The 72,089-nt window shown below is 39.1% G+C and overlaps 3 protein-coding genes across 3 annotated transcripts; 2 read left to right on the top strand and 1 right to left on the bottom strand.

Moving 5' to 3' along the window:
* The first annotated feature begins 14,837 nt into the window (after window positions 1-14,837).
* Window positions 14,838-15,818, top strand: LOC124139050 (beta-1,3-galactosyltransferase 1-like). The gene has a single exon (XM_046506026.2). It carries the CDS (start codon window positions 14,838-14,840, stop codon window positions 15,816-15,818), a length of 981 nt encoding a protein of 326 aa, XP_046361982.2.
* A 23,170-nt stretch (window positions 15,819-38,988) lies between these two features.
* On the top strand, window positions 38,989-41,450 carry LOC124139018 (beta-1,3-galactosyltransferase 5-like). Its single transcript, XM_046505981.2, has one exon. The coding sequence runs from the start codon at window positions 39,670-39,672 to the stop codon at window positions 40,705-40,707; it is 1,038 nt and encodes a 345-aa protein (XP_046361937.1). The 5' UTR covers window positions 38,989-39,669; the 3' UTR covers window positions 40,708-41,450.
* A 3,828-nt stretch (window positions 41,451-45,278) lies between these two features.
* Window positions 45,279-47,420, bottom strand: LOC125372839 (beta-1,3-galactosyltransferase 5-like). Its single transcript, XM_048383508.1, has 2 exons — window positions 47,202-47,420; window positions 45,279-46,505 (listed from the first exon to the last, which is right to left on the bottom strand). The coding sequence occupies exon 2, from the start codon at window positions 46,375-46,377 to the stop codon at window positions 45,355-45,357; it is 1,023 nt and encodes a 340-aa protein (XP_048239465.1). The 5' UTR covers window positions 46,378-46,505; window positions 47,202-47,420; the 3' UTR covers window positions 45,279-45,354.
* Window positions 47,421-72,089: the final 24,669 nt, after the last annotated feature.

Below are 72,089 nucleotides of genomic sequence, written 5' to 3'. Positions count from 1 at the left end.
CATTAAAGTGTTTTATAATACTTGGGAACATGAGCAATAGGATGTAGCTACATTAACTGGCATGGAATGGAATAGGGAAAATGGTGGAAGCAAATTGAAAGAGATTTTAATAAAACATTATTGTACTAAACAACTTGCAAAAGCGGTGCCCCAAATTGTTTGACCGTGTTATGTGTGTTGTCGACTGAGGACTAGCAAATAATTTTCATGCTGTACGCATGGTTCCATATACGAATTCAGAAAGACATCCGGTATGAAACTTGGAACTGAGATGCCAAGTATAACCTGAATTCACACACGGAAGCAATATACATGTGTGTATGCCCTCTCCTCTGAAAAATGTATCACTAAAGTATTTGCATTGTAATAAATATAGTATTAATAAAACTAAGTAATTTGGTAGGTCTCCGACAGATATGATTTTCATTTTTTTACACCTTTGATTGATACGGATTACGTAAATGTAGTCACTGTCGCTAATGTATCTGCTTGTTAGAAATTTCAAATGTACTTTTATGGCACTGTTCCTAAAATAAGGTAGTTTCTTTTATCGGGTATAAATAGTTGATTCGTCTTGTCACGCAGTCATTTTTAATTGATCGAATGATTTCCACGAAACATTCCGGCAGAGAGTTCTGTATTTTATTATATACATGTATTGTTAATTGTAGAAGATGCTTACATCACTGTATCTCAGAACGCAAAACTGATAACATTCAAACATGTAATTAGTACACAGTTAATTGTTACATATAATTTCCTGCATATTCCTTTTTGAACAAAAAGCCTACATGTATATTGTAACCGGTGTCCACTGTTAAAAGGGTATTAGTGCAGTCAGCCATGGTAAAGGGAGAGACAAAAATAAGTTGATTAATTAAACTCTGTTGCAGGAGTATGCGGTAAAAGTGTAGTCATTTGTACATATACACCTCACACATATACAGATGAAATACACGATATGCTACAGTGCAAGAACAAATTCCCTGAATTTTGAGAAAGGTGTCAGCTTGGGACTGTTAATTTCTTCTTAATGATGTCTACAAGCTTACAAACGTGGAGATGTTGGGGCAGTTAGGACCAAACTTTTCAGCTTAGAGTGCCACTCTTCCCAGTGTTAGTGGTCCTGGAACCCATAGTGTCAAACAGGTTCTGCACAATACGTCCATCAGATTCTATTGTTCAGCAACATTGTCACTGAATTTCAGAACTCTGGAATGATCAAGGATTCCGAAGGTGAACGGGGGGCAAGGCAGACGCACGTGGATTTACTTTTAGGTTATTATTGTCTGGAGTTCACATTTTTGGGCATTTCAGACACTAATTGAACAGAGTTCACCTGCACATGTCCACTTTAGTCAGACAGACTGTAACCAAAAAATGCAATGAGATATAACAAAAACAACCAGGGTGAGGGCACAGTAAGGTTAAACCGTGTCCACCAGACAATCTCAGGTGGCTAACGCATCAAGTCAGCTCTATTTATCAAGTTCAAGTTCAAGTTCATTTATTCTCAAAAACCACGTTCGGTGGTACAAGAGCATATACAGTATACAAAGACAAATGAAAAATTAATTAATACACAATGATGAAATACAGAATTAATAAATACAAGATATTATACAAGATGGCTGGAGTTAAGATTCTACTGTTCTTGTAAGAGATAATACCTTCGAGAGGTATTTTGATAGATTAATAATTTCTTTGGCGCCTTTGGTTGTAAATAATTTAACAAAGTTTGGTATACTTGGATATTTTGTTATGAGAGATGGTAAGTACATTTTTCTTTCTCCACAGAGAGTTTTACAGTAAAATATGTAATGAAATTCACCAGCAATAGAAGAAGATTTACAAAGATTGCAAGTTCTCTCACATCGCGGTAGGTTCTCCCAGCGGCCAGTTTCTATCGGTAGATTATGATTAGATGTAAAAAATCTTAGTAAAGGAATATAGAATCGCTTTGGAAAAGATAGATATGCGTAAAATAATGGATACGTTTTGAGATATTTATAATAAAGTCCTTTTGGGCTCGAGGCAACATCATTTCTCCACTTTTGGATAAACTGATCTTTAAGTATTTGTTCCACCTGTGAAGCTAGCCATTGGGTAGTACATGACCTAGGGCTATTGAATACATACGTTAAACCAGTTCCATCTAAAATGTCTTTAACCTTTAACAACCAGGGGTTTTCTAGTTTTTCATTGTTCAAGGTCAAGTAAATATAGACAAGGTTTGAAAGTTTATTTACACCGTTATGGTAGGTCAATTTATGCCAAAAGGAAATGAGACGTTTGTATATCTTTATCGTGATAGGGAATCTGCCGAGTTCACCAAAGAGGATAAAACGAAAGGTCGAGTTCCTTAATCCTGTAACAAGTCGAAGAAATTTTAGATGGATTTTTTCCAGATATTCAACATTTTCAAAACACCAAATTTCGGACCCATATATTAGAATAGGTAATATCATTGTATCAAAGGCATACAGTAAACAATCCAATGGCAAATCGATATTTCGTGATTTTTTCAACAGACTGAAAATAGCTTTTGTAGCACTATCAGCGAGATCTTTAATACTTGTAACCAGTTTCTATTCCTATGAAATGTTATGCCGAGGTAGTTAAATGTGTCAACTATATCAAGTCTTTTGTTGTTATAATAAAAATTTAATTTTGATGTGTTTGCTGGTCCACTCCCAAAGATAGGAATTTTAGTTTTGCTGATATTGACTGACAATTTCCATCTATCACAATATATTTCGAAGGAGTCTAATGCTTTCTGTAATCCTTGCGGTGATTCATCAAATAGAACGGCATCATCTGCATACAGTAAGATCAAAAGTTGTATGAATAGTTCAATATAGTTGTCTTCAGAGCAATCTAGTTTAACACCATTACAATTAGAGTCAAGAAGGTGATTTTCAATGTCATTAATAAAGATTGAAAACAGTAAAGGAGATAAGTTTTCTCCCTGTCTAACACCAATATTGCAGTTGAAGTAGGCTGATTCATTGTTATTATATTGTACAAGAGATTTTATACCAGCTGCTGCTGTACTGTCCAGCTTATTCATGTATGTCTCATCTGCGAGCCTCTTCGCCATCTGCAGTTCCGTCGACTCGCAGTTCTTTGGTCGTACTGTAAAAAATCTTTATGCCGTCTTCGTCATAGTTACTTCCTCAGAGGGCATCAACTGAGCTATCTTTAATGCGTCCTCGTACCTCTGTTTCTTCTGGACGGGAAGGTTGCGATGGCGTATCCCGAGGACTCGGTTACGACTCTTCTGAAGAAAAACAACAACTTTATTTACATTTGCATTTCAAATTTATAATGCATATGCATGTATATCCATGTATATGCTCAAGAGCAAAGGAGGAAAATATGTGAAAATCAAATTCAAATTTATTCCGATAACCCTTAAGCAACGTGTCAGTATTATAGCTTGATGTATTAGAACAACACTATTTGTGAATGCCAGGTGCTACCGGTAGTGTTGGGTATGCTTACCCTTTTTGAAGATTCACTCTTTGTAATTCGACATCAAACGGTTTACATCACACTCTAAGTAAACAATCTCATTTAACCCTTAATTAGTTAATTAATCTAGTTAACCGGCGTATACTGTATCACTTAGTATTGCCTTAACGAGGAGTAATCCCTAGTCAGTTGTTGGTGAGTGATCAATTAATGTCTGGAGAAAGGGATTAGCCTTACTCACAATAAATTAACATTTCACACTGCAACAGAAGAGATTATCGATCATTATGCCTTTATAAGAATGTGAGAAAGATAAAGATTGAATGATACATAACGTGCCTGCATTATATAGCCTGCAAGAATCGTCACTGTAAACTAATAGAGGATTAATTTCAATTTTACAGAATATTCAACTGCTAATTATATGATAAAGTGTTGAAGTAGCATTGGATATGTTTGAGATTACAGTTTTCAATTAACTGTATAATGTACCTTGCTGTCTTTGAGAGAGTCAGTGTCTGTAGAGCTGGCTTGGTCTAATTGGTATTCAGTCCCTGGGACAAATATTGTTTACTGGCATTGTATTGTGAGCAGCCGGATGCGTAAATAATATGTAATATATTTCCGTATTATATTTTATAGTACTTGTTGTTTTAATATTGTTAACAAAAGAAAGAACGAAGATTTTTTTGAAAAACCACATCAGCATGCATATGTTCTAGCAAAAGGAAACTTGATAGATATTCATTTTGTTTAATTTCTACTTTGGAAAACTTATTTGTCGCTCTGAAAGCTTGACGCTGTATAATTTGGCACCAGCTGCGGTATAAGAGCATATATCTAATGTCATTCAATACAGAATAATACATCAAGATGACAGTTTCAATGTTAAGATTAAGTATTTCTAAAGATATGGAAATTGAATCTTGATAACTGTTTTTAATCTTTGATCTTTTGGGAAAATAATAGTGGAACTGGTTGAGTGACTGACGTATTCTACATTAAAAGTGACAGATACGTGATTTACATCATTAAAATTTAATGTGATACAAGTGAGGGTTGTGATTTATTTAGGAACGAAGTCAGTTTGGGGATTTAACTTGCACTTTCCGACATTATGCGTATTTCGCACACGATTAAGAACATAATGTAATTAATTTATTTATACGAGACAAATGCATCAATCCTAAATCACCCAACTAAGTACATAGTTTGTTGAATGTTATTTCGTGAATACACAAATTGCATAACACATTCCCTGAGGACAAACCCAAATGGCCCGTCCCTTTGTGACAGGTGTTAATTAGAGAATGTATTGCCACCACATTATGTCCCGGCACTTTTATGACATGTAATGAACCTAGTCGGTCCCTTGGTCTGTAACAACAACATTGGTCTTATAAATTCAAAGTAGCATCAATGTTACGTAATTCGTATTCAAAAATTGACTGGAAAAATATAACATGAATGTAATTGCCCTTTTGGGGATAATATAATATTGGGAAAATATACTTAAAAGTACATGATTAAAGAATTTCAGAATCAACTGTTTCTTGTATGTATGACCGACTTCACACAAACTGAATAATAAAACATATGCTTATATAGCTATAATTACATGCATGACACCTACATTATCCTGAAATAATAATGTTGGTCATGTTTGTTAATTTGTACATTTCGTTGTTATTGGTATCCTGAGGATGTATACACGTGTTCTGATCTTATTTGACGTAGAATACATGAACTTGTTGAGTGACTTCCGTCCATCAGTGTGAAAGGATTTCCCACAATAAACCCTTATATATCCTTTGTAAAACAGAAAGAAGTCATATAGATATCATATCTAACTGGTACTAAAAGTTCACTATCAATCTACTCTGATAACAAACTGTTACATTTAATATCCCCAAGCACCAATACCCAGTATGCTCATGGAGTAATTATCAGAAACCCGGATAATATCCTGTCTACATGGTCACACCCGGAGATTGTTAAGACATTCAGACAATATGGCAGTCTGTATTCATTTCTTATATCCCAAAAGTCCCCACCAAGCTCCCTATATACAAATTGTATTAAATAATACATATATACATTAAAACAGAACAAAAACGATTGGTCAACAGTTTGGTGCGGTCGATGGAAAGGTGTTCAATTACTAAGAAAAGCTATTTAACTGTTTAATACTTAATACGTGTCTTAAAATATGAATTAATTGTTAATTTATAACATTAGTGCAAATTCACCCGAACATAGGATGTACATGGACTGATTTCAAAATAGCTAAATTGACAAATTGTTTCCCATAAACCACTGAATATAAACTCACTTAGCCTTTAGAATAGAAAGGCGAATCGTTTCTTAATATATTGTCTTTTAAGCCAATGGAAGTTTAAATCACTACAACCGAGTCAGAGGCGATAAAGGATTATGTGACAAAATCTGGTATCATGGCTTAACTGTTTATAATATAAGTAACACTGTCCAAGTTTAATAATCCTCTATATCAGATGACTATTCCAATTATAAATGGTATCAGGTACGAATAACTTGGCATAGCATTCTGTTCTACAACATATAGCCTGTATATTGGTTCGATTTCTATAAATATAATTACTAACAGCAAAGATGTTTTCCATCCTGTAAAAAGGTGTAATGGCTGTGTTAGTTTCTGTATAAATTTTCTCGTGGCCTGTACCCCTTATCGCCCCACAAATAGTCAGTATAGTCCGTATTGAGTGAGTGAGTTAAAATTTAACGTCTCATCGGCATTATTTCAGCGTCCGAAATGAATCTTAGTGTAAACATTCTAGGATTAATTCTTGTTCTTGGTACAATTATCCCACATATGGGCATTATATGCTTGTTCATAACTTCTAACGATTTATGTGAAATGAGTTATTTAACTGAGTGAGTGAGTATGGTTCACGGTGGTGGACACCAGAAAGGTATCTAAGACTTCTAAGGCAATTTATCATAGGGATTTCCTTTTTTACTCTATCGTCAATATCAGAATCTGACTGAAATGTTATTCCCAAAGTCATAAATATTAATTCCTTTCATTTTAAGATTAGGTTTTGCACTTGGGAAGACTTTAATTTAACGTGAAATAGAAAACTTTCTGTTTTCTCTGGATTCAATTTTATTTCATCCATTTGGTAATTTTCTCCAAATCAGCATTAATATTTTACGCAGTAGTATCTGGAATTGTCCATTTGGGGAATTGTCTGGACCCCACCACAAACACAGTAAACAGAAATTCCAATGTGAATAATATGTACAATAGTTTGTTGGCTCGACATGCAAGACTCCATAATTTTAGTTATAATGTAAAAGTCATAGTAATATTAAATTATTTTTAAAACAAATCATTAATGTATTTGACATGGAAGACGAAGCGACACACATTGTATTTTATAATAATGCACAATTTTGAATGCTTTAAACCTGTTTGATTAAACAAATACTGGATTTGATGTTGTCATATAGTGAATCAATATGTGTCTAGTCTTCCAAATGTTCTATTGCGAACATATATAGTGTCAGCGCTCATGATCGCCATATCTATGAATGAATGAAAATATCATCATTAATAAACTCACCTGAGCTCACTGTGTTTTCTGAAGACAAATCGCTGTTAGGCATCCTGCACGGCTTCGTTCACGATCACCCTCAAAGGTACGATAGAAATCTGCGATTGTGCGTGTTCAATGTTCGTATGCATTTTTGCGACAGGCGTTCGTTTATTTATTAAAATTCCACTAATTCATAAATCACATTGAGTTGCTCGCCTCTTCTCCAGTTGCTCACACTCTCAACTGATGTAGCTGCCTTGATTAACTGGAGTCCGGATGTAACTAATTACAAACTCTGTTCTAATTATGCTAATCGTGGAAGTGCATTATACTGGATGACAAACTTAGTCATCCTTTCACACTAATGATCTTTGTTTACAATGAACGCATGTCAATTGACTAAACAAACATCCTTAAGTAGAAGTATCACAATGGACGGTGTGTACAACTGTTTGTCAAACAATATCAACCAATATTTTATATTTAGAATCACCATTACATGAAATCACAGAAACATATATATTAAATTTTACTTTGAAAATTCCAGAACTAATGTCGTGAACGTAATATAATAGGAATTTATTCCAACAAAGTGTTTCCTATATATATGTTTCCTTGTACAATTTTAAATTCATGGATTTTTTATCTATTGTTTTGCAATGATCGTGACAATCGCTAAAAGGCTACTCTCTTGCTATTCCGTTTATTGGTTATTCTAGTTTAGACAGACAGATTGAGACTGGCCGCTGGGAGAGCATCTCACGCGAATATCGCACACGTAAGCTTTGTACCTCCCCTGCCATAGCCGACGAGTTCCACTACCTCTTTAGATGTGAATATTTTGACCAGCAAAGAAAAACATTAATTGATAGTAGATATCTAAACTGGTCAAACATTATTTCCTTTAAGCATTTGATGTCAAATATGAGAACTTATAATCTTAAAAAACTGTCTAAATTTGTAAAAATATTACTTTCTGCACTAAAGTAAAGCACTGTTGCCACTTGATCACATTGTATTTTTGTATATATGTACGCTATTATGTTGCTCATAAACCACCGGTCGGCGGTTTGAGTTAATAAAGAACTTGAACTTGAACTTGAACTTGACAGCCTCTCGTTATACAAACAGTGCTTTTCTAACCCCGATTTATTTAAGACAGCGGCAGCCTTTCGTTATACAAACAGTGTTTTTTCTAACCCCGATTTAGTTAAGACAGCGGCAGCCTTTCCCCATACAAACAGTGCTCTTTCTAACCCCGACCTAGTTAAGACAGCGGCAGCCTTTCGTTATACAAACAGTGCTCTTTCTAACCCCGATTTAGCTACAACAACAACAACAACAACAACAAGAAACGTTTATTTCGCTTCAAGGTCATAGCTATGGCATATTGAAGGTACAAATGGAGATTTATGGTGACACGAGGCAGGAGACGGACGTGCGTCAACTATACGTTTAACTGCAACAGACTCTTAAATTTAATTAAACATCTTGAGGATTTCTTTTACAAACCGTGCTAGTTTTCTTTGTTCTAATACACTTTCAGTATTTAGTAGCATATCAAGTGTAATCGTACTAGGTCTTGTAAAGTACTTCTTTTGAATATAATGCTTACGCAAGTTATGCAGAAAAGGACAAATTGGTAGATAGTGATATTCGTCAGCTAAGTCATGTTTATTACAGTGTCTACAGATTCTGTCTTCTCGTGGTATATTTGCCACTTGATCACATTGTATTTTTGTATATATGTACGCTATTATGTTGCTCATAAACCACCGGTCGGCGGTTTGAGTTAATAAAGAACTTGAACTTGAACTTGACAGCCTCTCGTTATACAAACAGTGCTTTTCTAACCCCGATTTATTTAAGACAGCGTCAGCCATTCGCTATACAAACAGTGTTTTTTCTAACCCCGATTTAGTTAAGACAGCGGCAGCCTTTCCCCATACAAACAGTGCTTTTCTAACCCCGACCTAGTTAAGACAGCGGCAGCCTTTCGTTATACAAACAGTGCTTTTCTAACCCCGACCTAGTTAAGACAGCGGCAGCCTTTCGTTATACAAACAGTGCTCTTTCTAACCCCGATTTAGTTAAGACAACGGCAGCCTTTCCCCATACAAACAGTGCTTTTCTAACCCCGACCTAGTTAAGACAGCGGCAGCCTTTCGTTATACAAACAGTGCTTTTCTAACCACAATTAAGTTTATACAGCGGTAGCCTTTCGTTATACAAACAGTGCTTTTCTAACCCCGACCTAGTTAAAACAGAGGCAGCCTTTCGTTATACAAACAGTGCTTTTCTAACCCCGACCTAGTTAAAACAGCGGCAGCCTTCGTTATACAAACAGTGCTTTTTCAAACCGCGATCTAATTAAGACAGCAGTATTGTTTACATTATCTGTTACTAAAATCTGCACAAATGTTCTATTTCTTATGTAAAATGCTGTCAACATAAAGAAATACAAATTATTTCATAACACTCCAAATATAGTTGCCATAATGAAAATAGTATTAACGTTTTATTGCCACGTGCAATAATACTGTTCGGTAACATTAGTAATATTTTCAAACCCCAAGAATACCTCTTACGGGATCAAAAAATTCAATGAAGCAGAGGTAAAATCTATCCATATATACAAAATTGTATAGTTTTGGATATACCAACTATACAAAATTGTATATTTTGGATATATTGGAATTTTCCCTTGTGATTGTCACACCTAATAGCCTACAAGTAATATACCCATTGTCACACCTAATAACCTACAAGTAATATCACCATTGTCACACCTTATAGCCTACATGTCAAATCACCATTGCCACACCTAATATCCTACATGTCAAACCTCAATTGTCACATCTAATAGCCTACAAGTAATATTACCATTGTCACACCTAATAGCCTATAAGTAACATCATCATTGTCACACCTAATAGCCTACATGCCAGATCACCATTGTCACACCTAATAGCCTACACGCCACATCACCATTGTCACACCTAATAGCCTACAAGTAATATCATCATTGTCACACCTAATATCCTACATGTCAAATCACCATTGGCACACCTCATATCCTACATGTCAAATCACCATTGGCACACCTAATAGCCTACATGTCAAATCACCATTGGCACACCTAATATCCTACATGTTAAATCACCATTGGCACACCTCATATCCTACATGTCAAATCACCATTGGCACACCTAATATCCTACATGTCAAATCACCATTGGCACACCTAATATCCTACATGTCAAATCACCATTGGCACACCTAATATCCTACATGTCAAATCACCATTGGCACACCTAATAGCCTACATGTCAAATCACCATTGGCACACCTAATATCCTACATGTCAAATCACCATTGGCACACCTAATATCCTACATGTCAAATCACCATTGGCACACCTAATATCCTACATGTCAAATCACCATTGGCACACCTAATATCCTACATGTCAAACCTCCATTGTCACATCTAATAGCCTACAAGTAATATTACCATTGTCACACCTAATAGCCTACAAGTAATATACCCATTGTCACACCTAATATCCTACAAGTAATATACCCATTGTCACACCTAATAACCTACAAGTAATATCACCATTGTCACACCTTATAGCCTACATGCCAGATCACCATTGTCACACCTAATAGCCTACAAGTAATATCATCATTGTCACACCTAATAGCCTTCAAGTAATATCACCATTGTCACACCTTATAGCCTACATGCCAGATCACCATTGTCACACCTAATAGCCTACAAGTAATATCATCATTGTCACACCTAATAGCCTACAATTAATATCATCATTGCCACACCCTATAGCCTACAAGTAATATCATCATTGTCACACCTAATAGCCTACAAGTAATATCATCATTGTCACACCTAATAGCCTACAATTAATATCATCATTGCCACACCCTATAGCCTACAAGTAATATCATCACTGTCACTACTAATAACCTACAAGTAATATTATCATTGTCATATTTAATAGCCTACAATTGATATCATCATTGTCACACCTAATAGCCTACAAGTAATATCATCATTGCCACACCTTATAGCCTACAAGTAATATCATCACTGTCACTACTAATAACCTACAAGTAATATTATCATTGTCATATTTAATAGCCTACAATTGATATCATCATTGTCACACCTAATAGCCTACAAGTAATATCATCATTGTCACACCTTATACCCTACAAGTTATATCCTCACTGTCACACCTTATAGCCTACAAGTAAAATTATCATTGTCATATTCAATAGCCTACAATTGATATCATCATTGTCACACCTAATAGCCTACAAGTAATATCATCATTGTCACACCTAATAGCCTTCAAGTAATATCATCACTGTCACACCTAATAGGGGCGGTCGGGTAGCCTGGTGGTTAAAGCGTTCGCTCGTCACACCGAAGACCCGGGTTCGATTCCCGACATGGGTACAATGTGTGAAGCCCATTTCTGTTGTCCCCCACCGTGATATTGCTGGAATATTGCTAAAAGCGGCGTAAAACCATACTCACTCATTCACTCACTAACATTTAATATCCTTCAATTGATATCATCATTGTCAAACCTTACAGCCTACAAGTAATATCATCACTGTCACACCTAATAACCTACAAGTAATATGATCATTGTCACATTTAATTGCCTACAATTGATATCTTCATTGCCACACCTAATAGCCAACACGTAATATCATCATTGTCACACCTAATAGCCTAGAAGTAATATCATCATTGTCACACCTAATAGCTTACAAGTTATATTATCATAATCACACCTTATAGCCTAAGGTAATATCATCATTGCCACACCTAATAACCTACAAGTAATATCATCATTGTCACACCTAATAGCCTACAAGTAATATCATCATTGTCACACCTTATAGCCTACAGGTAATATCATCATTGCCACACCTAATAACATACAAGTAATATCATCATTATCACACCTTATTGTTTAGCAGTAATATCACCATTGTCACATCTAAGAGCCTACAATTAATATCACCATTGTCACACCCAATAGCCTACACGTCACATCACCATTGTCACATCTAAGAGCCTACAAGTAATATCATCATTGTCACACCTAATAGCCTACAAGTAATATCACCATTGTCACACCTAATAGCCTACAAATAATATCACCATTGTCACACCTAATAACCTACACGCCAAATCATCATTGTCACACCTTATTGTTTACAAGTAATATCATCATTGTCACATCTAAGAGCCTACAATTAATATCATCATTGTCACACCCCTTAAAACCTACAAGTAATATCACTATTGTCCCACCTAATAGCCTACAGGTAATATCACCATTGTCACTCCCAATAGCCTACACGTCACATCACAATTGTCACACCTTATAGCCTACATACCAAATCATCATTGTCAAACCTAATAGCCTACAAATAATATCACCATTGTCACACCTAATAACCTACACGCCAAATCATCATTGTCACACCTAATAGCCTTCAAAGAAATATTACCATTGTCACACCCAATAGCCTACACGCCAAATCATCATTGTCACAAGCAATATCCTTCAAGTAATATCACCATTGTCACACCCAATATCCTACATGTAAAATCACCATTGTCACACCCAATAGCCTACACGCCAAATCATCATTGTCACACCCAATAGCCTACACGTCAAATCACCATTGTCACACCCAATAGCCTACACGCCAAATCACCATTGTCACACCCAATAGCCTACACGCCAAATCACCATTGTCACATCCAATAGCCTACACGCCAAATCACCATTGTCACACCCAATAGCCTACACGCCACATCACCATTGTCACACCCAATAGCCTACACGCCAAATCACCATTGTCACACCCAATAGCCTACACGCCAAATCATCATTGTCACACGCAATACCCTTCAAGTAATATCACCATTGTCACACCCAATATCCTACACGCCAAATCATCATTGTCACACATAATAGCCTACAAGTAATATCACCATTGTCACACCCAATAGCCTACACGCCACATCACCATTGCCACACCCAATAGCCTACACGCCACATCACCATTGTCACACCCAATAGCCTACACGCCACATTACCACTGTCACACCCAATAGCCTACACGCCACATTACCATTGTCACACCCAATAGCCTAAACGCCACATTACCACTGTCACACCCAATAGCCTACACGCCACATCACCATTGTCACACCCAATAGCCTACACGCCACATTACCACTGTCACACCCAATAGCCTACACGCCACATTACCACTGTCACACCCAATAGCCTACACGCCACATTAACACTGTCACACCCTTCCTACTGAAACCCAGGAGCCATTTCACTCTCCCTGTTCTCAAGAAGCTATTGTTTTGCATCCTCTATAATCCAGCGTGTTACAATGTAATGGTAAACACCCTGCACCCTTTCGCCACCATAGATTCGTTTTGAGCCCGATTGGAATGGATCGACACTAAAACATAGTCGTCCAAACCATGGAATCCCACGAGCGAGAGGAATCTATACTACATAAGATATATGAGCGTGCGAGCTGGTGACGTCACATCCGGGACGAAGCTGTGGTGGCGAATGGGTCCAGAGTGATTCTCAGCATGGAATGGGATACGTACACTGAGTGATTGAGGATGATTGTTTTGAGCCGTTGTTTCGCGAACACCTGGTGTCATCACTGATTTTCAGTGGCCCGTTCATATAATTTCCAAAACCTATTTGCCCTTTCCGCCAAGTGGAATCTGGAAAATCTAGGCTGGTTTTTCTCTTGCATTGACAATTTATATTTATCTTGTAGAAGGGGCGTTGGGGCAGCCAAGTGCTTAAAGCGTTCGCTTGTCACGCCGAAGATACGAGTTCGATTCCCCACGTCCTCCGCTGTGATATTCCTTAAATATTGCTAAAAACAGCGTAAAACAACATTTACTCACTTTGAAGAACTGTTTCCCTTTTTTATGCTCGTGATCATTGATTAATTGATGATGTTTCTTTGTATTTCAGTTGACAACCTGAGCCAGCGTAACTTCAGCACGTCTGCCATCGTCATTTGTGGTCAAGAAAAAAAGACTGTTTGCTGCAGTGTAAGCCATAGACAGCGTAACTGTCTGCCTGGAACCGTCCACCCTGCGACCACCAACCAACAGCATCATAATACTCTGTCATTGGGACTAGCCAATATGAGCTCTGGGTTGCTGGTTGATACAAAGTCTTAAAAGTTCCTAACGTATCCTGTCAAGCGAACAGAGTACACGACAAATGAAATATCAACAACGAAAGTTGGACTTCAAACATATTACTTAACTTTCACACCGAAATCAGGATACCATTTCACAACTAAAACCTCAATGATAGCTTTAGACATTGAAGACATCAAAATGCTTGAAGTGCATACGATACACGGCAGGATCTTTTTACAAAGAGATTTACATGTTTCATTTATGTACATTTCTGCTTTTGAAGACAAATTAGACATTTAACATTACAGATGTAATAACTTGTTGTTGCCATAAGGCGAATAAGTTGTTATACCACATAAATTTATCAGCTATAAACCAAAATACATTTTTACGACCACGATGGATACACCTGTTCGGACAAGGGCTCTGAAAGGCTTTTTGCTGTTGCTGTTTATTCAAATAGTGGCAACTGTATTGTTCACATATCACACGACTGTTGGCTGGTCTTTCAGAAGGTCCAGGTTTTCAGCGCTACCGTGGAACATGCACCAAGATTCGGTAGCTACGTTCGGAAACGTGCCACAAAGACGTAGTCACACTAAGACTCGCTACGTCACAGATCTGAACACACAGATCCTCCTAGAAAACAGGACATTGTGTCCGTCTGACAGCCAGCTGTCTGTTTTGTTCATGGTCCACTCTGCCTTGACTAACTGGAAACGACGCGATACAATGAGAACAATACTGGCCCTCGGAAACAGTTCTCTGTACACAAACTACTCGATACGTGTGCTGTTCCTGCTGGGAAGAACCAAATATGCTCATGTGATGGAAATGACGGTGATTCGACAAGAATTTGACAAGTATGGCGACATATTACAGGGGAACTTCCTAGACAGCTATAGAAACTTGACTTACAAAGGATCAATGGGTATGAAATGGGTGAGTCTGCATTGTGCCAATGTGAAATACGTCATCAAACTTGACGATGACGTGTATGTAGATTTATACAACGTCTTTCATCGTATATACCACGACTACTCCAGCTACACGCGATTAGTAATGTGTAACAAGATGCCCGCGAACAGCGTGTCCATAGATCGGCGAGGACATTGGACAATAGACCAGAATGTATTTCGCCATTACGGGTCGTACCCATGGTCATTCTGCAGTGGTTTTGCTGTGGTTTTGTCAGGGGCCATGATGCCTATACTGCACAAGGCTGCTCAGATGGTGCCTTTCTTCTGGGTGGATGATGCATTTCTTTATGGGATACTCCGCAGTGGTGTTGACCATCATTCTGAAGAGTTCGCCAAGTTCAACTACTCCCAGCTTCACAAGACAAAGTTTGTGCAATGTTTTAACCAATCATCCTGTGATTATGTGTTTGGTCTGGCCGCTCGTTCTGTATCAGAAACATTGCACTACCTGCGGTTTATGAACCTGAACTTTGGGACAAGCCTCAAACTCACACCGGATCTAGTACGGCATGTTGAATTATTAAATTTATTCAAACGATTTTGATTAAAATATGCCATTGTGTGTGTATGCGTGCATTATTCTAAACGTTCTCAACTTTCAGTTCTACTGAAACACCATTGACACATTGTGTGTCCAAGTGAACATGTTTTTTATTGCGTTGTCAGTAGTTTTACAGTTTGGTTATGGAGGTAAACCAATTGTCAATAGCTTGTGAAGGTCGATCAACGTCTTAGATGACACACAATTCATAGTCACAACAAATATCAGGTTTATCTAGTCATTAGGTATTACTACCCAACAGGCATTGTGTAAACCAATTGTCAATAACTCGTGAAGGTCGATCAACGTCTTAGATGATACACAATTCATAGTCACAACAACTATTAGGTTTAACCAGTCATTAAGTATTACTACCAACAGTCATTGTGATTATTCGAAATTGTCTAGTAGTGACTCGAATAACAAAGATTGTCTCACTAAGGATAAGATATACATGGACGTATACATGGACTATACATTGTCGTATGCATGGGCGTATACATGGACTATACATTGTCGTATACATGGGCGTATACATGGACTATTCATTGTCGTATACATGGGCGTATACATGGACTATACATTGTCGTATGCATGGGCGTATACATGGACTATACATTGTCGTATGCATGGGCGTATACATGGACTATACATTGTCGTATACATGGGCGTATACATGGACTATACATTGTCGTATACATGGGCGTATACATGGACTATACATTGTCGTATACATGGGCGTATACATGGACTCTACATTGTCGTATACATGGGCGTATACATGGACTATACATTGTCGTATACATGGGCGTATACATGGACTATACATTGTCGTATACATGGGCGTATACATGGACTATACATTGTCGTATGCATGGGCGTATACATGGACTATACATTGTCGTATGCATGGGCGTATACATGGACTATACATTGTCGTATACATGGGCGTATACATGGACTATACATTGTCGTATACATGGGCGTATACATGGACTAAACATTGTCGTATACATGGGCGTATACATGGACCTATACATTGTCGTAAGCATTGGTGTGCATTCATTATTTCCTTATTATTATTATTATTATTATTGCAAAATACATATACAGATACACAGTCAAATTCTTCACATTCACTTTTTAAGAATGTAGGAAGCACTGTTGGCATAGAACATAATATCGATTTCAAAGGCTTCTTATCTAACCCCCAAGGCATCAAGTGTCCGCGGAATATCTTGATATTTCTTCTTTATCGGCGGTATGCGCTGACCGGCAGAGTACTGTACTTGCTTCAACTCGGTTGTTTTCTACTTTGCCATGAGGAATTGTGGGAACTCGAAGATATTGGGAGGGGCCTTGCCAACCATCTTTAGAGGTTGTTATTAGTCCTGGGTCCGCCAGTATCGTAGTGGTTCCACTGGTGTTTCTGGAAGCCGCCCTCGAGGGAGGTCGATCATAACTCGAAGATATTGGGAGGGACCTTGCCAACCATCTTTAGAGGTTGTTATTAGTCCTGGGTCCGCCAGTATCGTAGTGCTTCCACTGGTGTTTCTGGAAGCCGCCCTCGAGGGAGGTCGATCATAACTGGAAGATATTGGGAGGGGCCTTGCCAACCATCTTTAGAGGTTCTTGTTAGTCCTGGGTCCGCCAGTATCGTAGTGGTTCCACTGGTGTTTCTGGAAGCCGCCCTCGAGGCAGGTCGATCTTAACGGTCCTCCCGAGGCATGTCCTCTAAAGTCCAGACATCATTCACCTGAACATAATACAAATTGTATTGTTTTATAGTTATAGTTATGTCAATATATAGTAAATCTGTGGCAATTTACTATGGTAATGGTCCCTGGGGCACGCCAGAAACCTATGATTGTGGGTTCGAATCCCGGTTCGCCCCGATTATGTTTCTAGGTTTGTCAGCACCATACCCGTGCTCGTGGGTTTCACCGAAGTGGTAAACGTCTAAGACATGCATCACTTCGGGCGTTCCTCACACATTAAGCTGACTCGCCGTGATATTGCTGGAATACTGTTAAAAGCGGCGTTAAACATAACTCACTCACTACTATGATAATGATAACGACTGTTTATAATTTTACCATTTCAGATAGTAGATCATAATTACTTGTCTCAAAGGAATGTGTGGCAACACGGCAGTGTCGAACGAATCTCCGGATCTCATGATTGGTCCTGTTGTCGACCAGGACTGACTTGCACAAAGAACATAACAAAAATGTAATTACCGTATTCGACGTAATAAGCGCCCCGCTCTAATAAGCGCCCACGGCGATATTTGCTTATACATGTATATTGTACACAAGACTTATTCATTCGCGGATAATACGCACTCGATCATGTGTTATATGAACCCTTAATTATGGGCAATTATATTCTGGAAAAATATATCTGTCGTATATAAACATTTCAGGCTGTCAGCATAAACCACCAAATTAACGATCTTTCAACTCTGTTTTTTCTCTCACCAAAACAATATTCCAATAAGAGCCCCTATTTCTAATTTTGAGAGCGCCCTGGGCGCTTAATATGTAGAGTACGGTACTTACAGAGTGACTGTGTATTTCTCCATGTATCAGGTACCAATAAAAAAAGATGTGCAAACGCCTAGATGATTCTTACAAAAGAATTTCCATTGACAATTTAATTATATACAATTGTTAGAACCCACGGATCGACCAATTCCTTTAACAAATCCAGAATGTGTTCCCACAATGCTCTTTCTAGGAACTATACCTTAAATTCTTTTCGGTATACCTCAAATCACGTTGAGCCAAAGATCGATGCCGGGTCCATTACACACATAGCGATGGACACAATGAAATACGTAACATATTGAGAGTCAATCAACACGGATACGTAGCATTTAACACGCTGGGTTATGGTAGCATGAATGTGTTCATTGCAGCTACATCCTGCACTATTGACAGTCTTCATGACGTTTATTAATAAACTATTTGCCATCAGCAGAAACACCAATCTCCATGGAAGGTAAGCGTTCGGTTTCATACTTATAATGTGTTAATTGAAATGTAATTGAACAGAATCAGGAACTTAGCTTACCCTTGTTTTGACCCCTTGGTCCTTTTAGCAATATACTATATTGCTGAGGATGGTACCTTTGAAGTATGTACTGATTTGTGAAATGCTATCTGGAAATCTTTATGCGTCTGCATGACACACACTTCAGATACCACCCACTGATACGTATTTGCAGTATTCTGTGAGTTTTCTCCTGTTTGAAATAGGTACACTATGTTGTGAGTTTACCCATTGAATCAAATAGGTACACTATGTTGTGAGTTCACTCCAGACTGAAATAAGTACACTATTCTGTGAAGTTTCCTCTGATTGAAATAGGTACACTATTCTGTGAGTTTTCTCCTGATTGAAATAGGTACACTATTCTGTGAGTTTTCTCCTGTTTGAAATAGGTACACAATGTTTTGAGTTTTCCCATTGAATCAAATAGGTACACTATGTTGTGAGTTTTCTCCCGATTGAAATAAGTACACTATTCTGTGAAGTTTCCTCTGATTGAAATAGGCACACTATTCTGTGAGTTTTCTCCTGATTGAAATAGGTACACTATTCTGTGAGTTTTCTCCAGATTGAAATAAGTACACTATTCTGTGAAGTTTCCTCTGATTGAAATAGGTACACTATTCTGTGAGTTTTCCCATTGAATCAAATAGGTGCACTATGCTGTGAGTTTTCTCCTGATTGAAATAGGTACACTATGTTGTGAGTTTTTTCCTGTTTGAAAAAGGTACACTGTGTTGTGAGTTTTCCAAATGAATCAAATATGTACACAATGTTGTCAGTTTTCCGATTTATTTAAAGAGATACTCTAGGTTTTGAGCTTTCCCATTAAATCAAATAGGTACACTATGCTCTGAGTTTTCTCCTGATTGAAACAGGTACACTATGTTGTGAGTTTTCAAAATTGAATAAAAAAGGTACACTATGTTGTGAGTTTTCTGCAGATTGAAAGTACACTATTCTGTGAAGTTTCCTCTGATTAAAAAAGGGTACATTATTCTGTGAGTTTTTCCTGATTCAAATAGGTACACTTTGTTGTGAGTTTTCTCACTGAATGAAATTGTACGCTATGTTGTGAGTTTTCCGAATTTTTGAAATCGGTACACTATCTTGTGACTTTTCTCCTGATTGAAATCGGTACACTATTCTGTGAGTGTTCTCGTGATTGAAATCGGTACACTATGCTGTAAGGTTTCTTCCGATTTAAAAAGGTACTCTATCTTGTGAATTTTCTCCTGATTGAAATAGGTACACAATTCAGTAAGTTTTCCGATTTATTTAAAGAGATACTCTATGTTTTGAGCTTTCCCATTAAATCAAATAGGTACACTATGCTCTGAGTTTTCTCCTGATTGAAACAGGTACACTATGTTGTGAGTTTTCAAAATTGAATAAAAAAGGTACACTATGCTGTGAGTTTTCCCACTAAATTAAATTGTACACTGATTGAAATCGGTACACTATGCGGTTAGTTTTCTCCTGATTGAGATAGGTACACTATTCTGTTAGTTTTCTCCTGATTGATATAGGTACACTATTCTGTGAGTTTCTTCCTGATTAAAATAGGTACATTGTTCTGTGAGTTTTCTCGTGAATGAAGTCTGTACACTATGCTGTGAGTTTTCCTCTGATTAACATAGGTACACTATGCTGTGAGTATCTTCCTGATTAAAATAGTTCACTTTGCCGTGAGTTTTTACCTCTGATTGAGATAGGTATACTATGCTGTGAGTTTTCTCCTGATTGAAATCGGTACACTGTGCTGTGAGTTTTCTCCTGATTGAAATCGGTACACTATGCTGTGAGTTTTCTCCTTAATTTGAAATCGGTACACTATGCTGTGAGGTTTCCTCTGATTGAAATAGGTACACTGTGCTGTGAGGTTTCCTCTGATTACAATAGGTACACTGTGCTGTGAGTTTTCTCCTTTTTGAAAAACGTACACTCAAGGGCGTATCCTTTACGTAATCCCGTTTACTAACGTCAGTAAACTTACATCAGGAGTAGATTTATATCAGGTTTTTAGGTTGTGCAAATATAATCTTGCCTATCAACACATTGGCCCCCTCTTTACATCTGGTCATCCCTAATTCAAAGTATATTCAGAGGTAGTGTTGCCTAGTGGTTAATCATTCGCTCGTCACGCCATAAGCCCAGGTTCGTTTCCAACATGGAATAACTGGTGACCAATTCGGATAACCAAAATGCAGAAATTACAAAGAACAGAAATAAAAATGTAATTACTTAAAGAGTGACTGTATATTTCCCCACGTTCATTCACGTATCAATACAAAAAGATGTGCAAACGCCTAGATGATTCTCACAAAAGAATTTCCATTGAAAATTTAATCATATGCAATTGTTAGAACCCTAGGATCAACCAATTCCTTTAGCAAATCCAGAATGTGTTCCCACAATGCTTTTTCTAGGAACTATACCTTAAATTCTTTTCGGTATACCTCAAATCACGTTGAGCCAAAGATCGATGTCGAGTCAATCAACACGGATACGTGCCATATAACACGCTAGGTTGTGGTAGCATGAATGTGTTCATTGCAGCTACATCCTGCACTATTGACAGTCATCATGACGTTTATTAATTAACTATTGATGTTCTTAAGAAGTATTTGTCATCAGCAGAAACACCAATCTCCATGGAAGGTAAGCGTTCGGTTTCATACGTATAATGTGTTAATTGAAATGTAATTGAACAGAATCAGGAACTTAGTTTAATTACCCTTGTTTTGACTCCTTGGTCCTTTTAGCAATAAACTATATTGCTGAGGATGGTACCTTTGAAGTATGTACTGATTTGTGAAATGCTATCTGGAAATTTTTTATGCGTCTGCATGACACAAACTTCAGATACCACCCACTGTTACGTATTTGCATTATGCTGTGAGTTTTCTCCTGGTTGAAATAGATACACTATGTTGTGTTTTCCGATTTATTTAAAGAGGTACACTATGTTGTGAGTGTTTCCATTGAATCAAATAGGTAACTATGTTGTGACTTCTCCCATTTTTTAAAAATAGGTACACTATTCTGTGAGTTTTCTCTTGATTGAAATAGGTACACTATGCTGTGAGTTTTCTCCTAATTGAAATAGGTATTCCACTGGGCGTAAAAGGAACAAAAGAGATGTAAGCCGGAGATTTTCAAGTTATGCAGTAACCTTGAACTTACCCTTGGAGTAAAACATATGAATAATGCCAATCTAATACGTCGATATTTAATTCGAAGTTATCCACTCAACTGTGTTATCCCAGCAACAGATTGCCTATTGAAGAATCTGAAAACATTTGTTCTTCGTGAGCTGGTCTTTGGTATCATGACAGTTCGGAGGCGCTTGTTGTGTGACACGCACTGCAGACTCATGTCAAGCAACGGCGGCCTGTAAACACATCAAGCAACCCGTTGATACGATGTTGCATTAACTGATTTTGTGGAAACTACAAACGATATGTTATTTTTTAATTAAGAAAAACAGGAAATTTGAAACGTGAAATCTCAACGGACGACAAAACGGTATGTTTATTCCGTACTCTAAATGTCATTGCTACGTTTGAAGAAGGTCCGACTCCGTGGTGTAATGGATAGAGCATCTGCCCCAAGAATGGAAGGTAGGTGGTTCGATCCCCTGGCCGCGTCATACCAAAAGACGTTAAAAGATTGTACTTTTTGTTACCCTGACTCGGGTTTCCAAGTAGAACTGCAGTTTCCGGAACAATGTTATTTGCTACTACATTTTACACCAATGTCGTCTACAGATAACACAAATCAAACTACTGATAAAAATGATGATGAGATTGCAAACTGGGTAAAATTTGAGTGGAACAAGGAAAAACGAAAAATCCTTTCTAATTAAATTTCTACCAATGTATGATCACACAATTAAAGATAATGTCAGTTAATATTTTTCATATTCAGCTGGAAGACTCAAGAAAATTATATATGGGCAACAAGAAACGCCACATATCAAATAGACAACCACCCTGTTGGGAAAATGACCTTGAACATGCCAAATATGAAAATATTCACCTCTTAGAGCCCACAGACACTTTGCTTTAGATATATGTAACTACACAACTAACTGCAATAAACTTTTAAGACTATTCGACCAACCAGGTTTTGGGAAACACTTTAAAAACATCACCAGACATTAAGCCCTCAGAGTGGTATGATTATTTTGGAAACCTTTGAAATGTGATAATCAGTTCGTTTATAATTCTTTTATCCCAGAGGAAAACTCAATAGTAAAAAGCAATGGTCTAGATAATGAAATCTCAAATGAAGAAATTTACTTTGACTTTGAGTCAAAGAAAAAAGGCAAATCGCTAGGCCCCAATGGACTTCCAAACGAATTTATTGAAGTAACACAGCATTATACAACACCTATCATTGTGTGTAAATATGTGTATGTGTATGTATATATATGTATGCATGCGTATATAAGGGTATATGTGGATGTATGTACATGTAGTGTGTGTATGTATGCAAATATGTACATGTATATACATGTACGTGTATGTATGATTGTGTAATTATATATGTAGTCTTGCATGTATTTTTGGATTAATGTGTATATACAAGTAAATTGTGTCTATAGGCAATTCTTATGTATGTCTATGTTATTCTTGCAAACATTATGTTTATGTTCTTGTGTAAATATATTTCTCATTGTTACTATAAATGTAATATGTGCATATGTATATGAGTATGTGTATGTATGTATGAGTATGCAGATTGTGTGTATATATGATTATGTGTATCTGTTGTGTGTGTACGTACATATGTATATATATGTTTAATCAATGTCTGTACATATAGATTAGGGAAAAGGCCACCTACGTTGGATAACTTTTGCTCAATCCCGTTGACCATATATGTCAGTAAAACAAACCTATCATTACCAAATTGTTTGATGATATACCGAGGAAGGGTGAATTCCCAGATGGCTGGGGTCAAAGCATCATGTGTCCAATCCACTAATCAGGTGTGACCGATAACCCCAACAATTACAGGGGAATATCTTTAACCAACTCAATATGCAAACTGTATACATCAATTGTAAACAATAGAATTAATACACGGTGTGAGCCTAACAATGTATTGTACGAATCACAAGCTGGCTTTAGGCAAAATTATTTAACAATTGATCTGTGTATTACGGCCTATGACTCAGAAATATTTATCCCAAAATATGGAAGATTTTACTGCCTCTTCATATATTTCTCCAAGGCCTTTGACAGCATTAACCATGAAACACTCTTTGCCAGCCTGCTACAGATAGGAGTCAGCTATAAATTTCTAAAAGCTATTGCATCAATGTATTCAAAGTTATCTGTATGTGTACGGACTAGTGTTGGATTAACGGATTATCTAATTCTCAGTAAATACACAAACAACAAGATGGCTTTAGGAGAATGTGGCAGAATACTTTTGCAGTACACTTACTTGTTTAGAGCAATTAAATATTGTTGTTCATTTAGATACAGCGCGACTTTCACATCAGTCATATTTAATGTTAAAATCTGTGAATGATAGTGGACGAATAGCATGGGCATCAAATATTAAAAATATTTTATTTGAGTATAGTTTTGGTATTGTTTGGATAACACACAATATTATTGATTCAAATCTTTTCCTTTCCAAATTCAAACAAAGATAAAGAAACTGTCTCACTCAAAACTGGCACTCCACCATAAATGAATCACCAAAATGTAAACATTACAAAGAGTATTGTGTTCTCAATATATGTCCAAGATATCAGACTGCCAGCACAATACCTAGCACAATATTTAACACATTGCTCAAATTATTTAACATTCTTATCATTATTGTCATCAACAGATATAATTATATTATAATATCTATTGGAAGGTTTTTGCTTAAAGTTAGTAGGTATAAGAGCCTTTGGTTGTTTAAACATAAGTATTTGACTGTATTTATTCATAAACATGACTTATGCATGTTCTATAACAATATGCATATATTATTGTATTATGGGCTGGAGGCCAAATTACTGAATAAATCTTGTCTTGTCTTGTCTATATGATATGTAGTCCGGACCACCATTATTGGGAGCACCCACACGCACGCACCCACGCACGCACACACGTAGAGTCGGAATCGTGCAATCGACGCTGCTTTGGGCGGAGATTTCTTATGAATATGGAAAGGGTTTTGTCGCTTTGATTTACAAAAGGCATGATTTCGATTTGTGATTTATACTTAGGATGATTATAAAATGAATAATCATAATTTTATATGCACCCTTCCAATAGTCAATTTTTCTTTTCGTGAACAATACTCCAGAAGCTCTAGCCTTTCATGTCTACATTTGAGGTAAAATCGATCATGTTCTTTCTACTTGTTTTTAACGACAGACATGTGTGTTCCCTTGTTTGCTGAGGTGAAGTAAACACACACCTCTCTAATATATGTTCATAGTGCCTTGAATGTTTGTTTTATTTCAAGACCTGTGCTCATATCTGCACATTTGGCCGCCAAATGATACGTACATTTAAAACAAGTTTAACATGGACCTCGGAGAAGGCGTTCTTTTCCAAGCATGGATAAATTTGAGAAATACTGTTCCTTTGCAAGGTGAATTCTCCACAACCCATTGCACGTTTCATTCGAGACATAGCTAAGCACATCAAATTTATCCTCATCAGCCTCAATATTATTAGCACGACGTTATGGACTCCATGTATTGTATGGGTGCACTTTCGTTTGTTATAAACAGTATTAATGAGTGTTGCCACATAAATAATGGGTGACCGCCTCCGTGGTCTAATGGTAGAGCGCGTCCGCCCGGAGAGCGGAAGGTCCATGGTTCGATCCCTGACCGCGTCATACCAAAAGATGGTACTTGTTACCCTGTTATTAAGGGGCTATAAAAGGAGTCGGTATACTGTATCAGAGTGGGGCATTCATGTTAAACAACGGCATGGTATCTCAGTGGCCCCAGCACCATAAAATCGGCATTAGTCCGGACTAGTACAAGCAGCCACACACACACACGTACATGCACGTCGCTACATAAATGCAATAATCTTGGACGCGATGTTAAAACCCATTTCACCTCACCTACTAACTGGTGTTTCCACAGAAATAAATATAACAATCAATACCGATAATGCTTACAATGTATTAATATTGTCAGTTGAAATGTCTACGGTAGGTAGATAGCATGATATTCGGTCAGAAATCTGTGTGTAAGGTTGACATTGGTCCTTTGTCTCTCTTTCTCATGTTGTTGACGAATCTTATTATAATTTATCAATTATCTGTTCACCTTGGTTATGGAGGGCGGTATTCCTCACATAACCGTCGACTGTAAGTCTACCTCTGACAACACACTAGGTAGAATTCTTATTGTAGAGATATCTTTCAAACAATAGAGATATCTTAGTAAGGATAGGATTTATGGATGAACAGCTTCTTTACTACTATTAAGAACGACGTATCGGTGTAGGTTCTAATACCGTTATCAAGCTATCTACTCTGCTGCATAAACATTGTCTCCTACCTGTATATATACATGCCAACCATACTCTGTATATCACTTGCTTGATAACGGAGTTAGAACCTAAAATCAAATGTTTTGACAAAATTGAACCCGGTTCTTTTCTGAGATTGTCAAAAGTCTAGCAAACCCTTTGAGGTTTTGAGAAACCACATGTTATTAATTCCACTTGTCTCAAATACTTTTCGTGAATAAATAGAAAGCCCCCCTTGATTTTATTAAGGAGTATGGTTAATCTATGAGACAGGGATTTGGTGATCCATTTGCTGGACCCAGCAATCAAACGACTCCAGCGACGTTTGCTGATGGATAGTTACAGTATCGACTCGAGAGAAGGGACTCATATATCTCTGACAAAGACCACTTGTTCTTGAATTTAATAAATGCAAAACAAGTGAATCGATGCCTTAAGTTTAAGTAAAATTCACAGAAAAAAATCGATTTCCCCTAATGTCCCACAATATATCAAATTTCATAAACAGCTTCATTTTCCTACACGAACACCATTTTATCCAGGACCGTGTTACTGAACGTGTATATGGCAATTCATGATGCAAATTCCACAAATGACATTCGCAATACTGCTACCAATCTATTGGGCATGTAGTCACAGATGACTTCTCTATTGTTGACAACAGCAATTTTTGCCAGTAATTCAAATATGGACCAAAACATCACACGCTGACTCCTACCTTTAGGGATCACAACTTATAAATCTTGGTGGATACTGTTTTTAGCATTATGCAAAAAATGACCAAAGAGAAGAGGAACCTGTTGAGTGTCTTTCAGAGCGGGTTGAATCAATGCGCAATATGGTCATTGGTAGAATACACAAACTGAAAAAGAGGAAACAGAATTGGAATGAACCAAGCGTGGCTACCTGACCTGAAACGTTCGCAGCTGTTCCCACTGGCAAGGCCTCAAATAACATAACCATTACATGCAAGCATCACCACATTAATTGTTTGATCAAATAACTGGGTATAAGTGACATTTCAAATGATGACACAGAAAAAGTCAGTTAACTGATGGAGAAATATGCCCAAACTGTTCAGAACCATCAACATTTGTTTGACTGAAATACCCATAGACCTTTCCGTTCCTCTTTTGCTCTGGATTCCAAAGCTCAATACAAATCTGTACAAAGAAACAGAGGTATCTAAAAAATGAAAGCAAATATCATCTGAAGTTGAATGAGAAAATAACATGTGGTCATGAAATGCTGGACTACCTCATTGATCTGTATGAAATTTGGGGATTGGACATTTGGGCAAAAAGTAGGCATTCATGGGAAGAAATGGTGCTTACAACCTGATCTGTGTCTTTATTAATATTAATATGATTTTTTTGCCATGATTGGCAAAATCCAAACAAGAGAATTTGGCAAAGAAACAAATCTTCACATTGACAGGAGGGATGACTTACCTACCCTTTTCGCGAAGTCCTCTCTGATATTCAGTGAAGCATTCATACAATTTCCATCGCCATTTTGCCTCTCATGTCCAATAAAATATGTTTCGTCGGATCATCGAGATTGGTTATTTTCTGGCGTTGATGTTTGATGTTCAACCTAACATATAGTCAACCTTATGTTAATGTAGAGCAATATTCAAGCGGCCCTAAGCTTCACTCATTTGCTAGAAATAGAAGCTACAAATTAGATCCCCTCCTCTGATTTATACATGCAAGGTTCAAACCCAGCTGTTGTCAGCGACAAAATTGATGTCTGATGCAATTCCCCTTTTTAGGTGAACTATTGACTTTTCTTTGCATGTGTTTATGATGGTTGACACCAGTGGGGCAGCACACACCCTAGCTTTCGCATTATTTGACAGTAATTCTTAAACACATGCTAATGATATAGTCGTACAGTGGACTCTGCTCTGGGTAGAGATTTCTTATGGAAATGTTTGATTTTTAAAACAAAATAACTGAGCTCCAATTTAGGAGATTTATGGAGGTAAACCTATATAATGACTGAATACCACCACCTTTGTATGCAAGTCCATATTAATTTCATTTCCTACAGTACTTTTGAAGTATTCGTGTGAACAATACAAATTTAACCCTTGTATAACAAACTGATGTTCTACATCATTCGGTTACCCGTGAAGATCCGGGTCTTCAGCAACCCAAGCTTGTCGTAAGAGGCGAGTACAAACAAACAAACAAAAACATTAACAATTAACCTTTCTTGTTTCAGGGGAACTGACTTGTTCGTCCGTTGGTGCTTCGATGCGGTCAAGATGGTGAACGACTCGTGAACGACTGCGTTTTCCTTCCTATGCATGATAGAACTAAATTTGGACGTTTTCTGTCAGTGTGAGGACGTTATGTAACCTAACTGATATATGAATTTCAATGGCCCCTGAAAGAAATGAATGTGGACAGAAGCTGGTAGCTCACGATTTAAAGATTGAATCCCCCACATCTAAACACTTGGAATGTTTAACAGCACTCCACAGAGCTCATTAAAGACTTACCTTCAAAGAAATTGCCCAATAATACACAAGCTGTGGTGAACACTGAAAATGTTTTACAAGTACTCGAAGCGCCTCTTTAACTCGAGACTACGCTTCCTCATGGCCTTGAGGCGGTTCAGTCTGGAGCTAGACGTTGAAATTAGTCGCTTGTGTTACACTGGGACATCGTTGTTGTGTAATAAAGACATCAGTAACTCTCATAGTGATATGCATAATAATATTTGAGTTCACTGACTGACGCAGCTTTTGAATGACCTGAACCAAACGTGCTTCAATAGAATTGATCTAAGCATACCCCTTCCATTTAAGACAATCATGGCTAGCAAATACCACTGTTACATCTTCTGTTTTGTAATACTAGACATTATCATGACATTCGTTTTAATTTGGTTCGCTATGAAAGGATCTGATCACACTTTCAATGGGATGATTGGACAACATATCTTGTGGGACAAAGCTCCGTCTCATAGTAAGAAATACAAAACCTCCATACAATCAGCCGACCCAAATTTCAAAATTGTTTGCCAAAATCGTGATCTCTGTACATCAACTGCAAGGGTTCACGCACTGTTTGTTGTCCACACGGCGCCTTCAAACCGGAAGAGGCGAGATGTGATCAGAGATATGTTGACAAGTGACGTCATCAACAGGAAGTACACAATACGGATCCTGTTTCTGATTGGATGGCCGACGACATTTGTGAGACGCACTCAAGGCGACATCAGAGAAGAGACAAAGCAACACAGGGATATTCTCCAGGGCAGGTTCCTCGACACTTACAGAAACCTTACCTACAAAGCTGTGTTCGGCTTCAAGTGGATTAGCCAACATTGCAAAAATGTGCACTACGTCATCAAAATGGACGATGACGTATATGTCGACATGTACAATTTCTTTTCCACATTATATCCTAGGTTCGACACACGCCATGCTGTCATATGCAGCAATATGCGCTATTCAACGGTTTTTAGGGACGGCAGGTGGAGGGTTGATGATCATGCATACAGACACTACGCTTACTTCCCCGTTGAGTATTGTAGTGGATATGCAGTGGTATTTAAGGGCGACATGGTACCGCTCTTGTACAAGGCTTCTTTGATGGCGCCGTTCTTCTGGATTGACGATGTTTTTATATACGGTACTTCTCGCACCTTCCTACGCTATGTTATCATACCACAAGCTCTGACAGGGATGTATTTCCAATTTAACTGGTCAAAAGCTATAGAATGTTTCAAAAATGCCAAACCATGCCCTGTCATATTTAGTTCGTTTAACCAGGATACACATAGGCTTGTACAGTTTCGACGGAATTTTCTAAAACTTCTAACACAGGATTTGTTGTTGTGATGCTGTACAGTTAGACCCGTGAAGATCCGGGAAGAGAATAGGCCTTCAGCAAACCATGCTTGCCATAAGAGACGACAATGCTTGTCGTAAGAGGCGTGTTACGACGTAAATTGTAATAAAAGGGTAAATTGTAATACTTGCAGCAAATTGTAATAATTTTGACGTAAATTGTAATAACAACGTAAATTGTAATAAAATTTGACGTAAATTGTAATACGCAAATTGTAATAAAAATTGACGTAAATTGTAATAATCTCAACTTGCGGTAAAATGTAATAACTTCTTACGTAAATTGTAATAACCTTATAAGTTTAGTGTCAAAGGCGTTAAATGACTAGAACCTATCCTTGTCAGGGTTGGTACAGGGTTTATCGTACAATCGTCATTAAGTATGACTTAGTGCGGGGTGTGGTACTTTTTGAAACTTGATATATCGAACATTGTTGTATATACATGTATATAAACTCACTGGAGTGTTATTTCTGTAGGTGAAGTACGTGGTTTCCTTGCATTTAAAGTGTGTTAGCAGTAGTTGAAAAGAGCGATTCAGCATGAAACCAAATTTGAAATGGGGTAAAACAGTTGTTACATAGTGTATGAAATACCCTCTGAAGACATATATTGCAGTCTCAAATTTAGAAGTCTTAACTCAGTTTCAGAAAAAAAGGTGATAAGGGTAGGCAATTAGAACTAGGTAAAAAAAAATCGGAGCAAAATATAATTTGACTTTTTGGTAAGTCACCAGTCATTACATTGGAATTTTAAGAGAGTATGTTATTACAGTGCTTGATGTAAGCCCAAATTACTTTAATCCTCTTAATATTTCAGAGGAGGTTATGTTTTCAGGAGATTATTGTACGTATATATTTCGTATCAAGGTTTCTTGGCGCAATCCACCAACGATTGTCGAGTTTAATGATCTTCAAGTACGTTTCAAGGTCAAAGAGAAAATTTACTTTAGTGACAAACATATTTTCATTATAAATTTTCAATTCCTTTCTATTTGGATACAAGCAGATATATTTCAGCAATTGATTGCAAGAAATTTATGATAATCCGTATACTCTTTGAAACTGTACAAGAGTTATCCGAAGATACCGGATGTTATTTGTGTATGCACGGGATCTGTCAACTCTTTTGTTGTATTTGAATTCTTCGTGAAAATAAAATGAATTGTATAAATATGATTCCCTCGTTTGTTTCAAGAAAAGGATCATGTACTCCTTATCAACTCGTACAGCATTTCCACTGCAAATCGACACACTGGTTGACCAGCCTGTGTTTGTACTCTTCGTCATCACTCGTTCAGTCGTGTCGAACTGGTCAACGTACTGTTGAAGCAAGTCATGCAAAATACATCTTGAAAAGCCTCATAAGAGTATTGAACAATAGGTCACAATTAAGTTATTTGTCGAAAATACGGTTGTGTAACCCATCATTTTGACCCCGAGGATGGATCTTTCAGTCATTTAAATTTATCGATGTTGACACCACCCCTTAATGACGATTGTACGATAAAGCCTATACCAACCATCCCTAACTTAACAGTTTTGTACGTTTGTCATCATACACAGTATTTCTCGAATTGTACATGTGAAACGCAAGCTCAACTGACAAAGATCATTTCTAGTCAATTGGCGTCTTGGACGGTAGTAAGGTTATTACAATTTACGTAAGAATTTATTACATTTTACCGCAAGTAGAGATTATTACAATTTACGTCAATTTTTATTACAATTTGCGTATTACAATTTACGTCAAATATTATTACAATTTACGTTGTTATTACAATTTACGTCAAAATTATTACAATTTGCTGCAAGTATTACAATTTACCTTTTTATTACAATTTACGTCGTAACAAGGCGACTAACGGGATCGGGTGGTCATCCTCGCAGACTTGGTTGATGCATATCATCGTATCCCAATGATAGGATCGATGCTCATGATGTCAATCACTTGATTGTCTGGTCAAGACTCGATTATTTACAGACCGTCGTCATATAGCTGGAATAATGCTGAGTGCAGCGTTAAACAACAAACAAACAAACAAAAAGCTGTTCAGTTATGTATTGTCAATGTGAAACTCTGCTTTACATAGTGTTTTTAGGGAAACTGTACATCACCGATGGGACAATAAAAGAACTCCTAATTCAGGCTTTACGAATGGAACAATTGGCAGAAACCCAACAGGAAACACTGAATTCTGGTTGTTTGGACCAACTAGTTTCTAACCAGCGCAAGAAAGCGAAATATGCGCTAAGACGATCAATACTGAACTAAACTTAATTTTACACTCAGGCCGCCATCAGCTATATAAGAGGTACACAATCAATGCACCAACATATACATGCACATTTGAATGTGGGTTAAATACAAAACATTTTTGCTGACAGTCGAATTACTGTAAACGCTGTTCCTCGTCATTGTTGTGTACACAGTTAGACAATTGATCAATCTGTGAAGCCATATACAGATAAATCATGATAAATAGTATTCAGCGTCAGTTATCAATATATTATATGGTGACGGTGCCTTTTAGATTGACAATGTGTAACTTCCAATGGGCTCTATAATAACTGTGAAAAGGATCTGACCAGAAGCTCATAAATATATCGTTAGGGATACAGAGACAAAGATCAGGGAATATAGTATAATTAATGTTTACATCACATCAATCAAACACGTAGGCCGTATGTCATCAAGTTGTTCTGATGTTGTCGTCATGTTGGCGGCTTGCATGTTTGACATATTAATAAACAAAATACATGTCTTTGTTTGACTTGAGCACACACTTTCTACGAAGATTTCAAGGGGCATCTTAAATATGAAAAACATGTAGTTGTTTCCACTGACATTATATATAGGCATCACTTTATCAATTGTTTGATCAAAGAACTTGATATAAATGACATATCAAATAATACCACATTTAAGGCCAGTATGTTATGTGAGGATGAATCTGCCCTAACCATGCAGCAATACTATCTACTTTTGACTTGACTCTAAAGCCTGAAGACATGCCCATTCCTCTTTTCTACTGGCTTCCAAAGCTCCATAGAAATGCGTACAAACAGAGAAATATTGCTGGCTCCAGCAAATGTACCACCAAATCCCTGTCTGAAAGACTAACCATAATCCTTAATACAATCAAGGAAGGACTTTCTTTATATTCACAGAAAGTATTTTAGACAAGAGGAGTTGCATTAGATTTAGTTTGTGACAGAGAACTTTTAGTTCGAAAGGAATTAATAGATAAAGACATTTCACATATATCACAAGAGTATTCTGGACATTTCATATTTATCATTGGATTGGTTACAGGTTTTAGTCCATTAGTTAATGAAACAAGCAGAGATATTTTTCATTTGTAGCAATCGGAGTGAGTCACAATCTGGAACGTAGGCTTCGTCATTTTTCCGATTACGACACACATGAGCTCATGGTCAGATGTAACTTTTAACGAATGAAAATGAGGTATTGTGACATGTGACAAAGACAGGCCAGGCCCGAATACTATAAAATAATAGATTCAACATTAGGAGAGGAGAGCGCGGTTTGCAATCGATCGAGTCGAATCCCGATCCCGGCGTTTCGTTTAAAACGATCCCCACCTTCCACGACAGGTGTCTTTTATGGTACTTCAACATTGTGGAGTCGCTTTTCCGTTACCTCTGACATAATTCATTTATAATTGCCATCTGCCATGAGACGATAATGATGATAATTCCCTTATCTAGATAGGTTGTTCTTGCCCGTAATATTTCATATTGTAATGGCTTTGTTTCAACCATTCTACGGACCAGTTATTTGTGGGTGTTATATATTATTTGTCAGTAGGGTACAGTGAGAAGTTAAGACTATAAAATGGTTGCGAATTTGAAATATTTTATCATACTAGTTACCCCCTTTACAGATACCGAATTACAGTTTATTTCTACTTATTACATCTCATTATTGTGACAATATTGAATTAATTACTTTTCTGTAGAGACAAGACCTGTATTTGGAATTGGGTTCTCTCATATGATGGTCTCTTGGTTACATTACGTTACATTATTCTACTATTGTGTATCTTCTATATTACTTGCTACGTTCAATTACCATCGGTGTTTCAATGTGTGCTCTCAGTCCATCCCACAATAATTATATACGTTGTTCGTTTTGGTGTTATTAACTACCAAGCATTTGCTGAATGTTGTTAGTTAGAATTTTATAATAGTTGAATAATGACTGTACTGTTGAAGCAGTTCATGGGTTTTTGCGATTTGTTCGTGCTTATAAATGTCTTTTTATTATCATATTGGTCTATATTGGTGAACCTCTAATGAGTAGTCCAGAAATTCGATTCCTGCCGTTATGATCCTTATATGCAGATATGCATATGCCAGAAGCCTATTATTGTTTATATAGTCTTATTTTTACAGACAAAAGTCTGAGGTGCAGATGTCACATCTTTATATGTATTAATATTTCTATAGTTGGTATGGTACTATTCACTTGTTGATCGTGAATTACCAGTATTTTAAAGTGTTGTAGATGATGGCCGTACCCCATTCTATAGGGCGGAGAGTCAAGCACTTCCCCCGCTGTCGTCTGGTCCACGCCAAACAAATAATCTGGCTTCTGGCTACACGCTTGCTGTCGAGGGTGTACGTTGTCCTATCACCTCTGCCGCTGAACACAGACCGCAAGCCAAAGAAGGTTATCCATGTCTGTCAGCACCCCCGACGTCTACATCTACAGGTGCTCACGACCCCCGCATACACGCTGTGACTCTGTCGGCATACAACATCTTTAGACAGCGACCAGTCAACACCCAAGCAGTGTCAAGAAACGTCTACCTCTCGCTTTGCCACCCCAGCCGTGGCCCAGACTGTGTGCATAGGCCGTGTGTTCAGACATTAACTTTTTCGGTTAAGGGTTCAAGAACGTTGGACAGCGTTCCGCCAATTGACTTTTCGAAACAAGAAAGGAGCCAGTGAATTCGATTGGGACCAGCGACAAAGGAACTTTGGTGAATGGTGGTGCCATATTGTGGTCATGTGCAGTGACATTTGACATTTATGCATCGCTAGTAATTCGTTCTACATTGTATTTGAATAATATTTCGTGATGATTATGCTTTGTGGTTATACGAAGTAACATAGGATCATTTCTCGTATTCTTTAGCATGTAAATACATTTTTAATGTTAAGTATTCGCTGTTTTCCGGATATTTATAAAATTTTGAAATGGGTTACAATTTAATATATGGAATGATCGATCCTGTTTTACTTCTATTGTGTTGATTGTGATTGTATTTTACATCTCAGACCTGAACTCATGCTTATGTCTTCCGAGCTGTGAGCAGCTCTTGTCCACAGGCGGAGGATGTTATAAGGTTAAAATGCGTCTAAAAAAACATTAGAAAATGGTAACAAATTTAACCGTTTATAGCTGCAATGATGAGTTGCATTAGATATAGTTTGTGACAGAGAACTTTTAGTTCGAAAGGAATTAATAGATAAAGACATTTCACATTTATCACAAGAGTATTCTGGACATTTCATATTTATCATTGGATTGGTTCCATGTTATAGTCCATTAGTTAATGAAACAAGCAGAGATATTTTTCATTTGTAGCAATCGGAGTGAGTCACAAAATCAATAGAGAGATGATCAATCTGGCTCGTAGGCTTCGGTATTTTTCCGATTACGACACACATGAGTTCATGGTCAGATCTAACTTTTAACGAATGAAAATGAGGTAGTGTGACATGTGACAAAGACAGGCCAGGCCCGAATTCTATAAAATGATAGATTCAACATTAGGAGAGGAGAGCGCGGTTTGCAATCGATCGAGTCGAATCCCGATCGATCTAAGTTTTCGCCATTTAGTGACGAGTCTGGCCGGTCTGATCCTGTCCTGTATTGATAGATGGGCTGAGAGTAAGTAAAACCATGTGAGTAAAAAGCTAGTGTTACGTTTCTTAATATGCGAGTATGAGTGCTGATGGAGACAACTTGGAGTAAGCGTCTTTAGACAATCACTCCTGGACGGAGCTGAACCGATGCTGACAAGGCGAGTTGCAAAGTCATGGCTTAATTGACCATGATGACCAGGAACGGCAATACTTTCAGTAACTGTAGAAGGGTCGCACTTGACGCCCGAAAGCAGTTACGACAATAACATCCGTGTAAAAGTTGGGGATAACACATTGAGGCAAGAAGAAGGCATCCCCAAGGTCACCAATGACGCTCCCCTTCTTGTGGATCTGTTTTTTTATGCTTGGATAGGCAAAGTCAAAACAAGGTAATTTGGTCAAGAAGTTTAACTTAAGCTTCAGGTATATTGATAATCTGATATCGTTCAATAACCATCAAATAGCCATTCCCTTCCGCTGATTTACCTACCCGAACTCATCTTCCCGAAGCAAGTGAGTTAACTGACTATAAAAGTCCAGTTTCCACCCTTGCCGAACTAGGCTGGTATTATTATGGAGTTACATTTTGGCTGGACTAACCAGTCTATGCATAGTCAAATCAAAATCGCGCACTGAAATCGAAATCCAGTTCGTAAAGTGTCATGCAGATTTCGGTCGACAGCAGGGTTTGCAAAGCATGTGCACCGTTGTCAACAGATATTTTCTATATCTTTTCATGTTTTTAATCAAGGTGCTCACGTGATTTGATGCACTTCGCGATGTAAGACTCGTTTGATCACAATATAGATCTTGATTATCGATCAGATCGTCTTGACTGGGCGCCACCGTTTTGTTTGAAGCGAATGCAAGTGATACGAGAGGTTGAATCTGATTGGTCAATAGGAGAGGCATAGAAAGGACATTACTAGTAATAGCCACTGGTGGCGCTACGATCGAGCCCAGGAATTCCAGCCTAGTTCGGCAAGGGTGGAAACTGGATTTTTAAAGTCAGTTAACTCTCTTGCCTCGGGAAGATGACCCGAACTAGAAACAGTTTGAACGCCTCATCCGTTTCATAATGATTCAGAGTGACAATACATTCTTCATAAGACTGTATGACAACAGGGATGACTTCAACTTTCCCTTCATGTCGAGCAATTTTCCAGCAGCTCTAGCCTTTGGTGTTTACATTTCACAACTTTTGAGATACTGTCAAACAGCTACTTTTACGTGTTTAGGTTTACAAAATGTACATCCATATAAACGTAATTTATAAGCATAAAGAAATATAAAGTTAGAAATGAAATAATTAAAGTAAAACCTTATCGTCTTATCCTTTGTGACGGTTTCCGTCATTTGCAATTAAGGATTGCTGATTGACGCCCCAAGCGATATGCCACCTGTCATGCATGTTAAATCTCAGCTTCATTATAGATTGAGAAGCATAAATGTCAATTTATTCAATTAATTAATCAATTTATTCATTCATTGCTTATATTGTCAAATCAGAATGATTTACGTATTTATGTAAATGCATTCACAATCATGAACATAACTGTATACTTGTACTTATGTAAAAGGGAGAGAGACAAGGGAGGGGTGGCAATCGACTCGGCTCGGGACAACGGTCCACACTCTTTGTAATAAGGACAGGAGGTACAGAAAGACATAATACTTATGTCTCATGTGCGATCTCCTATGGTAGTGACAATACAACCAAGCATGCCCTTTCTACCAAGATTTCAAAGAGCGTCATAAGGCTCCTGCTCAGCAGCAGTTTGATCAAGGTTACAACATTCAATGCCTCAGTGAAGCTTTTAAAAAGTTTTATGGTTGACATGGGGAGGACTTTTCCAAATTTGACTCATCATTGACAATAATGATATCTGATACAATTCCCTATTTGACTTGTACTATGCTCCCGTGTTTTAGTCGGATATCATACAATCGACTCTGCTTTTAGCAGAGATTTCTCTTGAATATGGAAAGGGTTTTGTCGCTTTTATTTACAACAAAAGTTGTTGAATCAAGTTTTCAACATTCAAGGCCAAGGCAAATTAGACGCGTCAGTGGCAAAACTGATGTCCGATGCATTTCCCTATTTTGACTTTGCATATTATGTTCCCGTGTTATTCAGGTGAACAATTGACTTGCCCTTGCATGTGTTTGTGACGGGTGCCACCTCACTATTTGATAGTGATTCATAAATACATGCTTATTGCCATAATCGTACAATGGCTGCTTTTTGCTGAGATTTCTTATGGTTATGGTGTGTGTGTGTGTATGTGTGTGTGTGTGTGTGTGTGTGTGTGTGTGTGTGTGTGTGTGTGTGTGTGTGCGCGCGCGCGCGCGCGCGTACCTGTGTGTTTGTGTGTGTATGTGCAATATTCCAGCTGACAGCCTGTATAAAATCGACAATGTAGCCATTGATATTTATGACCTAGGGTACGATGACACTCTGTCAACCAACCTTAATTTGAATGTATGGCCTCTTAATGTCACACCCTGCATCTTCGATGAAGCCGATTATGAAAAGAATTATGGCTAGGAAATGTGTACGCATAAACATCGATCATCATATATGTAAATCGCATAGGAATCCTACTGCAAATATCACTGCAGATGACCCATGGTGACTTTCTTCCATGCCCAATGAAAGTACCCAACACAACAACATGACTCGCAAGCTGTTGCATCCTCCAAGTATGTTGTAAGGACCTATTTATACCTTCACTTAAGGTCAATATTAAAAGTAATTATAGCATGTTCGATCTTATTGTGATATGGCAGCAACACGCACGACACAAAGAGTAATATATATTCATGGATAGTTAGGGTCTAATATTCTGACGATTCCATTTCTCTCGTTGTTGAATGTATGCCACGAAGTTCCTCCATAACATAAAACAGTTGCACACTTGAAGAGCCGATAATTTGATATTCTTGTGGAGACGGGGAATGTTTGTTTTCTTGTTTTAATGTATGTGTTAAAGCGGTTGAACAAAGATCGGAGGCTTGCATCAAACCCAATCTATCAAGCTGTTATCATCGCTTCAGCGCATGTGTCAGATGCAATTGATGTTATTACACAACACAATATCATTCAAACATACAATGATTCCTGGTGGTGTATTAATTTTCATTCGGACGGACGTACTACACCATATTGAACACTGTAGGCTTGAGAACATGCTGGGGAGGGTATGTGGCGAAGACGATGTGTTGGCCAGATTTCCGAACTAATTTTAAGCAGGTGTGCTGAACGAGCTTACACCAAAGGAGTGTGACATTGTATGGAGATGAGATCATTTGGTGACAAGGTATTTTGTTTTTTCAATATCGACACATACACATATGAGAACGGAGATTCAGATGGTTTATTTATCTAGTGCGGAATGAAGGTTCACTACCCAGGGTTATGGAAAATCGAACGTAGAGGAGCGGCGAGGAACAGACTCTAACGTTTCAAGTTGCTCTTTGAAACAGTTATTTGGCTGATTATCGAAAACCCATCGTCAACAAATAACGTGATGTCTTTCACTTTCTTCATGGAAAGGTGCTTTGTGTGTATATTGTCGATACATATTTGCTTTTTAATTGTGATGTTTACAGCATTAGGGAATCACAAAGCAGGACACGAGGTCTGTGTAAGTGCGAACATTTGTGGCCCGTTAAAAGGTATTATAAACACTAACGTTGTGAAAGAGCATCGTCATAAACGACTACAACGTATTGATGACCCATTGTTAGAGGTGGTTCTTGAGAACACACAGCTGTGCCGAGGAGTTTCAGAGGTGGACGTTGTATTTATTGTCCACAGCTCTGCTGACCATTATCACCGTCGGCAAATACTTCGGACAATTTTCCAGAAGGAGAAAACATACCAAAATTACACATTACGACATGTATTTCTCCTTGGACAAAGGAACGATGTGAAAATCCAGGGTCATATCAACCAAGAATTCAGACAAAATGGAGACATTGTCCAAGGTGGGTTTCTGGACACATATGGTAACCTGACGTATAAAGCTGTTTTTGGAATAAAATGGATCAGTCACAACTGCAGAAATGTGAAATACGTCATCAAGATCGACGACGACGTTTATACTGATATCTATAATTTTTTTACACACGTGTACCATTCACATAAAGATGATACCAGAATACTATGTTGGGCATCGAACATGCCGTACGTCGTTATAAGGAGAACGGGGAAATGGAAAGTTCCGAAATTCGTTTTTAGACATTACCAATCCTTTCCTGTTGATTACTGTAGTGGTTTTGGTGTCATTATCCCCGGGAAGATAATTCCAGCGCTTTACAAGGTGGTGTTCATGGTGCCATTTCTTTGGATAGATGACGTATTCTTATATGGAATGGCCCGTGGTTTCATAACAGGATTGCAAGACCTTGGTGATGCTCATTATAAGGTTGGGGAGGAAGAAGTATCGACGTGCTTTAAAAAGCAATCGACGTGTGAACTTATCTTTTCCCTTATTTACCCAAACCGGATTTTGCCAACATGGAGACACCGACAAAGATATCTTCAAAACATTAAGAAACTTTGAAATGCTTACAACCCATCTTCTAAGGTTGAATAAGAAGGAAGTTCGTTGAGAACGTCGTTATAACTGTGCTTGTTGAAATTATCAATGATTATCGATGATTAAAATGAACGTATGCTTTATCTACATCGTGACACACCCTCGTGAGGACTAGGTAAGAATAAGTCGCAGTATCCTTTGCGTGTCGTAAGAGGCAACTATGGGGTAACTGGGTGTGGTGTGACGTGGCTGAATCAGTGTCGTCCAACCCCTACGGCGTTGTACATTGTTTATACTTTGTCACTGTTTTGTCTCGTTTGGATTCGATTTATGGAAAACCTGCAATATTGTTGTCTGCGGCGTAAAACAAAAGGAAATAAACCTTTCTGCACAAAAAAGGATCTATATAATTTACCGATGCAAGTAGTATGGACGGTCCAGGAATTGCTCGTCGTCTCCACGACCATCCGGTACCTGCACGACACCGACGGCATATACTGTTAATTTACTCAGTAGTTTGCGTATTTAATGTCATTTATGTTCTTGCAAATTTAGATGTTTGATAATTACGTTTGAATAGTCTACAGGTTAATGCATAAAATAAATACAACTTATTTGATGAACTTTGTAAGAAAGCACTCAACCTGTATTGGATGGCTCATGTGAAAATGTCGGGGGCAAATAGGTGTAATTTGGCTATATTGCTTTAAACGACTTCTTCTCTGGAACTAAAAGATAGATATCAACCATATTTGTTTGGAAGCATTCTCCGGTGGCGAGGATTCAAAATTGCACAAATGGTGGGGCTGACCCCAAAGGGGCTGAGGGGCGGGGCCAAATTGGGGTAATTTGGCTATAATGCTTTAAACGACTTCTTCTCTGGAACTAAGAGATAGCTATCAACCAAATTGAAGAATCCCTTGTTGGTGGGGATTCAAATTGGAGAAATGGAGGGTGAAGATCCCCACCTTTAACCATAATGGTACAATTGAGAATATAATGAGAGGAATGCACATATGCTACCAGGACTGGCCCTTCTGTTCATCTGTCCGGCACTCCCAAAAGAGTTAGAACCTTGACCATAACATGCTATGTTTTTGTTATGAAGAGAATAATACCTTTAATATGATTTATCCTGGATCATAACATGGTAACGGTTCAGATCTACATGTTACATTTGTATCTTGAGAAATACACATTCATGCTATCAGGTTTGACATCCACCCATTTTAAATGCTGACAGTCCAAATTACGAAATATTTGCAGTATTATATATACATGTACAATGCAAATGTGTATTTTGACATGATTGCGTAAATATCCAGGTGAGCAATACAGGCCCTATGGGCCTATTGTTGTTTGTTATATTTATAATCACAAATCGCTGCAATAACACCACTGGATCAGCTTGAAACAGAGCTGGATTTTCACGAGACATGTTGTGCCTTGTTGTTTGTTTGTTGTTTAACGCATTAATATTCCAGCTATGTAAAGGTGGTCTGTAAATAATCGAGTCTGGACCAGACAAACAAGTGATTGATAGCATGCTCATGGCTTTTCGCAATAGGGATACGATGACATGCATCAACCTATTCAGCAAGCCTGACCACCCGATCCCGTTAGCCGCCTCTTACGACAAACATAGTCAGCTCTTGCGGCACGCATGGGTTTCTGAAGATGGGTTTCAGATGTTAGATCGCAGAGGCTTTGGAACCCAAGGAGCTGGATCGCCAAAGTTTCTGCGTTAATCAGATAAATGGAATGTAAGCGCTCAGTTATTCGTCGGTCGTCATCACCATTTTTGATGTTGCTGACGTCACAGGCATTACAGGATGGGATCGTCTACAACGCTCTCCCTGCTACGCTTATAATTAAAAACTTCTGCTAACCTCTGTATGGTGACATAGGAAGAGGCATCCTTCCCTAGTGTTGTACTCATATCTTCATGGATGGCTTTTGGTGTTAAGCCCCTTTTCTGCAAGAACTTGATCACCGCACGTTTCCGAAGGATACCCATTTGTTAAAGGTTACAGAGCCCTGTCATAGCGAAACAGTTTGCTCAATTGCCTCAATTTGTGGATATACCTCTATAAGTGTTTATGTGACGATATGCGGCTTTTCCAAGAGGTCGGTTACATGACCGCGAAACTGGCGTTTACATTTGTGTGAACGACACATGTGTGTGAACGACACGCTACTTCCACATCAATGGGAATTGGGAATTCTCTAACGCGAATAAATACAGAAACGTTGTTTCTGATCACTCAGATCCTTTAATCTTGAACTTACCGTTTTAGCTTACATTGGGATAAGTCAAATAGTTTGATTGAATGCTTGTTCAAGAATTTCCTCGCTACGACCTATCCCAGTGAACAAAACGAAGAAATGCACATCCAAACTGTGGACTGGATCCGTGTTTAGACTTACAGGTAACAGCCTTGAACAATCTATAATTAATTAGCATCTATTTGACACATCTTTGTCATCACCTTTCAATGATTAACCAGTTGATCAATGAGGTCTAACACGTGTAATCGCCACAGGTTCACGAACACCTACGTTTATCCATTATGATGTCCTGTATTTAATGTAAACGTATTGCGACGCGCTGTCACTGTGACTTACTTACTGAGGTAGTTCCTTAGAGTCCTTTTTCATCTAATGATTATATTATTTGGATCTATTTGTTGTAACCAAACTACAAAAGATGTTCCTGTGGAGCAAGTTGAGCATACGAACGCTCATGTAACCTCTCCTTTTGATGAACTATTTTATTCCGGGTTACAGCTGGTTGTTGTATGGACGTCCGTGTTAACATGAAGTCACGCGTACTTAATAAGTGAGCGCCGCTTTTAACAGTATTCCAGTTATATCACGGCGTGTCAGCTTAATGTGGGAGGAAGGCCCAAAGTGATGCAGGTCTAAGACGTTTACCACTTCGGTGAAACCCACGAGCACGGGTATGGTGCTGACAAACCTAGAAACATAATTTGGGCGAACCGGGATTCGAACCCACAATCATAGGTTTCTGGCGTGCCCAAGGGACGCAACTCTGCGCGGCGCCTTAGGCGACTGGGCCCACCGTGCCCCCGCGTACTTATAATTAGTGACATTTTGAGATAGATATACACCCCTGTAGGTATAAACCATTGACATACAATTTTATAAGAATTGACTTTTTTTGTGTGTGAGTTCACTTGAGGATGAACCTTCATAGAATGAGAACAAAATTGTATGAACGTCGGAGCTTGCGACACAAAGTGACATTCAATTCTTAAATCACATCATGTTATGTCCACACCAAAAAAGTTTCACTGTTAAGCAATTCTCTGAGGTTCAGTCAACCCTCCTAGGTGGAGACCCGTGAAGGTCCGGGGTAGAATAGGTCTTCAGCAACCCACGCTTGCCGTAAAAGGCGAGTATGCTTGTAAGAGGAGACTAACGGGATCGGGTGGTCAGGTTCGCTGACTTGGTTGATGCATGCTCATCATATTAATCACTGGATTGTCTGGTCCAGTCTCCATTATTTACAGACGGCCATTATATACCTGGAGTATTGCTGAGTGCGGCGTTAAACAACAAACCAACCAATCAAATACTAGGTGGAATAGTGGTCAGTGCGGCGTTCACCAACAAACAAGTCACTTCTAAATCCCACCCAGAGATGTTTGTAAAGATACAATTATAGAACGAAAATATTTGAGTATGCGAATTGTTTGCTTAATCCCCTTTCTTTACCCCTATACTTCCGTACAATATTTGAGTGAGTGAGTTGGATTTAACGCCGCTTTTAACAGTATTCCAGTTATATCGCGGCGTGTCAGCTTAATGTTGGAGGAAAGCCCGAAGTGATGCAGGTCTCAGACGTTTACCACTTCGGTGAAATTGTGCTGACAAACCTAGAAACATAATCGGGGCGAACCGGGATTCGAACCCACAATCATAGGTTTCTGGCGTGTCCAAGGGACGCAATTCTGCACAGCGAATCGCGGCGCCTTAGACGATTGGGCCACCCGTGCCCCCTACAATATTTGAGTGAATACATGACACTTTAATGGATAACAGCTTCATTTATTCTTTTTCAAGACGCTTTAGGGCTACTTCTTGCTCAGTCATCAGGTCAATACTGGGTTAGCGCATAGAGTTATATATACATGATGATATGTTCACACAAGGTAGGATTAATATCCATAGATTACAATATAATGACGAAACATAAGCAGGGCCTATCAGGATTTGAACCAACGTCCATATATTTCTGACACGCAAAAGGGACGCAACTCTGCACAGAAGTGAAGGTGAGGTGAGTGTGTGTCGTGTGAGTGTTGCTGCTGAGATACCATGTCGCAGTTTAACATTAATACCCCACTCAAACACAGTATACTGAGTCAACACGCCCTTGTTTTAGCCCCTTAATGCCGAGCGCCAGGCAGGGTTAAAACAAGAACAATCTTTTTACGTGTTTTGGTATGGCGCTGACGGGGATCGATCCTGCGAACATGGATGAAAGATGGCTATCTAAATTCCGATATTCCAAACATTGTAATTTAAATGAAATATGTCTGAACTGAACCTATCTTTTTACACCTCCCGTTCTACTTCTCTGTCCTTCCTTCACCCTCCCTTCCTTTTTCTCTTTCGTTTCTTTCAATACCAAAAAAGTGGGGGAAATTATGCCTTTATTACTGGTAGTCTTCGGATCTTAGTATTTGGGGAAAAAATAATTTTACACAGGTTTATTGTTTTCATGCAAGCCGCCCGGTGTTGAGGAAAAATCACATAGTAATGATATGGACTTAGATCATGCAGTTTTGTTACTGCAGCACGCGCCATCCCGGATAGGAAATAGTCATCGATCCACATAAAGGGAACAAGCCTGGTCGCCTTGTACAGAGCTGGAGTTATCGCCCCTGGTATAACGACAGCAAAACCACTGCAGTAATCCAAAGGAAACAGATCATACTGCCTTAGATCGTCCTTATCAATGGACCACTTCCCCCCTCTGTTGACAAGCACTGTTGAACTCTTCCACGACCAACATAAAACCCTGTTATCGCCCGTATATTGATGATAAATATATGTGAAAAACATGCGCAAAGAAACGTAAACGTCATCGTCCATTTTGATGACGTATTTCACGTCCCTACAGTTGTGGCTGATCCATTTCAATCCCATAACAGCTTTATACGTCAGATTCCTATAACTGTCCTGAAACCGACCTTGGACAATGTCGCCATGTTGGTTGAATTCTTGGTTGATTATTTCCTGAATTTTCACGTCGTTCCTTTGCCCAAGGAGGAATACATGTCGTATGGTATAATTTGTGTGTGTTTTCTGCTTCTGGAAAATTGTTCGAAGTATTTGCCGACGGTCATAATGGTCAGTAGTGCTGTGGACAACAAATACAACGTCCACCTCTGAAACTCCTCGGCACAGCTGTGTGTTCTCAAGAACAACGTCAATATCAGCATCGTTAATACGTCGTGTTCGTGTACGACCATGTCCATTTGGCATTTTCTTGTATTCATCATCCAGGCCTTTCTCCCAATCTTCACGAAGATGATGTGATTCGCCTGAAGCTAAGATTGTCTTATTTTGTACTGGACGGGTTCCCAGGGCGATAACAATAACAACTGATACACAGATCTGAATACAGATAAGACACGTGATTGTGATGCTCCCAGCCAAACGCATGGTCGAAGGCCGCTTTGAAATGAAGATCAATGAATACTCATGTTGGTATATATGGCGTTGTATTATAACAGTAACAGCAGGGATTGATGTTATCTTGTCGACATGGTCTTATGTAGCCCGGTCATGTCCTGAAACATTAAAACTAACTAAGGACATGCTTTTGGAAACGAATAATCAGTTTCTTGTGGTGTCATAGAAAGTAAATCTCTCACCGTGACTTTTCTTATTTTGGTTTAAGGGTGTCTTTTAAAAATACAAGGTGGTGTTCTAAATAATGAATGTCAAATTTAATATGTTTTAGTTTTAGGACCTTAAAACTCTTGCCGGTCGAGTGCAATAAAGATTATCTTTAGACACACTGGATCATTAATTAAAGATGATGTAGGATACTTTGATTCATAGTAACTGCATTTAGTACTCATCCCAACATCAAACCTGCCCTAAGAGCAAGGGTTGTCACAAGGTCAATGAAGGTGAAAACATTCCAACACACATTGTCAGATATTGTTTGTGATTTAAGAAGAATTTCGCTTAATGATCATGAGTAGTAATATGATATGATATGATATGATATGATATGATATGATATGATATGATATGATATAATATAATATGAATAATATAATATAATATAATATAATATAATATAATATAATATAATATAATATAATATAATATAATATAATATAATATATTACATTATATTAGAATAATATAATATAATATAATATAATATAATATAATATAATATAATATAATATAATATAATATAATATAATATAATATAATATAATATAATATGAATGCTACAAACACATTCCCACCTTTTTGAAATAACAGGTCCTCCTTTCCTTTGCTGGTCCACATTAACCTATGTTGGTCGTGGGAGGCGACTAAATGGATTTTGTGGCCAGGCTCAGTGACAGGCTTCATTGCGTGCCATCATTGGTAACCCGACGGACATACAGATAGAACATTGCCGTGTACGGCGTTAAACAACAAACAAATATACAAACAAAACGAAATGTGAGGTTCGCCTTCCAGCTTCTGATTTTACCCGATGTGAAGTATTGAACACTTCAGAAGAGGGCAGCTGTTGTTCAGCTTGTCTACAGATCAATATAGATTTAATTATAGAGGGCCAGCAGCATATACGTTCATACGACTGAGTGAACATGAGTTAAACATGTTGTCTGTTGCGGAATGAATGGAATCAATTACCTAAGTATTACCCTTGGCAATGGTCCGAGGTCAGACACTGTAGCCACTCAATCCACATTCCATTCAACAAGCGGGTCGTACACTCTTCCTCGTATTGCAAACGGTAGGAGTAAACGTCTAATACATGCTACACTTGCCAAAAAAACCAGTCCCTGTGTGTGTGTGTGTGTGTGTGTGTGTGTGTGTGTGTGTGTGTGTGTGTGAGCGTGTGTGTGTGTGTTTGTGTGTGTGTATACTATATATTGTAATATGGCAGTGTAATGTATTGTTGAACAATGATTGTAACTGTATAACATTGTTTCTGTTGACACTCTGTAGAAGTTCATTGTATTGTATTTGGACAACGATTAGTTGTCAGGAATGTATTACTATTTAATGAAAGCAAGTGATGAAGGTATTATATTTAGATGCTCTAAATATCTGTAAATTTCCGCAATAGCATGGGTGTCAAGCGCAGTAGAAACATGTGGATTATTCTGTGATTTTCTACTGACACTGGACTGGTCTGGCACTGTGTAGAAAGTGCTTGAAGCTAGTTAGACTATATAAGGAGAGCGGGCGCGTGCGTGTCATCTCACATTTCATCTGACATTTTATCTGACATTACACCAAGATAACTTTTCGTGTGAAGATCACTGATCACACCGGATTCCTGACCCAGGCGGAACCATTCATTCAGTAACAGCCAGGTGGCATTGTCTTCAACAAGACTGAGCGAGACCGCTTACGGTGGGACTCACACAGAACTTTCGGAACAAGGCCAACATTCGTTTTTTACCCTGGCCGGCATGTTCTCCTGATATGAACCCCATCGGACATTTATGGGTTCACCTTGACCGACAGATCAGAAGACAACCAGCGGCACCAGTCAACTGTGAAGAACTGGAACGATGTCTCCTTGAGGAATGGCAGCGGATTACTCTCAGCGTCATCCGTGCGTCGCCGTGTTAAGGCGTGCATTAATGCACAAGCCGGCACTCGGTATTTTGTTCAATCTCATTAAAATCAGATCTTAGTTCTCGCTACTGCTAAACAAAGATCATCCCATTACGGGTCACGTCAGACCGACCTTGCGCGAACTTTGACTGACCATTTACAGCACTAATTTCAAATTGGCGACTACGCTTCGAAACATATTTTGACAAATTCTCAATTACAAATTTGAAACCTGAACAAAAGAACATTCTGGAATGGCCAGTAGATGGTCTAGATTGTATGAATTCAGTCGTTAAACCCGTAACTATCGTTCGGAATACCCCGTGTTAAAATTTTCGAGGTTGTATGATTAGAAATCACATTCCGATCTGGTAAGCGACGCTCTGATTGGTCGGATGAAAGGTCGTTCTGACGCGACCCCTAATGGGATGTCTTTAGATCTTTGTTTAGCGGTAGCGAGAACTAAGGTCTGATTTTAATGAGATTGTATTTTGTTGGTTTTGAATGTGCTTTCAGAAATGTTTAAGTCACGTTGAACAAGTGTTATTGTGAAACTTGTCATTTTGGACGCCCATGTGTCTTTATGTCTCAGTCGTATATTTTTTCTTTGGATAACATGAGCAGTTTCGCACATTATGTTAAATGTGGCTGCTTGTGCTAGTCTGGACTATAGCCATTTTCATCGTACTAGATACCATAACGCAGTTAAACATGAATAAGCTACTCAGACACAGTGCACCGAATCCGAGCCGACCAGACCTTGTTTTAGCCCAATAATGCCGAGCGTCAGACAGGGTAACAACAAATACCATTTTGAACGGTTTTGGGTATGACGCGGCCGGAGATCGACCCCGGACCTTCCGCTCTCCGGGCGGACGCTCCACCAATAGACCCCGGAGGCGGTCTCTACTCTTTTGGGGGGACAAAGTGTAAACTCAGCATATGCTTCTATGTTTTAACCAAAACATAGGACTTGACGAACTATTTGCACTTACCTTACAAGTTGAATGTTAAGTGCGCCACTTTCCCCCCTAACATTCTGCTTCCACGGTTCCACGACATGCTTAAAAAAACCCATATACCGATATATGGTCTCTTAAAAAACATGGTTGCCTGTTTGGAAAATATTCAAATGAAAAGCCCAAGCAGCCCAAGTAAATCATCAAACCTTCTTCATGGTCATATTTAGGTGTCTTTTGTTAATGAATGACAATTAATACAATTTTGATAACTGTATCCACATTTTTATCTTGTCCACTAGACTGACATTTAGTCCCAGAAATAAAGTTATCTTATTTAAAAATTAAATCTACCCAAAAAATTGAATAAAATCTAAATGGGGCCAGGAACAATCCTCAATCCTAGAGGTGAGGCAATCTAGACTTGCCAAATCATTGTAGACTTGAGTTGGACTCCTTTTTAAAATTATTTACAGGCTTCCGAGAGATATGTGATTGTAGGACGTTTCAGTCAATTACTTCCGTGCAATTCTTTGATATCTGGTGTGGATGACGTGTTATTTTTTGCCATTTCAAATACTTTAAGAAACCGTTGGAAATGGTTCGTCGGATAATCAAGACTGGTTTTATGTTTACTTGTACGGGGTCGATGTTGCTGCTGGTGGACTGAAGTCCCCGAGTTTCATCATAAGCTCAGTAGCATGTATATATGCTGAGTCAGGAAAGAAATGTTTAGGCCGAAATATTAAAACTGCCCTCCCCTGTGTTGCAAAATGAATATATTTCTGAAACGTTTTTTCTTAGCAACAGAATCTCTGCAATTGTTCACAGCAGACGTAATTCAAAGTTAACGTTTTTAGTTTCAACAAAATCAGCAAATGCACTATGGTGTGCCTGGATTTCTGAGCCATCACTTGATTGTCTGGTTTGGTTATATGCCGGCGTCGCATGGCAGGAGCACTGCTGTGTAGTGTCAGGCAACAAGCTCTACATTTGTATGCATATTGTTTGAGTGTCAGGTGGTACCGATAGGGCAGGACTTACCCTTTTTGCAATTGCAGTGGACGACAATAACTTTTGACATAAAACAGTTACAAAACATGTCTTAAGATGATCGATTTCGATCTCTACATTTCACCATGAATAGGTCACTTTGTAAACAATAGTGAATGTGTTTCGTCAGAAAATTATTACAAGAAACGATATAAGAAAATTGATCACATATCGTTTATAAATGTGGGCGAGTCTGGAGGCGTCATAATGAACGTCATGCGAACGTGAGGCAACATTTGAGTGTTGGTCTGTATGACTGCCAGAATGGCTGCCTCTGCGCATTGTCCTTGAAAGAAAACATACTGGCGCCAATAGTTGTGCCATCTAGTCCATGCTGGTCCACGTTTTCTTCCAGACTATAACGCCGCAGGTATAACTTCCCCCCACCAGCATACTTTAGCATAACCAGAATGCAATGACTAGCCACAATGAATTAACATGATCGGTAGACGTGTACGCCGACGTCAAAGTCCTTCCAAAGCGTAGTTCGGAGTTGTCTAGATTCCCTCCAGTTGTCATTGGGAGTTTGATTCGGACCATACCACGCCGTATAAACGAATGTTTGATCAGTGAGTGAGTGAGTGAGTTGGGTTTAACGCCGCTTTTAACAGTATTCCAGTTATATCACGGCGTGTCAGCTTAATGTGGGAGGAAAGCCCGAAGTGATGCAGGTCTCAGACGTTTACCACTTCGGTGAAAGCCACGAGCACGGGTATGGTGCTGACAAACTTAGAAACATAATCGGGGCGAACCGGGATTCGAACCCACAATCATAGGTTTCTGGCGTGCCCAAGGGACGCAACTCTGCACAGCGAATCGCGGCGCCTCAGACGACTGGGCCACCCGTGCCACCGAATGTTTGATCAAACGTTCATTTTTAAAAACCGTCTTTCTTTTTCTTCTTTATTTATCTAGTATCTGCTCACATGCAGTTTATTTGTTCCCCGACCATTCGATTCATATGCATTCCAGGCATCATACTCAACTCCCTGGAAAGTATACAAACCCAATGATGACAATCACTGGATTGTCTGGTTTAAACTCGATTATTTACAGACCGCCGTCATATAGCTTGAATATTGCTGAGTGCGGCGTTAAACAGCAAACAAACAAACCAACATGTTATATATTTGGACTTTTTGGTATGTGTTTCATCAAACACATTTAACTGAGAAACACTCCTTCCTTGAGTATAGATGGGCGTCTTTTGGAAATTGTTCTCTTTATTGATGAACTGTTCAGTTACGTACCTAAACCAGTCTCTACCTTTCTAAGCATGGTTATTTGTTTTAAATGTTTGCACTGTAAACTATGGTATCTCCGTTTAATAGCGTAAATCTATTTGACTTGTACTCTTATGACTTATAACATATATTTTCTCTTCTTTCATAACACTCTTAATCAATAATCTTCACCCCGCATGTTGTGATCAGCCAATACTTAGGTGGAAACGTCCCTTGTTGTAGAAAGCTACACAAAACAAGTCTTTGAATCAGATCGATAAAAACAGAGCTACGCTGAAACCGTAAACTCTTGGAGCTCCTGTCTACAAGCTGGGACCTTGTCAATGTCCCATGTGTAATATTATGTTCATGTATGTGCACGAAGAACGCATTAACAATATCGGGAGCGCTTTCTGCAGTTTAACGTTTCATTCGTTGATGTTTACCTGTGTTCGAAGGGACACACATTTCCCGCATATCAACAGGAAAGGTACAATATACAAAATACCATATCTCCACCATTGAAGAAATATAATAGTAAAGACTAAAAAATGAGACATAATTTGTTATAATAATCGGTATAGAGCTTGAAGTAATACATGTACGAGCATGTTAATAGCCAACTGCTAACGTGCATTGTTTCATATATGAAATTCCTGTAAAATAATAAGTATACCCACACTAAAAATATTCTATCATTAATTTTTTTTATAACCAAAAATAATAACCAGATAAACACGGTTGTCGCAAAAGGCGATTAACGGGAGCGTGTGGTCAGGCTCGCTGACATGGTTGATTCATGTCATCTTTTCCCAATGGGCATGATGTCTATCACTGGATTGTCTGGTCCAGACTCTATAGTTTTAGTCAATGGTAGACAGCTGTTACGTATCATTTACAGTAATGTCCGATGCAATGTCCTCTTTGGACTTTACTATGTGTTCTCGTGGGGAACTATTGCAACTATTGGAGGGAAAGGGAAAGGAAGGGAAAGATTTGTTCAAGATGCTACTGTATTTTGTATGATGTGCTGTGATCTTGATAAACTCTCACTCTAGATCTCCAACACACTGTTGCAACTTGCAATCTGGTGAAGGGAAGTGATTAAACTTGTGATCAAATGTGAACGTGTCAACATAGCATAGCATTGTTTGAAGAAGCCAGCCCACCAGCGCTATGAAGTTAATTTGGTTATGTTAGCATTGATGGCACAGGTATCAGCATATATAAAACAAAAGCAATGTGATATGATCCTCTTGTTTTAGTACTGTAACACGAACATAGAAAACTATTCAAATACAGAGTATACCCATGATATCTTTCAAAGACATGTAAATATTTGAAATTTTCCAAATTTTGAAATATTTTTCTGCCCCAGAAAATGCTCATATTTCAAACCTTTGTAAATTTCGAAACTGGTCAGATATTTTACATCCTAGGGTAATCAAACGAAATGCATTTGAAACGTACTATGATCAGGTATTCACTGGGGTATCAACTTCATTTGTGGAATATTCTGCAAATCCGGTCACATCATTCATGACAATGCTCCTTGTGCATACAACTTTAAACGATGGTCATAAGTTTTAAAGTTGTAGCTTCATATAAAAGTTCATATCGGGAATCCTACGCAAATGCGGTCATTGTACGCATTTGATACAGTAACTGTATATGTGTTTGTTTCAAAGATGTAAATCTGGCTTGTGGTCCAGTGTATTGAACTACCGTGGCAGTACCGCCGCGATACTACACTGTGCTAATGCGGAAACGTCATGGCACAACCGCAGCAATGACGCTATCCTTCAGAACCGTACACCACAAGGAACAAGCAAAACTGAGGCGAGTGAATGTGAGCAGTTGTGTATCGCTGAAAGACATTGCGTTCACAATATACGTTCAAATATAAAATGTCAATGCAAGAGAATAGCAAGTCTAGATTTGCTGCCGAAGATTCCATACACCACAATCAGTCGATACCTAGGGCGCGTCGAAGTCACGAATCGCTTAGAGAAAGAAAATTAATCGTTCATCCCGGGGTCTCCAAAATTGTGAAGCGTTTGCGCACTCTTCCAAAAAAGCGGCGCAACTACCGCTTGGTTGCCTTGACGTAGAAGAACGTAATAGAATAGGCTCGACGACAAACAGATGTAATTTATGACTACTTTGAAGATGTGGGGCAGACTGAGGATGATAGGGTGTTAGCTACCTTTCTTCATTTCCTCGTTGATCCAGTCAAGAATTTCTTGTTCCGCTGTCAAAGTCAGCCGCCATTTTGGTTTGAGAACGAAGCGACCTCAGCCAGCGATTGTTTCGCTTGCAAGCGGCTGAAAGTTGCTGTACATCGCTTGCAAGCGATTCGCGCTTTGCAACGCACCCCTAATCGCATCAAGAAGCACTACGATGACGTAGGTACTCCTGTCGCCGTTGCCACATGGGCAATATCAAGTTTGAATAAACAGGAGAGAATACAACTTTACACTTATTATCTTCGTTGAAACAATTCAAAAGTGTTCTCCCATTAAGTTTATAAAGTTCTGGATTGAGGTTATTCAAATTGGCCAGGAAACTACGCGCCATGCCAAACAAGAAGACGTCATCGACCCACAAGAAGGGAACGAGACGCGTTGCCTTATACAACGCTGGAATTACAGATCCGGGCATTACAACAGCAAAGCCACTACAGTAGTCCACTGGGAAATAGTCGTAATGCCTGAATTGATATTTCTGTACACTCCATTTCCCACGTCTGTTGACTTTAACGGCGTCATGTTCATATAAAACCCGACAGAGGATACAGTTTGTTAAGGGTATATCATGATATATGTATGGGAAAAAGTTATCAAGATCCACGAAAACATCATCGTCGGTTTTGACGACGTATTTCACGTTCCTGCAGTTGTGGCTGATCCATTTTAATCCCATGACAGCTTTATATGTCAAGTTCCTATAGCTGTCCAGAAACTGACCTTGGATAATGTCTCCATACTGGTTGAATTCTTGGTTGATACGGTCCTGGAGTTTTGCATCGTACCTCGTTAATCCAAGGAGAAACAGTAGATGAATAGTGTAGTTTTTGTAATTCGAGCCTTTAAGAACAGTCCTAAAAACACCGCGGCGATCATGATTGCCTCCAGCACTGTGCACAACGAAGAGAAGATCCACTTGAGAAACACCTTTACATAACAGTTTATTTTCCAGAACTACGCTTAACAGCGCATCTGTGTCACCTCGCGTCAACCTATGTCGATTTACGTTTGTGTCGTTGATCTCCTGGTAATAAATCTTTTTCCAGTCGCGTTCTTCACGATATCTGTATGTGTCTGAGATTGTCTTGTTCTTAACTGTGTGCAATCCAAATATGTATATGACAATGGAGACGCAGGCTTGGATCAGTACCAAGCAGATGAACACACTTTTTGTTCCAACATTCATGCTGATTTATTCGTCACAACATGAAACAAGTCTAGCGCTAAACAGATCTGAATCTCCGCCAGAAGAACAATACCAAAGCTTTATTTTCCTCCTGATCCGGTTCCATGAGCGTACCGTCTGTCCATGGCGGAGTTTTGGGCTGGAACATGCAGTGAAAGAAAACGGGTTAGTATCAACGTCATTTGTCGCGCTGTGTTCCTGTCTTTCAGTGGTGGGGGTAGTCTAGTGGTTAAAACGTTCGCTCGTCACGCCAAAGACCCGGGTACGATTTCCCACATTGGTACAATGTGTGAAGCCCATTTCTGGTGTCCCCCGCCGTGTTATTGCTGGAATATTGCTAAAACCTGCGTTTTACCATTGCTTGAAATATACCAGTGTCCATCATCTCGATCTAATTTGTAAAAGCAAAATGATTGGACAATTTGTGCGTACTTCATTATGTTAAGTTTGACAGGCATGTCCATATAGATATGAAAGTCTTACCTATCTCTGACGATGTCGACCACAGCAGCCTTCAACATAACTCAAATAACACTCAAGCTGTGGTTCGTCTGATAATCAATGTTCAGTTGTAGCTTGGTATCGTCATCATTGTCAGCGGAATGGCAAGTGGGCGGAGCGAAAGTCGGCTATTCTTCACAGTATGAGAATACTATTATAATGTTCTCATGAAAAGTCACTGGTTGTTGATGCGACATCTGGTCAAACATTGACAGCAAGATTCGTTATCTGATTCTATGTATTGAGTGTTGCTTGTGTACGAGGGCCATTCAATATATAACCAGCCTAAGCTATTTATCAGATCTTAACGGTTGCATGCTTGTCACGTGCTGTGCACCAATGTATGTCATGTGCATAGACAAAGTTTCACTGAGGAAATTGTATTTGAAGTCACACACGTGATCTATAAAGATGGCAAGGGTAGATGCTGCCAAATTTTCGTCAAAGGTTGAATACAGGGCTGTTATTAGGTACCTCTACTTAAAAGGGAAACCGGGAAAGGAGATACATGATAAATTGTCAGATGTTTATGGTGACAGTGCACCTTCGTATGCACAGGTCAAATTCTGGGTTGCAGAATTTAAGAGGGGTCGGGTGAACTTGGAAGATGAGCCACGCCCTGGCAGGCCTGTAGAGGTGACCAATGGCCAAACCAGTGAAGCTGTGAGACAACTTGTTGTCAAAGACAGGCGAATGAAGGTGTCAGAAATGGCCAAGGCCTGGCTTCGTCATTGTTAGTCTACAATAACAAGTGTTTGATTCTTGAGACAGAAGAAAGACATACTACTGTCAAAAGTAAAGGAGGAAATGCATTGACAGGCATAAAAAATGTTCATTTTTAACATTTAGACGTGTAATTGATTTTCTTAAAGTAAAGTAATTTTTGTTGTTGACACATTTAGATATTATTTTTTTTCAAATGACAATGATAAACTTTCTCATTCAGGATTAAACTTCTTCTTTCAGAGTCAGTGATTTAAATATTAAGGATCCGAGTTAGAATTGTTCTTCAGCAACCCATGCTTGTCGAAAGAGGCAACTGTCGGGATCGGGTGGTCAAGCTCGCTGACTTGGTTGATGAATGTCATCGTAATCACGTTGCGTAGATCTATGCTCGTGATGTCAATCACTGGATTGACTGGTCCAGACTTGATTATGTACAGAACGCGGTCATATATTGCTGCGTGCGGCGTTAAACAACAAACAACAACGTAACGTTAGCGACTCTGGCTGTATCGGATATGTATCGGTTAGGTGTCCAACGTAGAAAACGACCACTCGAATCATTATGGCCGGCTGAAACAAACATTTGAAAATTTGGAACGTATACTTCTTTTCACAACGCCCAGAACGTGAGTCTTAATAAAGACTTCGTGAGAAAAACTCGAACAAGGGGTCTGCTATAAATACCGTATTCGACATAATAAGCGCCAAGGGCGCTCTCAAAATTAGAAATAGGGGGCTCTTATTAGAATATTATTTTGTTGAAAAACAACAGAGTTGAAAGATCGTAAATTTCGTGGGTTTTGCTGACAGCCTGAAATCTTTATAAACGACAGATATATTTTTCCAGAATTTAATTTACCATGATTAAGGATGCATAAAACACACATATTATTCACTCAAAGAAGTAGCAATAGAAGCCATGGAGGAGTACAATGTTGGCGTGAACTCCCCCAACCCCCCCCGCCCCCCCCCCCCCCCCCCCCAATTGTATCATGCAGAGTGCCATCCGATCTGCAGTCATGTTTGTCCTCAGAATCGACCACTCATTTCAACATTGGTTATGTACCTGTACTCCTTTAGAATAAATATTACCCAAAGCCATGTTAAGCTTCGATGTCAAAATAGTCACAACGACCCTTTAATATCATAATGATCATTTGCAAAAGCATTATATTAATTATTTTGTGTAAAGACAACTCACATATCTCAAAGTCTATACCTAAAGCCACAGAAAGTAGGCCCGTATTCGTCAATAGTGATTTCGCACACATGGATTTCAAAGACCTGATTGATTTGTTCGGCCATTTTTGTAGTCGATTAGAAACAGGACCGGTGTCGGAGGCCCAACTCAATCACCGGCTCAAACCACTCTAAAGTGATTTGGGCCTAGGCTGAGATCAATCTAGAGTGACTTGGACCTAGGCTGAGATCACCCGAGAGTGATTTGGGCCAAGGCTGAGATCACTCTCGACTAATTTTGGACCAAGGCTGAGATAATTCTACACTGACTTGGACACAGGCTGAGATCATTCTAGAGTGACTTGGGCCTAGGCTGAGATCACTCTCGACTGACTTGGACCTAGGCTATGATCACTCTAGAGTGACTTGGACCTGGGCTGAGATGACTTTTGAGTGACTTGGATCTAGGCTGAGATCACCCTCGACTGACATGGATCAAGGCTGAGATCACTCTCGACTGATTTGGATGTAGGCTTAGATCACGCTACACTGACTTGGACCCAGGCTGAGATCACTCAAGAGTGACTTCGGCCTAGGCTCAGATCATTCGAGAGTGATTTGGGCCTAGGCTGTGATCATGATCACTCTCGACTGACATGGATGTCATTCTTGGATGACTTGAACCTAGACTGAGATCACCCCAGAGTGACTTCGGCCTAGGCTTAGATCACTCTTGGATGACTTGGACCTGGGCTGGGATCACTCTCTACTGTCATGGGTCTATGCTGAGATCACTCTGGAGTGCCTTGGGTCAAGGCTGCGATCACTCTAGGATGACTTTGACCTAGGCTGAGATCACTCTTGGATGACTTGGACCTAGGCTGAGATCACTCTTGGCTGGCTTGGACCTAGGCTGAGATCAGTCTCAAGTGACTTGGACCTAGGCTGAGATCAGTCTCAAGTCACTTGGGCCTAGGACGAGATCACTCTCGACTGACTTTGACCAAGACTGAGATCAGACCCGACCGGTTGGGATCACTCTAGAGTGTATTGAGTCAAGGCTGAGAGCACTCCCCTAATGGTCATGGCACACCACCCTCGTAGGCCAAATTGACTCCCCTCACTATACTCTAAAAAAAAGGGATACTCGGAAATAACGTAAACTTTCCAAAATTGTAAGATATATTAGTTTCTCGTGATAGTTGCATGGCAATAATGAAGGAATTGGGAACACTTAACAACCGGTAGGGAGGTATGACAGTAGATGTTATGACCACCAACGATCCTGAAGGACGACAGGTGTACGATTGGAAATGTCAAAGTTGACGTTTTTGAATCAGTCGTGCGTAATACCACCAACATTCATCCACTCGAAGAGGCATGCTGCGAATGAGTCTTCCAAAGGTGATTTGAGGGAGTCTGTCTTTCTCCTTTTTGTCATGCGAATTCAAGTTGACGTTGACTTGACGTTCATTTCGACGTCGCCAGACATGACCATGCCTATCAAGGAAGTGCAAAGTGAATCGGGACTCATTTGAAAACATAAAACATGAGACCAGCGACGATTACCCCAGTTTCGACGTTGTACACCATTGATGTCTTTTGGTAATATAATCGTCGTGTAAGGGGCGGCAAAACACGTTGCCGTCTAGCATGGAGATGAGCTGAATGTAGACGATTTCTAATCGTCGGACCCGTTACTCGTACTCCAAAAGCCTGCAGCAAATTTGATTCGTCTTTGAGCTCGATTTCGGATCAATCCATCCTGCAATCTTGTCGTTGACTGGTACGTCGTGAATGGGGGTTGGGTTTGTTGGTACCTATTCCATGGTCTGCTAATCACAGACTGTAAAACATTGAACGTACTGGCAACTGCACGCTGCGTGAATGAAAACAGGTAACTGTTAACCGTATGATAAACACGATCAGTAAGATTGACACAAATAATGTTCCACAGAAATTAATCGTCCTTTCTTGAAAGTGTGGGGGCGGTCGGGTTTAACGAGTGGTTAAAGCGTTCGCTTGTCACACGCCGAAGACCCGGGTCGATTCCCGACATGGGTACAATGTGTGAAGCCCATTTCTGGTGTCTCCCCCCCCCCCCCCCCCCCCCCCCCGTGATATTGCTGGAATATTGCTAAAAGCGGCGTAAAACCATACTCAATCACTCACTCACTCTTGAAAGTGTGGTGTGGTGCTACTACGTGAGTGTGTTTAGTGTCAGGTTTTACAGACATAAACCTTCTAACAAACATGTAGGATGTTTGTCGTCAACACATCTTTGTTCCAATATTTGTTGTTAACACTTATGTTTACCTATCGTCTACTTTTTTAAAGAGAATATTTCAAATGTCCATGTTCGGTTGTATGTTCTAAAATGCCTGAATGTATAAATTTATTGGTAACGTATGTAGTTGGTGTTGTGAGTTGCGCGTACTGCTTGATGACACATGAATAAAAAATACCTCGATTAATTCGGACTGATGAAACCTTTTTCATAATGATTCATAAACACATGCTTATGATACTGTCAGAATTGAACAAAGGACTGTGTATGCAGCAGAGATTTCTTATGATTATGAAAAATGTTTTGTTTATATCTACGAAATTGTATAACAACATGATGAATCAGTTATAATTTTTGGTGTGTTTTTACTATTTATAGATTACTTTTTTAATATTTTATTTCATCGTGGAAATGATTTCATGATCTTTGGTAACCTTCCCAGCAAGTGTGTAATTGTTGGGTTGATAATAGTCGGTATTACTTCAAGTTCTCTTCAAACAAACACAGGCAAACTTTAATAAATGAAATAACTCTGTGTGCATAATTGGGTTCATAAATGTGTACTTCGTGTGCTGAAACAGTTCCAGATATCAATACTCTTTGTTTAGCCGTCCAACATGTACATGCATATTACACTTCGGATATTGACAAGGTCCCAGCTTGCAGAGTGGTGAGTTGGGTTTAACGCCGCTTTTAACATAATTCCAGTTATATCGTGGCGTGTCAGCTTAATGTGGGAGGAAAGCCCAGAGTGATGCAGGTCTCAGACGTTTACCACTTCGGTGAAACCCACGAGCACGGGTATGGTGCTGACAAACCTAGAAACATAATTTGGGCGAACCAGGATTCGAACCCACAATCATAGTGTTCTGGCGTGTCCAAGGGACGCAACTCTGCACAGCGAATCGCGGCGCCCAACCGAGCCCCCTCCAGCCTGCAGACAAGAATTCTAAGAGCTTACGGTTTTGGCATAACTTTCTATATTCAGCTGAGGCAAAGGTTTACCTTATAAGCGAACACCTGGCGGCATCAGTGATTTTCAGTGATCCGTTCATATAATGGCTATTCGTCTACCCCAAAGCAATCTGCTTCGTGAACAATCAGGTAAGAAGACGGTCGAGCCTTGAGTGAGTGATTTGGGCCTAGTGGTGGCGAGTGATTTGAGACTAGGGTAAAAGCACTCTCGAGTGAAGGGATTGATTTGAGCCTGATGCACAGGCGCACACGAGGTGATTCAGTCTGTCTCTTGCTTGTTTTGTTTTTGTTTGTTTGTTGTTTAACGCCGCACTCAGCAATATTCCAGCTATATGACGGCGGTCTGTAGATAATCGAGTCTGGACCAGACAATTCAGTGATTAATATGATGAGCATCGATCAACGCAATTGGGATCGATGACATGCATCAACCAAGTCAGCGAGCCTGACCACCCGATCCCGTTAGTCGCCTTTTACGACAAGCATAGCCAACTTTTTACGGCAAGCATGAGTTGCTGAAGACCTATTCTACCCCGGAAGCTTCACGAGTCCTCTTGCTCGTATGTGAATGATGCGACAAAATATTGTGCATTATTTTTTGCAAACATTTTCACAAATTAAGTTCCAAAAACGGTAGCATAAACCGTTGGTGCCCTTGTACTCAGACAAACAACAATGATTTATTTACACCCTGCACATTAACGAAGAGTTAATCCTTCCAAGCTGGTCAACTGTCAAGTCAACATGTGGCAATACCACACCGGTTGGCAATGAGCATACTTGAACGAATCTTTCGGGACGTCTAGATCGATCTCGGAAACAAATTTCTCTTATTTCAACAACCTCAGAAATTTTGAAGTGTCCAGTTGTACTGTCATCAGTTGTGTTATCTCAGTTGTGATAACAGCTGAAAAAAAATATATGTGTGCACATGATCGATAATAAGGATGTTGCATTTAAGAATCATGTGGAGAAGTATTTCTGTATGATTTGCATGCCACAATGATATTTGTCAACATATGAAACGTAGTCAAATTTTAGTCGCGCATATAATTAAAGTTATGCTTTTTGAAACAATACAAAAGACATTATTTACGTATTAAGACTATTTTGTAGATATAATAAAGGAGACTGATATATGTTACAGTCAATGTGAAAAACGATTTTCTCAGGCAATTTTCAAAACACCTGCATATTTCAGGATTTTTAACTCTGTCAATTTATTCTATTATGAGGACGAATCTTGAACATTTTGATCTTTAATTCAATCACCCAGTGACTGAAAATGATAGGATTTACAGAGAACAAAAGTCGATATATATTTTGTATTGTTTGGCTTCTACTTCTATCAAAATTCATCTACTGTGATGTTTTGTAAACCTTTTTGAACTTCTCAATAATTTTGAGTCAATCTGTCAAATAAATAGACCGATTTGTCAGTCAATTTGTAATATGACTAAAATATTTATGCATTTTATAATGTGCCTACGTGAATCACATTTACACTTTAACTGTGACGTGGTGAAGGATTAAACAGTGGGGATGAAGAGGTCTTTCACAAGATGCTTTTCAAGATAATATTGTTTTATTTAAAGAAAAATCAATTCGGGTTGTTTTCAGTAATATAACGAGCGAACAAACATAAGAACTGCTTAATTTGGCATTTATACAATAAAAAATCATCAACTGAAAAATCATGATAACAAGATTACAGTAAGCATCAGTTGTGAAAATTGGAAATAATGTACATTCTTGTATAACATGTTTAGCATCTTCAAATGGATCACCACATGGACAAGACAGGTCGGTGGAGATGCCTGTGATATCACCGTACCTTATGCTATAATTGCATGTTGTCTGTTAAGATAATTACAATATACCAAAAAATATTTTGGCCCACTAATGATACCAGGTTATACGCGACATGAATACACCTGAACAAATTGTAAGAAACTGGATAAAGGCAATCAATATCATAAACGTTCATTTTATTTTTAAAGTGTTCAGTTTGTGAATGTTTAAGGAGATGAAAACGTAGATTCTTACAGGTGAAAAATTCATTTAGATGTACATCTTCTGGATGTTCCAACAGCAGCAAGACTACTTATAAAACACTGAAGCAGGTGACAACTTGCGGTACAATATGAAATAAACATATATCCGAGGGAGACGTTGGTGCTCTACCGGATACTTCTGCTTTTGACAACACAAGTCCGTTTGTGGGTCCACAAAGTTTATTCTATGATAGTATGCTGCTACATCATGTCCATGCAGTTAGCCTCTCGGAGGTGGAAGAGGTCCAACCTTTCTAGCCGCTGTCCCAGGGTCAAAGTCTCGACTATCTTTAACCCTCCCTGTCAGACTGCCATGTATCGTTTAACGTTACATATATGGTCAGCCTGCAGTAATTCGCACCTCATCCACAATATTAAGCTTCAGTGGCCAACCGGCCATTCTCAAGCGTTAATCACAAGCTGCTGACCCACACATGACCTTGTGCTGCTGGCCATGGTAATGATAGCCCAGCTGCTGTTATAATTTGTATTGGGAGCACTCTCAATTAAATCAATCAATCTTAAATAGATATATTTCACTTACTTAACTGAGGGAATATATAAAACATATATAATACTTTCAAACCTGTATAAAACTGATCACTTATAATTTTCTCATTCCGTTACACTTAAGCACCGCTTAGAATTCACTGAGTTAAATCATTTTATGAGCATACATTCCTAACACTTGGCATATAAATACATAGTTGCTCATGCCAATATTATTTTCCACAGGAAATGTTGCCTATGGGCATAAGATCCAAAAAATCCACACCTTATTCCAATCATGAGGGCACTCATGGAAATGTGCTATTTCATGCAGTGTAGAGTTTCTGGGATGTAATAGACAATGTTGAAAGTAATATTTACAGGCAGCAAAATCGCAGGTGGCATTCCTAAATGAATTGACTTTCTCTTCAATATTAAGAATAGGAAGTTCAATCTTAATGGAATACTAAAATCTAAACCCATTGCAATGCTACATTTACAGCAAAATATTAGTTTCTGAGATTCTGAAGATGTGAAAACGAGGACTTAAATTATTATTTTCCACAATTGAAAAGCAAAACGTCACATGTTCTTTAGACAATTCGCTCTCCCCTATTACAACCCCACAACGACGGTAACTATTCGGCATTACGAGGCACTACCTCTTCGATAATGCCAGTGAATGAGTGAATGTTGTCGAGCGCCGCAGTCACCAATATCCCAGTTATATCATGCGGCATGATCTGACGTACCTGTAGCCGAAATTATGAATAGATTTAACGCTTTTAGTGCGAGTGAACATATGCTGACTTTAATAAAATAAAATTATTAATAAAATTATTACTAACATGTATCAAAAGGTATGGCATATTATGATCACAAGAGATTCTTTGTCTGATTTTTAAGAAAGTTACGCCGAAACCGTTCAAGCTCCAAAAAATCATCGATATTTGTGCTGAATATGATATCACAGGGTTTGGTATATTTAAAACACCCTAAAGTCTTGGAGCCGTTTGTTTGGAAATACATGCTAGTTGGAATGTATGTTATGGGAACATAGCGTAGAAAGCTACGCGAAGTTCCATATATAAAAATATCATCGATCCAGAAGAAGGGTGCCATTAAAGAAGCCTTGTATAAGATCGGTACCATATCACCTTTAAATACAACTGCATACCCATTGCAGTATTTTACGGGGTAGCATGAGTAGTGTCTGTAAGTATATTCATCCAACATCCATTGTCCTTGTCTCTCAACACTTGTGCAACTTTTACCGATACATACAACAGCATGTCGTTCTTCAAATTTTGGATATAATGTGTAGAAGAAGTTGTGCATGTCTACATACACGTCATCGTCCATTTTGATGACGTAGGTCACATTTTTACAATGTCGACTGATCCATTTGAAGCCGAACACAGCTTTGTAGGTAAGGTTTCTGTAAGTGTCGAGGAACCTGCCCTGGAGAATATCCCCATGTTGCTTTGTCTCTTCTCTGATGTCGCCTTGAGTGCGTCTCACAAATGTCACCGGCCATCCAATCAGAAACAGGATCCGTATCGTGTACTTCCTGTTGATGACGTCACTTGTCAACATATCTCTGATCACATCTCGCCTCTTCCGGTTTGAAGGCGTCGTGTGGACGACAAACAGTGCGTGAACCCTTGCACTTGATGTACAGAGATCACGATTTTGGCGAACAATTTTGAAATTTGGGTCGGCTGATTGTCTTGAGGTTTTGTATTTGTTTGTAGAATACGAGCGACGAGGACGGGTCAGTTCTTCAAACCATGATCGTGTATGTATTCCATCCACCAAGTCGACAGTGGAACTAAAATATTTTACAGCAAACTGAATTAAGATGAGTGTTATAACAGCTTGTATCAGCGTAAGGAGTAGCAAGTATCCTCTGTACTTGGAGACCATGATGTTAGTCTTAAAGAGGCTATCCGGCATCATTAAACACTTGCAATGTTTACAATTGACGGCTTCAACTATTCATTTATGAGCCCCAAGCTTCATTTGTAGTCATGATGTTAATAATTTTGCATTGACATGGAACAGACTTTCCTTCTATCGAAGTTCTCTAATGATATATGTTTCCACCATGCACCACTCGCTTTACTTGTGTTCGCTGCAACTCTTCCATCTCAGTTCACCTGAAAAGAGAACAGTTAAGTGAATTTGTGTATGTGTACACACTTTCATAATTGACCGTTTGTTCTTTAACGCCACGGACCGCCTCCGGGGTCAAATGGATAGAGCGTCTGCCCAGAGAGCGGAAGGTCGTGGGTTCGATCACCGTCCGCGTCATACCAAAAGTTGTTAAAGAATGGTATTTGTTGTTACCCTGCCTGTCGTTCGGCATGAAGGGGCTAAAACAAGGACTGGTTGGCCCGGAGTCAGTGTATTGTGTCTGGGTGGGGAATTGATGTTAATCTGCGGCATGGTATCTCAGTGAGCAAGCGCTATAAATCGGCATTAGTCCCGACTAGTACAAGCAGCTACATACAAGCACATGCACGTAGCTACATAATCTTGAACTCAGCGTTATACCCCATTTCACCTAACATCTGTGACGCAACACTTAACAATAGGCGAGCTCTTGAAGTAGCTTGTAGGGAAGCTCCACGGATGTACTAGAAAGCCTCAGTACCGTAGTAGTTTAAAGATCTAGGTATTCTCGTCTTGACATTCGAAAGTGTATGCAAATGAATCTAGACGTTGGCTTGATCATGACGCCGCAAGGTTTTGCTATTTTACCCATGGATACATCTGAGGTTTCTGACAGTTATAATCATGGGTCTCGTTCATAACGAAGCATCATATGTGCATTGTACAGTCGCTGATATATCGATCAGGAAGTTTCAAATTATAAACAACTCTACAATAAAGCCACGATAACCACACAACCATCGACATGCTCTTCAACCAGCCGCAGCTGTGACGGAGGTTCTGAGCGTCTGGAACACGAGCAAGGCACAACCGCCTGAAAACATACACCTGTGGCAACACAGGCGTCATAGAATGCGTGTTTGTGTTGGTTCTTGTGTATGGATGTTTGGCGCCAATTGAAAGTATGTGCCGAAAGTAGTTGACTCGGTTCGACCAAAACCTTGATTTTTCTCTCATTTGTTTATACATCCACGCGGTTCGTTTACTTTAGATCTAGAGATGGCGGCATTGGGTTTATTATTAACGTCAATAGATGTCTAAGTAAATACAGAAAGAAATTGTTACTTATATTATCGATCATGGAATTTCAACAGTTGAAAACCCCTGGTTTACTAGGTTTGAAATGAACAATCAAATTTGAACAATTTTTATATAGCAAATCAGAACCAGATTCCTATCTACAGTACAATATAAGAAGTTATTTGTAAATTAAGATCGTTGTGTGTTAACGAGGACAGCGATCTGACTCGGATGAGACACTGAGTTGGGTTACACACTCACCCTTTCGACAACGTTTCCGTCCTCTTGAGAGGAAAACACCAAGGGCATTGAAATGAGTCATGTTTTGAGTGAGTATGGTTTAACGTAACCTTTAGCAATAATCCTGCATTTACACGACCGAGGACACCTGAAATGGGTTTCAAGGAATCAAGGCATCAGGGCAGGGTCTATCACCACTTGGCTTCCCTACGCTCCAGCATGTTTGGAATCCAACGAGATTGGGTATGGTGCTGACAATCCAAAGAATATGATCGGAAACAAATCTGAGATTCGAACCCTCATGCAACATGAGAACATATCTGAACATATATTTGTTTGTTGTTTAACGATTCACTCATTTGAGCACATTTGAGCACTTTGACGGCAACCTGTAAATAATAGTCTGTATCAGACGACGATTGATATTAGGAGCAACGACTTATGTCGTCGGGCTCCTAACGGAATCAAACATACTAACAAGTCACCAAGCCTGATCACCAGCTCAGTTAAAGCTTTAGTAAACTCAACATAGGAACTTTGCATATTTTAATACTTTAGGGCATACTTAATAAAAAATGATTGATCAAAATCAAATTTGAAAAACGGAAATACAGTAAAACAAACGATAAAACATTACAGGTGATATCGTCCCCCAAACAACAACAACAACAACAACAACAACAACAACAACAACAACGCTACTGGGTCTGAGGCGGGTAGCCTTTGGCGAGGTTAATTGTGACTTTGAATGGGTAATTGAATAGTAAATATGCATTTGTTCCAAGGTGTGTAGCTATCTTTTTATTTAACTTGTAGTGTGTTGTATACATGTTGAGTCAATTGATGAAAAATACCAATTAATATTTTACAGACGCTTTGAATTTTTACTATATGTGAGAGGGCGACATATTTTCTTGCAAAGATCATTCCTGAAGGTATTGTACGAGGCTTCAGCAACCGTTGAAGATGGTGATGGTGTTATATATCAAGGGCGACGATCGTTAAAAAACAAATAAGTGAGTGAGTGAGTTAGGTTTAACGCCGCTTTTAACAGTATTCGAGTTATATCACGGCGTGTCAGCTTAATGTGGGAGGAAAGCCCGAAGTGATGCAGGTCTCAGACGTTTACCCTTTCGGATTAAACCAACGAGCACGGGTATGGTGCTGACAAACCTAGAAACATAATCGGGGCGAATCGGGATTCGAACCAACAATCATAGGTTTCTGGAGTGCCAAGAGAAGCAACCCTGCACAGCGAATCGCGGCGCCTTAGACGAGTGGGCCACCCGTGCCCCCTGAAAAAAATACGGGTGGACTTTCCTGAAATATTGTACAATCGTTTCCTTTAAGGTAGAAAACAATACATGTGACATGTAAATGATGTGATGATGTGTAACACGTTCAGACAGTGTGATATAGTATGTATTGTTGTCGTGTAAATAATGTGAAGTGCAGCACGTTTTCACAGTGTGATATATGATGTATTGTTGTCGTGTAAATAATGTGAAATGCAGCACGTTTTCACAGTGTGATATATGATGTATTGTTGTCGTGTAAATAATGTGAAGTGCAACACGTTTTCACAGTGTGATATATGATGTATTGTTGTCGTCTAAATGATGTGAAATGCAGCATAATTGCAACAGTGTGATATATTATGTATTGTTATAATGTAAATGATGTGAAGTGTGACATACAATGTATTGGTGTCATGTAATTAATGGGAAGTGTGAGATATAATGTATTGTTGTCATGTAAATACTGGAAAGTGCAACACGTTTTCACAGTGTGAAGTATTATGTAGTGTAGTGTTATGTAGCGGCACTTAAATATTTGTTTCACTTTAGATCTCTTACTCCCCTTTACTCCTAAGTTGACCTATTTGTGTGCTGACACCACACAGAGAGCAAAAGCTGTTTAATATAATGAAACGGTGTATGCAAATAAAGCAAGTGTCCCTTGCTGAGTATTCTTTATTTATGTTTCCAAGGCTACATGATTTATGTGGAAATTAGCTTATAGTTCATTCCTGGATCATACCCATCTTCCCGAGGCAAGAGAGTTAACTGACTTCAAAAGTCCAGTTTCCACCCATGCCGAAATAGGCTGGAATGACTGGGCTCGATCGTAGCGCCACCAGTGGCTATTACCAGTTATGTACCCTCTAAGCCTCTCCTATGGATCAATCAGATTCAACCTTTCGTCTCAGTTGCGTTTGCTTCACACAAAATGGTGACGCCCAGTCAGGACGATCTGATCGATAATCAAGATCTATAGTGTGATAAAACGAATCTTACATCGCGAAATGCATCAAATCACGTGAGAACCTTGATAAAAAAACATGAAAAGATTTGGAAATTATCTGCTGATAACGAGTTGACGGTGCACATGCTTTGCAAATCCTGCAATCGACCGAAGTCTGCACGAACCGGATTTTCGGTGTGCGATTTTGATTGGACTATGTATAGACTCGTTAGTCCAGCCAAAATGTAACTCCATAATACCAGCCTAGTTCTGCAAGGGTGGAAACTGGACCTTTATAGTCAGTCAACTCACTTGCCTCGGGAAGATGGATCATACCTCACAAGCTGTGCATTAAAATGAAATATATATAGTTTGCGTTACCAGGCATTAAGCAACAGGTTGGACACATGTTCAAATGTTCATTTACAGAGCTTAATTGCAAAATAATATTCTTGATATTTAAATCTTGTGTTTGCAAGGCAAAATCTGGACTATCAGGCAACTACTTAACTGTGCCTTTTGATTTACCGGAATTTATAATTTTCGTGTTTTTTTCCCTTCTGTGGAGGAAATTTTACAGTTTTGTGTCCAGGGCCAAACGTTCAGAACCGTGTAAGATAATTTGTTCCATATTTTAACATTGTGAGAACTATAAACTTGAGTAGGTTTTATTTTAAATTTTCTGTTAACCAAAGACAATTGTCATGTGGCACTTAAGACCAATGCTAAAGTTTGTCCCTTCGTTTCTAAGCTCTCTTTTCCCCCCAGGAGAAGTAATTTAAATCTTAATTACATAGCCGGCGCTTACTAGAGATCCGGCGTTTATTGTGCTGTACGCTGCTTCGGAGCCGGCGTTTATTGGAAGCCTGAGCCTATAAAAAAAACAACCTTCGGTTATAAGAGGAAATACGGTACATGAAACAAGTAAGGTACTTGTATCTGTCTTGGAAAGTTTAACCAATTCACTTCACCTTCACTGGAGAGAGTGAGTTATATCACGGCGTGTCAGCGAAGTGATGCAGGCTTTTGACGTTTACCACTTCGGTGAAACCCTTAAGCACGTGTAAGCTGCTGCCAAACCTAAAAACATAATTGCGGGCAAACCGGGATTCGAACCCTTGAACCTACAATCATAGGTTTCTGGCTTGTCCAAGGGATGCAACTCCGCGGCGCCTTAGACGACTGCGCCACCTGGGCGTCCACGAGTGTTATGAACCTGCTGAAGCATACAGTGTTGTCCTCAATGAAGGGACTGTTTTAGTTTGGTTGCAGTTTCCAAACATTCTTCTTATTAACCTCAGACCACCTCCGTGGTGTAGTAGTAGAGCGTCCGCCCGGAGAGCAGAAGGTCCGGCATGAAGGGGCTAAAACAAGGACTGGTCGGAGTCAGTCTGTGTCTGAGAGGATATTCATGTTAAAGTGCAGCAGGGTATCTCAGTGGGCGAGCACAAAAATCAGCATCAGTCCGGACTAGTACAAGCAGTCTCTCGCTCTCTGTCTCTCTCTCACCCCCCCTCTCTCTCTACCCCCCCCCCTCTCTCTCTCAAACACACGTGAATGCACGCCGCAATACAAGTGCAATAATCTTAGACGCGACGTTAAACCCCAATTCACCTCAGCTTTTTTTAACATCATAATTATACTGATGCCTATGTCCGGATGTACTACTACTACTACTACTACTACTACTACTACTACTACTACTACTTCCATGTCACCCATATATGTATAGGGGCGGTCGGGTAGCCCTGTGGTTTAAGCGTTCGCTCGTCACGCCGAAGACCCGGGTTCGATTCCCGACATGGGTACAATGTGTGAAGCCCATTTCTGGTGTCCCCCGCCGTGATATTGCTGGAATATTGCTAAAAGCGGCGTAAAACCCTACTCCCTCCCCACCCATATATAACGTGTCAGATTTCAGTGAATGTTCATAACACTACATTATAAGCCCGGTCAATGGATCAGAGTGCACTCGATATTCATTCTCAACTCCCTGGGGAATATATAACCCATATATAAACTTTCTATCGGCGATAGAAAGTTAAAGTCTCATCCTACCGGGTACCCATTTACTAATGGGTGAATCGACGCCAGTTGTAACATGTGTTTCAGCGTGGGATTCAAACGGGGGCACGGGTGGCCCAGTCGTCTAAGGCGCCGCGATTCGCTGTGCAGAGTTGCGTCCCTTGGGCACGCCAGAAACCTATGATTGTGGGTTCGAATCCCGGTTCGCCCCAATTATGTTTCTAGGTTGGCAGCACCATACCCGTGCTCGTGTGTTTCGCCGACGCGGTAAACGTCTGAGACCTGCATCACTTCGGGCTTCCCTCCCACATTAAGCTGACTCTCTCACTTGGGAGTCAAGCTGACGAACACGGTCACCCGTCCAACATTGCTTAACATGTGACGAGCGCTTTACACCGGTTCACGTGTTACTATCTAATTGCGTACATGTTAATGTGCTCCTTCTGTCGATCAATGCTTCATCATAAAACAGAATATGCCAATAATGTATATGCGTGTGTATTGAATCTAAAATATAATATATACATCATAACGTCAGCGACCATGGCCCGTGTTTGAATGGATCTTTAGTTACCCATACTTGTCATGAGAGGCGACTAATGGCAGGCCTACCAAGGAAAGCCAGCAGTTCAATGGAACAGTAAAGTAAATCATGTACACGCAATCGGTTTGTTGCGGTCTCAGTTGAAAATGTGGCGGGTTTTATCATTACCAAGCAAACTATATGGGTACTGTGTCTTGTGTGTAATTTGTGTGGCTATTTCTTTGCAGAGTGCGTACATATTCCTTACTTTGCTCTCTGCTGGTTTTCTTTGGTAGACCAAAAGCCTTCTTGGTTGAAACATGTCATCGTATCCCAACTGCGTAGATCGATGCTCATGCCCTCAAACACGGGATTATCTGGTCCAGATTCGATTATTTACTGACCGCGGGCATAGAGATGGAATATTGCTGAGTGAGGCGCTAAACAACA

This window comes from Haliotis rufescens, unplaced genomic scaffold (assembly GCF_023055435.1).
Source record: "Haliotis rufescens isolate VD_foot unplaced genomic scaffold, xgHalRufe1.0.p SCAF_49, whole genome shotgun sequence".
In the NCBI taxonomy this organism is placed as follows: Eukaryota; Metazoa; Mollusca; class Gastropoda; order Lepetellida; family Haliotidae; genus Haliotis; species Haliotis rufescens.
The sequence above is the reverse complement of the archived record's forward strand: the minus strand, read 5'-3'. Positions and strand labels throughout refer to the sequence as shown.

Bases quoted from the DNA above. Each gene is read 5' to 3' on its own strand.
- LOC124139050 (XM_046506026.2), top strand. From the start codon at position 14,838: ATGCACCAAGATTCGGTAGCTACGTTCGGAAACGTGCCACAAAGACGT.
- LOC124139018 (XM_046505981.2), top strand. From the start codon at position 39,670: ATGTCTTTCACTTTCTTCATGGAAAGGTGCTTTGTGTGTATATTGTCG.
- LOC125372839 (XM_048383508.1), bottom strand. From the start codon at position 46,377: ATGCGTTTGGCTGGGAGCATCACAATCACGTGTCTTATCTGTATTCAG.